At 37.1% G+C, this 69,592-nt stretch overlaps 1 protein-coding gene across 2 annotated transcripts; it reads right to left on the bottom strand.

Annotated features, from left to right (window-relative positions):
- Window positions 1–33,094: 33,094 nt before the first annotated feature.
- NXT2 (nuclear transport factor 2 like export factor 2) lies at window positions 33,095–46,950 on the bottom strand. 2 transcript variants are annotated; one of them, XM_079124490.1, is made up of 5 exons: window positions 46,919–46,950; window positions 45,401–45,485; window positions 44,358–44,444; window positions 36,215–36,359; window positions 33,095–35,196 (listed from the first exon to the last, which is right to left on the bottom strand). In XM_079124490.1, exons 2-5 carry the CDS (start codon window positions 45,443–45,445, stop codon window positions 35,015–35,017), a joined length of 459 nt encoding a protein of 152 aa, XP_078980616.1. In that variant the 5' UTR covers window positions 45,446–45,485; window positions 46,919–46,950; the 3' UTR covers window positions 33,095–35,014. The 2 variants fall into 2 exon arrangements, with proteins under 2 accessions (XP_078980616.1, XP_078980617.1); XM_079124491.1 differs by lacking the exon at window positions 46,919–46,950 and adding an exon at window positions 45,766–45,784.
- Window positions 46,951–69,592: the final 22,642 nt, after the last annotated feature.

Consider the following 69,592-nt stretch of genomic DNA (forward strand, 5'->3'; position numbering starts at 1 on the left):
AGAGTGAAACCAGTTCTGGGAATGCCTGGGCATGAGCACAGCCTCAGCACTGGGTCTATTTTGGGAACATTTGGACATATTCTGCAGCATCATATTTATACTTTGGCAAAACAAGCGAAGGTTCAAAGAAATAATTCTCAGCTTCTCCCTTACACTCCCTACTTTCAGCTATAGAATGGCATATTCTGAGCAGAGATGGGGAACGGGGGATGTCTGGGTAATCATTATAACACTTAGTCATCTGTGGGGGTCGACCTGGATTGAAAGAGCAAGTGCCCATTATGCAGGGTTAATGGGGGCAGAGAGGGATCAAGTCAGTGAAATGTGAGAGAATCAATATGTGGAATGCTTGACGATAGCACATTCACACATTTCACAGAGGAAGAAGGCTAGGGTTACACCCAGCAACTGCAGATGCTTGATTTAAAAAACCAACCTTAAGACCTTAAGCATTTGCTATTTGCTGGCTGCCTTGAGCACCCCGAAGGGCTTCATGAGTGGGTCTTGGTATCCTTTCTCTCTTCTTTCTGGGTTTCTGTCTGAGACTTAGGACTGCTTTTCTCCAAGCCCTCCAGATTCCCACATCAAGTTCCACATGAACTTGGACCCAGAAGGTTTGTGGGGGGGGTTTGTTTTCCAAGTGAAGGTGTGCCCCAAGGGAATGTGCGCTTGTTGGCGGGGAGGGAGGCTGGCCCACGGCCGGCTGGTGGAAAATGAGCAAACAGCTGGAGACACTCCAAGGCAAGATAGAATTTTAGATCCGGCCCTTTTGGGGACAGGAAGAAGGGATGGGGAGGCTTGGACATGTTGGAAAGGGATGGAATCTAGGAGACTCTGCAGCTATTTAAGCAAAGCACCTGGTCTAGGACTCTGCACGCAAATGACATATTAATTAATGTTCTAGTAATAACAAAGATTTGTTAAGCCCCTAAATTTCCCCCATGCACTATATATATGTGCATTATAATATTTAATAAGTCAATACCCTGTGGGAGGAACCATAGTATTATTGTCTATGTTTTACATATAAGATCATGAATCCCAGAGAGATCAAATAACTGGTCCAAGGTCACAATGAACAAGTGGCAGAGGTGGGATTTGAATGCAGAGTCTACTCAGCTCCTTCCCTCTTGGAACAGGTCTAGCATAGTGGGTCAGTGTTGTCAGAATGAGGGAACTAATGTCTTAACGCTCTTGTCTCCAGTTCCAACACTCTTCCTCTTGAGGCAGGCCTCCCTACTCTTGCCAATACTATTCTTCCTGCCCCAGGGCTTGCCCAGCCCCAGAATTCTGAAGAGAGGAATCCTCCACCAACTCAGCTTGAAAGGCCAGGTTCTGTGGGAAATGGAATGGAGATAGCTGGTTTACCTTCTGTCCCGCTCCTACCCTTTCTGTACATCTAGTCTTCCTCAGCCCCTCCTCCAGATTCTCAACCTCTAGTGACAAGAGCTACTTGCATCTGAGCTTAATGGTTCAAGTGGTGGGTGGTGCAGCTGGAGTTTACACTGGGGCATTTCTAGGGACCTGGCCAATCAGGCCTGTGGGCCCTGCCTGCCTGTCTTTTCTGCTCTGCTTTCTGCCACAGCTGCTCCCATACATGTATTCAGCAGCTTGCTCTCTTTTCCTTTAGGTATGGAACCTGTGAGGTCCTTCTTCCCACATTATGGGAGCTCCAACCTCCTTAGGCCTCTGCAGGCAACTGGCAGCAAACACTGGGGGATTAGCAGCTCTAGGGCTGCAGCCTAGCTTCCTGCACTGCAGAACCCCATCTTCTTCAACGAGCCCTTTGCCTGCTGCTCTTTATTTTCTCTCCCTCACCCTTTCTCTTTTCTTTTCTTTATTTCTTCTCTTCCCTTTTCCCACTCTCTGACCTGGCTCTCTTGTTGCTTGCTGTCTTTCTAACTTTGTTTCCCAAATTTCTTTCTGTTAAGTACATTTAAATTACTTGCTCGTTTCTGATCCATACAAAGGTGTACCTGGGCTGGGTATATAGCTCAGTTGGTGGAGTTCTTGCCTCACATGCATAAGACCCTGGGTTCAATCCCCAGCACTACACACACACACACAAAAGATATATCTGGACCAAAAGTTTTCTTTTCCTATGCAACCTCTGGAGTATAACCAGTCTTCACAGTTTGGTGTGTCTTGTTACATTTTTATTGTTAGATAAGATTTGTAGGCTGCCATTGGTTTGGACTTGGCTCCCACACTAGACCCAGTAGACCAAACCAAACTGGAGTTACTCAGGCTAACATTCCTAACCATCAAGCTAAAAGTTGCTATTCTGAGTTTCAAAGAAATTAAGACACAGAGAAAGAGAGAGAAGAGAGGGAGAAAGAGAGAAAGGGGTGGGGAGGGAGAGAGAGAGAGAGAGAGAGAGGGGAGAGGGGGAGAGAGAGAGAGAGAGAGAGAGAGAGAGAGAGAGAGAGAGAGAGAGAGAGAGAGAGAAAGAAACAGTGAAATCCCCACACAGGACTAGGGTAAGGAAGTTCTCTCTTAACTTCTACAAGCAAGTGTCCAACCAACCTGCTTTTTGCTATTTCTGCTTTTTTTTCCAGCACGTTTCTGTTCATAAAGCCAAATTCCTCTGCAACACAAATAAAAGTCAATTCAATCTTTAAACTAGGTTTATTGTAAGTTTTGTCTTTTGACTGTACATACAAACATACACACAATTTTAAGTTTTAATACAAGCTTTCTTCAAATTGAAGACATTATAAAAATTGTAGATGCTTTCTGTTATCTAAAAACTTACCAGTATGGCTTATTGCATGCAACACATATGCCAGAATAGCCAAAATCAGTCTTTGAACAAAAATAAAATATTTTGGTTTGATAGATAAGTGCATGCTTACCAAGTAAAGGTTAACTTATAGTTTGTTATTCAGAAATATTTCATAAACTTTGTTGAATAGAATTCAGAGGATGAGCTGAGATGATAAGGGAGGACAAATTCTCCTCTGAATCTTACTCTGCATCCATATGTGACTGCTTCCTTTAACTATTATAAAATAAGCTATTATAATCAACTATTATAAAAGAAAATCTTTCACATGAAAGACTTTCATGTGAAAATTTTAATCTTTAATTCATCTGGATTTTATTTTATGTGCAGCCCAAGGCACTGGTCTAAAAATTTAATTCTGGCTTTCTATTCAACGAACATTTTTTTCTTTCTTTTTGGTACCAGAGATTGAATTCAGGGGCCCTTAACCACCAAGCCACATCCCCAGCCTGTTAGGGTTTGGATGTGAGGTGTCCCCAAAAGCTCATGTGTGTGACAATGCAAGAAGGTTCATAGGAGAAATGATTGGGTTGTGAGAGTCTTAACCCAACCAGTCGCTGGAGATATAGCTCAGTTGGTAGCGAGCTTGCCTTGTAAGGCAAGGCCCTGGGTTCAATCCCCAGTACTGCAAAAAAAAAAAAAAAAAAAAAAAAATTGTTAACCCAACCAGTGAATTAATCCCTGATAGGATTAACTGAGTGGTAACTGAAGTGTAGTGGCTGGAGGAGGTGGGAATTGGGGTGTGGCTTTGGGTATATATTTGTATGTGGTGAGTGGAGTCTCTCTCTCTCTTTCCTGATCACCATGTGAGCTGCTTCCCTCTGCCTCACTGTTCCACCATGATGTTCTGCCTCACCTCAAGCCCCAAGGAATGGAGCCTGCTGTCTATGTACTGAGACCCCTGAAACTGTGAGCCCCCAAATAAACTTTTCCTCCCCTAAAACTGTTCTGGACAGGTTCTTTAGTTGCAGCAGTGAAAAGGCTAACTAAAACACAGCCCATTTTTAAAATTTTTAATTTTGAGACAGGATCTTACTAAGTTGCTTAGGACCTAGCTATGTTGCTGAGGCTGGTCCTGAAATCATGATGCTCCTGCCTCAGCCTCCTGAGCCACTGGGATTGCAGACATGTGCCACCACTCCTGGCATTAATGAACATTCTTTCTCAATGAAAAATAATACCTGATTTATCATAATTTTAGTTCTAACCATGCAGGCCTAAGCATCTCACAGATAGCCCAATCTGGGTTACACAACCACAAGGATAGACATTTTATTTAATTTTTAAAAAAACTTTTTATGCTTAAGTTTAAGTTATTTTAAATTTTTAAATTTAAATTTTTAAAATTTTAATTGACCAATAATAATTATATGTATTTATGGAATAAATCATGATGTTTTGGTACCTGTATATATTATAGAAAGATTAAATCAAACCAATTAATAAATCTAGCAGCTTACCACCTTATCATTTTCTTGTTGATGAGAACATTTAAAATCTACTTTTATAGCAATTTTGATATGCATAATACATTTTTATTGACTGTTACTTACCCATTTCTAATTGAAACATTCCACCTCTTCCTTGTCTACACCCTCACCCCCACCACCATATTAGTCTCTGCTTCTACTGAGATCAACATTTTTAAATTCAACATATAAGTGAGATCATGCATATTTGTCTTTCTGTGCCTGGCTTGTTTCACTTAGCATAATGTCCTTTAGGTTCATTTATCTTAGCTTTTCTGTTACAGCCCTGGGGGAGGCTGAGGTCATTCTCAGGCAGGCCTGCAGCAGTCAGGGTTGATGTGACCTTTTCTACTCAATATTTCTCATGCTATTCATTCGATTTGGGTAAACAGTCTGTTGGATTCACATGATTTCCTTCTGTTTGTTTTTAAAAGATTGTATTATTAGTTATGCCTGCTGAGTTATGTCAAATGCTTTTCACTACCTTTTGATAGAGTTGTGTAAAGTTTGTCTCCTTTAATTTGTGGATGGAATGAATGATATTGATAGACTGCCTAATTTAACCTAATATTTGCATTTATCAAATAACCCTTACTTTTCTTTACTAGTATGCTAGAATATATTTGCTCAAATTTTATTAAAACAACTTGCATTTTTATTCATAAGTAAAAGTAGTCTAGAGTTATATTCTTTCTTGTATTCTTTCAACATGCTTTTAAAAAGGTTATGTGTACAATAAATTGGAGCATTCTCCATAAATCTAGGGCAGTTTTAGTAACACAAAAGTTACTTTTATTTAAAGTTGTAAAGTTGAATTAGAACTCAGAAATTTCCTGTTTACCCTCTGTGGTTACTGATCTGTTCACTTTTTGAGTTAATTATGATATTAGGTATCTTGCTAGAAATTTATTTAATTTATGCATTTTATTTAGATTTTCAAAAAGGTTGATGAAGTTGCATATAATTTTGTTCTTATAATTATTTAAATCTCTTAAGTAACCATATCTCATTTCTCATCACTAATATGTACATGTTAATCTTTGCTTTTTAAAATTAAGCTTCTGAAAAAAAAGATGGTCTATTTTATAGATCTGTTCATTTTTTAAAATCCATTTTCCTTTGTGTATCTGTGTGAACAGTGGGGTGGAAGTCAGCTATATGGTGGTGGTAGTTTCTATTTAATTTTAGCTTCTATCTTATTAATTCTCTCTGCTGTATTTAAGTTCATGATTTCCTCCTATGGTTTATTTATTTATTTTGTACCAGGGATTGAACCCAGGGGTGTTTAACCACTGAGCCACATTCCCAGTAATTTTTATTTTTTATTGTGAGACAGATGCTTGCTAAGTTGCTTAGGACCTTGTTAAGTTGCTGAGGCTGGCTTTGAACCTGTGATCCTCTTGCCTCAACCTCCTGAGTCACTGGGATTACAGACATGCACTACAGTGTCCAGCTTCCCTTAAGGTTTAAAATTAAACTCTTAAATCATTTATTTTTCAGTTTACTTTTTACTAACAATTTATTTGAGGTAACAAATTGTCCTCAAAGATTAACTTAAAAGACCTATCATAGATATTTTCTTATGAAGTGTTTCTTCATTTAATTTCTAGATGATTTGTAATTTCAGGTTTCAGTTTCAATTGTTTTATACAAGAAATTCACCTCTATATTTCTATTTTTTAAACAGAAAAATGTAAACAATTATCAATTTTAATGCATATTAACATAATTTTCAAAATAAAACAAAAATTGATAGAGCTAACAGGAAATTTAGACAAATGTCAATCAAATTAATAAACTGTAGCACATTCTTTCCATAAGACAAAAATTTGAATGATTTGATTAATAAATTTTAACTAACTGAGGGATATAGAACTTTATATCAACACAAACATAACTTTTATTATTTGAGAGCACATTAACATGTCAGAGAAAGTTTGTACTTTCACCAAATTTGAAACAAATTAGAAATCAATAACAAAATGCTAATTAAATTAAGTCAATGATATTGACATAAAATGATTTGTTTTAAACGATATGTCACAGAAGAAATGAAAACAGAAATTTGATAATATTTTGAAAAGCAAAAAATGGACATATCACAAGTTATCAAGTTGTGGAATGTTGATTCAAAGTGCCGAAAGGAAATGGATATGTTGAAAAATCATATTAGTGAAAAAGAAAGCCTTAGAATTAGCATTTAAGCTTCCATCTCGAAAACATTAAAACAAGAACTGCAAATTAAAACTAAGGAATGAATTTTAAGAGCAATAAAAATAAAATAGCAATTTTGTACTGTAAAAAATTAAAAGGTTTATATTTATCTGAATATTTAAAAATTAATAAAGTTCTAGGAATACCAATCAATACAAAAGAAGGAAAACATAAATTATAGTTATTAGGAAATAAAAAATGGTGAGACTAATTATATACACATAACATAAAAACAAGAGAATATTTTATGGTATGTTAATAAATTCAGCATTATACTTTCAATATAGAGACTTGAAATTACTACTTGTTGAAGTTCATAGATCATGTTGATAGTCTAATATCTACTGGACAACTTCAATCTTTTTTTTAGAAAGAAATTTCCTATCCCCAAAGCCTTATTTTTTAAATTTGTTCTAACTAGTTATACATGCCGGCCAAATGCATTTTGACATTTTATACACTAATGGAGCACAACTTCTCATTCCTCTGGCTGTATACAATGTAGAATCATACCAGTTGTGCAATCATACAGTCACATTGGGTAATAATGTCAATCAATAAATGGGTTAAGGAACTGAGCAGACACTTCTCAGAAGAAATACAATTGATCAACAAATATATGAAAAAATGTTCAACATCTCTAGCAATTAGAGAAATACAGATCAAAGCTACTCTAACATTTCATCTCACTCTACTCAGAATGGCACTTATTATGAATACAAGCAACAATAAATGTTGGTGAGAATGTGGGGAAAAAGGTACACTCATAAACTGCTGGTGGGACTGCAGCCATTATGGAAAGCAGTATGGAGATTCCTCAGAAAACTTGGAATGGAACCACCATTTGACCCAGTTAGCTTACTCTTTGGTATATACCCAAAGAACTTAAAATCAGCATACTACAGTGATACAGCAACATCAATGTTTATAGCAGCTCAATTCACAATAGCTAAACTATGGAACCAACCTAGGCACCCTTCCACAGATGAATGGATAAAGAAAATGTGGTATATATACACAATGGAATATTACTCAGCCTTAAAGAAGAATAAAATTATGGAATTTGCAGGTAAATGGATGGAACTAGAGAATATCATGCTAAGTGAAATAAGCCAATCCCCAAAACCAGAGGCTGAATGTTTTCTCTGATATGTAGATGCTGATCCATAATGCAGTGGGGGTTAGGGAAGAATGGAGGAAATTTGGATAGGGCAGATGGAAGTGACGGGAGAGGGTGTGGGTGAGAAGGATGGTGGAATGAGTCAGACATTATTATCCTATATATTTCTACCTTTTGAAATTTATTAGACTTTTTTGTAGCCATATGTATGATTGACTTTAGAAACGTTTTATGGATATATGTGAAGAATGGATTGATTATTCAGATTCTTTATATCGCTGCTTTTTGTTTCATTTATTTGTTAAATATTTCAAGGTGTATATAATTTTTTTCATTATAACTATGGTTTTCTATTAAATTTCCTTGTATTTCTTATTTTCCTCGTGTATTCACTGCCACATTGCTTAGTTCATAATATTGTTGACAAATTCTCTATGGAATGTGTCTTTTATCATTTTAAAACATATCCTTGTTCTGTTTAATTCTTTTGTCCTTGAATTTCATTCCATCTGACCTTAATATTGCTACTCTTGCTTTAATTTGTTTGCATGAGTCTTCCTGAAATTTTATTTTCATGTTTTTTCAAAAGTCATTATAAATACCATGTAGTTGAACTTTAAAGAAACCAGAATGCTTTTTATTAATTTTTTTTGAGAAAAGGATAATTCAATGCATCTTCACTTATTGTGATAACAAATATAATTTGGTCTTCATCTCTTTTTCTTGTAATTATTATTATTATTTTTTTTTTGCTGAATTTACCAAGTTTAAAAAAACATTTATTTTCCTGTTTGTTTTCCCCAAGTAATTTAGTTCTCTAAACATATTTCTGTTTTGCTATTGGTTACATTCCCATTTTTAATAATCATATATAATCCATATTTCACTTTAGATATATCATCATTAATTAATAAACATGCCCCCTCACTTTGCTACATATTTTATAAAGATAATTGATTTCTGCAAGATGAACTGATTTGGAATCAACAAAGGGTGGGTGAAATTGGGAAGTAATTGCAATAATTCATACAAGAATTTTTCCCTTAGACAGTAATTGCTATAGTATAGATGAGAAGTTTTACCTAGGAGTATATAAATATCTTGTGTTTCAAGTACTCTTACTTAACACATATTACAGTCAATTGCTACTTTATTTTCATCTTTTAAGATTGAGCTATGAATATAATAACTTGTTTATCATGCCCTTCATCTTTGTCTTGGAATCTTTGTTTTAATTTTAATTGGAGTAATTTGTTGAGTAATTTTTTTAGATAGTATTTTTTTTTAGTTCTTTAATGTTTCAAAAATTTTTTTTGCATGTGACAGGTGAATGATACCTTGGATTTGTAGAAAACTAATCACAGTTCTCTCTATTGTCTGTAGACATTAGTGTATCATTTTCTTACTTTGATGAAAATGAGAAATCTAATTCTATACTGCTTATTTCCTTGGTAAACACAAAACCAAACTGAAAGTAACCTTTTCTCTATTCATAAGCTTGAAAGATTTTCTCCATATCTGTGGAATTTGTAAGTGCAGGGAAATTTTCTTCTATCATATTCTTGATTATCAATTTTATATCTGTTCATTTTTTGTCTTCCTGAAATCTAATTATTTGTTTATTGGATTTTCCAGATATCTATATCTTATCTTTTGAGTCATAATTTCAATTTGCCTGCACTTTTGCTCTAATATTGTGAACTGTTTTATTAGCTAGGTGACTAATTTTGCTTTCAGCAATGCAGTATCACTTTGGAAGTTTTAAATTTGGCAATCATATTTTATTTTATCCTCTTGAAATGCTTTTATATCCTCTAAATCTACTTCATATGAATTATATTTAACATAAAATTTGTAATAAAATTCAATAAGGTAATTATGACTTTGAAGAAAAAAAAAATGGAGTGGTGTTTATAGAAATTCAGAATTTCAAAAAATTTGCTGATTATTAAATTCAGACTACAGGTAAAAAAGGGTTTATAGTGGAAAAAAATCAATGTAAACAAAGAAAAATTTCTATGCCATAACCCAGAAGGCAGGAAGGAGGTAGATTTGACATTAAGCCTCCATGTCGGCCAGTCCACCTGACCCCCATACCGAGGTCAGACGCCATTGCTGAGCCTGCCTGCCTGCCCCCCTACTGCTGAGTGACACTGCACTTGCCTCTGTGCTGACTTGGCACACCCTAGCTGGGGCTCCCCAGCTTCTTTGGAGGCTGGTGCAGCCATTTTGAATTATTCCTGAGGGCATGGAACCAACATTGGAAGGGCAGCTCCCTTCCTGAGACACCTACAGGAGGCTAGAGGACCTTTGACAGGACTCAGGATTCAAGAAGAGGAGATATTGAGAGACTCGGGACCAACTCAGAGCAGATGGGTGAGACTCTCCCACTAGTCGGGCTCCCTGGATGGGACAGTAGTCCCAGAACTCAGGGAAATTTGTGGAGTAGAGTGGCCCAGTGAGGCTTCCCCGCTGGAGCCATGAACCCGGACAACCAGGAGCATTGCAGAGGAGGGCCACTCAGTGAGAGGCTTCACAGCAGAGGGAGGGTCCCACGCCCGGGCGGCAGGACTGGACCGCAGGCTACTTCTTGGAGGAGGTGCTGCCCAGCAAGAGACTCACTTGAAGGGCAAGGCTCCCTGGCCCAGGAGGTAGGTCCAGACCCCTGGAAACATCACAGAGGAGGGCTGCCCAGCCCAGGCAGTAGTTCTGGATTGAAGGGAACTTCTCAGAGGAGAGCTACCCAATGAAACTTCCCCACCAGGTGAGTCTTCCCAGCCGGGCAAGGTTTTCCCACCAGGGCAGTAGAACCAGAGACACAGGCCCAGATCAGACATGCCCCAATTTGCAGCCTAGTTCCCCTTTGGCTGACCATTGGTCAACAAGTGGAGGCGCCTCTACCCACTAGCAGGGAATATACCCCACCTGAAGGCCACCACCCCTAGAGGGGCAGCTTCCTTGTGGAGCACTGCATTATCAAGTTCCTCCAAGACTTCAGGCTACTGAAGGCTAAGAGGTGAGTTATTGGAAATCTACAGAGACAATATTAGTCAATAGAGGAAATCTGCAATATTCCAGAGTTTCACTACTAGAGGGGTAGATACCTGAGCAATATGAGAAAACAAGGGAAGAAAATGTCCCAAAAAAACCTAGATGGTATAGTAATAAAATCCAATGACAGCATGGCAGAAGGAATGTCAGAAAGGGAGTTCAGAATGTACATAATTAAAATGATCAGAGGAGCAAATGATCAGATGAAAGAGCAAATGCAGGCTTTGAATGATTGCACGAATCAACAGTTAAAGAGCAAATGCAGGAAGCAAAAGATCATTTCAATAAAGAGTTAGAAATACTGAAAAAAAAACAAACAGAAATCCTTGAAATGAAGGAAACAATAAACCAAATTAAAAACTCCATAGAAAGCTTAACCAATAGGACAAAACACCTGGAAGACAGAACCTCAGACATTGAAGAAAAAATATTTAATCTTGAAAACAAAGTTAACCAAACAGAGAAGATGGCAAGAAATCATGAACAGAACTACAAGAATTATGGGATATCATGAAAAGGCCAAAGTTAAGAATTATTGGGATTGAGGAAGGCTTAGAGAAACAAACCAAAGGAATGAACACTCTATTCAATGAAATAATATCAGAAAATTTCCCAAATCTGAAGAATGAAATGGAAAATCAAGTATAAGAGGCTTAAAGGACTCCAAATATACAAAATTAAACAGACCCACACCAAGGCATATTATAATGAAAATACCTAACATACAAAATAAAGACAGAATTTTAAAGACTGTGAGAGAAAAGAATCAAATTACATTCAGGGGGAAACCAATACGAATATCAGCAGATTTTTCAATCCAGACCCTAAAAGCTAGAAGGGCCTGGAACAACATTTACCAAGCCCTGAAAGAAAACGGATGCCAACCAAGAATCTTATACCCAGCAAAACTTATTTTCAGATTTGACTATGAAATAAGATCCTTCCATGATAAACAAAAGCTAAAGGAATTTACAAAAAGAAAGCTGGCATTAAAGAACATTCTCAGAAAAATATTCCATGAGAAAGAGATGAAAAACAATGATGTAAATGAGCAAAGGGAGGAATTACCCTAAAGGAATAGCCAAATAAAGGAGAAACCAAGTCGTGTCAAAAAACAAAAATGAGCCAAATGACCGGGAATACAAAACATGTCTCAATAATAACCCTGAATGTTAATGGCCTGAACTCATCAATCAAAAGACATAGACTGGCAGATTGGATCAAAAAGAAAGATCCAAAAATAAGATGCATGCAAGAGACACATCTCATAGAAAAAGATATCCACAGACTAAAGGTGGAAGGATGCAAAAAACATACCATGCACAGGGACACAGCAAAAAAGCTGCAGTATCCATCCTCATATCAGATAATGTGGACTTCAAGCCAAAGTTAGTCAGAAGGGATAAAGAAGGACATTTCATACTGCTTAAGAAAAGCATAAATCAGCAAGACATAACAATCATAAATATCTATGTCCCAAACAGTGGCTCATCCATGTACATCAAAAAAATCCTTCTCAATTCCAGAAATCAAATAGACCACAACACAATAACACTAGGTGACATTAACACACCTCTCTCACCACAGGACAGAGCTTCAAAACAAAAATTGAACAAAGAAACCATAGATCTCAATAGCACTATCAATAATTTAGACTTAATGGACATATATAGAATAATACCATCCAACAGAGAGCGAATGCACTTTCTTCTCAGCAGCACATGGATCCTCTCTAAAATAGACCATATTTTATGCCACAAAGCTAATGTTAGCAAATACAAGAAGATAGAGATACTACCTTGTATTCTATCACATCATAATGGATTGAAGTTAGAAATAAATGAAAGAGTAAAAAAACAGAAACAGGACCAACACTTGGAGATTAAATAATACACTATTGAATGATAAATGGATAACAGAAGATATTAGGAAGGAAATTAAAAAATTCTTAGAGGTAAGCGAGAACAAAGATACATCATATCAAAATCTCTGGGACACTATGAAGCAGGACTTAGAGGAAAATTTATTTCATGGAGTGCATTCAATTAAAAGAAGAAAAAAATCAACAAATAAATGACCTAACACTAGGGTTAGGTCAAAGCCCTAGGTCTAGGGTTCAAAGCCCTAGAAAGAAGAACAGAGCAACACCAAAAGTAGTAGAAGACAGGAAATAATTAAAATCAGAGCTGAAATCAATGCAATTGAAACAAAAGAAACAATAAAAAATTGACAAAATTAATAGTTGGTTCTTTGAAAAAATAAACAAAGCTGATAAACCCTTAGCCACACTAACAAAGAGAAGACGAGAGAAAACCCAAATCACTAAAATATGGAATGAATAAGGAAATATCATGACAGATATGATTGAAATACAAAACATAAATAGAGCTATTTTGAAAATCTATACTCCAACAAAATAGAAAATCTCGAAGACATTAACAGGTTTCTAGAGACATATGAATTACCTAAACTGAATCAGGAGGACATACACAATTTAAATACATCAATTTCAAATAATGAAATTGAAGAAGTTATCAAAAGCTTACCAACAAAGAAAAGTCCGGGACCAGATGGGTTCTCAGCCGAGTTCTACAAAACCTTTAAAGAAGAGCTCATTCCAATACTCCTCAAAGTATTCCATAAAAAAGAATAGGAGGGAACCCTTCCAAACTCATTATATGAAGCCAATATCACCCTGATACCTAAACCAGACAGAGACACATCGAGGAAAGAAAAATTCAGACTAATATTTTTAATGAACATTGACGCAAAAGTTCTCAACAAAATATTGACAAATTGCATACAAAAATATATTAAAAGATAGTGCACCATGATCAAGTGGGTTTTATCCCAGGGATGCAAGGTTGGTTCAACATCCAGAAATCAATAAACATCATTCACCATATCAACAGACTTAAAGTCAAGAATCACATGATTATTTTGATAGATGTAGAAAAAGCATTTGATAAAATACAGCACCACTTCATGCTCAAAATACCAGAAAAAACAGGGATAGTGGTAACATTCCTTAACACTGTAAAGGCTATCTACGCTAAGCCCATGGCCAATATCATTCTAAATGGTGAAAAACTGAAAGTATTACCACTAAAAACTGGAACAAGGCAGGGATGCCCTCTTTCACCTCTTGTATTCAACATTGTCCTTGAAACTCTAGCCAGAGCAATTAGACAGACCAAGAAAATTAAAGGGAAATGAATAGGAAAAGAAGAACTCAAACTATCCCTATTTGCCAATGATATGATTATATATTTAGAGGAACCGGGAAATTCTATCAGAAAACCTTTAGAACTCATAAGTGAATTCAGTAAAGTAGCAGGTTACAAGATCAATGCTCATAAATCCAACGCATTTTTATACATAAGTGATGAAACCTTAGAAAGAGAAGTTAGGAAAACTACCCCATTCACAATAGCTTCAAAAAAAAAATACTTGGGAATCAATCTAATGAAAGAAGTGAAAGACCTCTACAATGAGAACTACAGAACACTAAAGAAAGAAATTAAAGAAAAACTTGAAGATGGAAAGATCTCCCATGTTCTTGGATAGGCAGAACTAATATTGTCAAAATGGCCATACTACCTAAAGTGCTATACAGATTCAATGCAATTCCAATTAAAATCCCAATGAGGTACCTCACAGAAATACAGCAAGCAATCATGAAATTCATCTGGAAGAATAAGAAACCCAGAATAGCCAAAGCAATCCTTAGCAGGAAGAGTGAAGCAGCGGATCTCACAATAGCAGAACTTCAACTATACTACAAAGCAATAGTAACAAAAATGGTATGGTATTGGTACCAAAATAGACAGGTAGACCAATGGTACAGAATAGAGGATACAGACAAAAACCCAAATAAATACAGTTTTCTCATACTAGACAAAGGTGCCAGAAACATGCAAAGGAGAAAAGAAAACCTCTTCCACAAATGGTGCTGGGAAAACTGGAAATCCATATGCAACAGAATGAAACTAAACCCCTATCTCTCACCCTGCACAAAACTCAAATCAAAATGGATCAAGGACCTCGGAATCAGACCAGAGACCCTGCATCTTATAGAAGAAAAAGTAGGTCCAAACCTTCAACTTGTTGGCTTAGGATCAGACTTCCTTAACAGGACTCCCATAGCCCAAGAAATAAAAGCAAGAATCAATAACTGGGATTGATTCAAACTAAAAAGCTTTCTCTCAGCAAAGGAAACTATCAGCAACGCGAAGAGAGAGCCTACAGGATGGGAGAAAATATTTCCACTCATACTTCATATAGGGCACTAATTTCCAGAATATATAAGGAACACAAAAAATTCTACACCACGAATGCAAATAACCCAATTGACAAATGGGCTAAGGAAATGAACAGACACTTCACAGAAGAAGATCTACAAGCAATCAATAGATATATGAAAAAATGTACAACATCTTTAGTAATAAGAGAAATGCAAATCAAAACTACCCTAAGATTCCATCTCATCCCAATTAGAATGGCGATTATCAAGAATACAAGCAACAATAGGTGTTGGCGAGGATGTGGGGAAAAAGGTACACTCATACATTGCTGGTGGGGCTGCAAATTAGTGCAGCCACTCTGGAAAGCAGTGTGGAAATTCCTTAGAAAACTTGGAATGGAACCACCATTTGACCCAGCTATCCCACTCCTTGGCCTATACCCAAAGGACTTAAAATCAGCATACTACAGTGATGCAGCCACATCAATGTTCATAGCTGCTCAATTCACCATAGCCAGATTGTGGAACCAACCCAGATGCCCTTCAATTGATGAATGGATAAAGAAACTGTGGTATATATATACAATGGAATATAACTCAGCCATAAAGAATAATAAAATTATGGCATTTGGAGGTAAATGGATGAATTGGAGAATATCATGCTAAGTGAGATAAGCTAATCTCAAAAACCCAAAGGACAAATGATCTCGCTAATAAGCGGATGATGGGGGGTGTGAGGGGGGCAAGAATGGAGGAAGGAGGGACTGTATAGAGGGAAAAGAGGGGTGGGAAGGGTGGGGGAAGGGGAAAATAACAGAATGAATCAAACATCATTACCCTATGTAAATATATGATTACGCAAATGGTACGCCTCTACTTCATGTACAAACAGAGAAACAAATTGTACTCCATTTATTTACAATAAAAAATGAATTATAAAAAAAGCCACCATGTCATTCTCATGACCATGCCACCCTATAAAATATCCAACATTATTCCTAACAAATATTCCTTCATTTTTTCTGATTTGCTATTCCTTCTAATATATAACAATCCAGTTAAAAATCAATGTCTTGTTTATGACTCTGCTCTAATTCTTGGAACTTGATATTTGCATCTTGTCTCACTAGTTCTCAACCCTCTTCTTCTCAAAGTCATGGGACTAGACTGGACTGCCTTCTTTCTTCTCTTCTTTCTGTTCCTCTACTCCTTTTCTCACTGATTTGGACAAACTAGAGAAGGATACTTGCCTTTGCCAGTCCTTGAAACTCAACCTCAGATGATGGTTTGTCAGCTTCTACCCAAGTCAGTCCACCCTAAGAGCTTGGGGGAATTCAGAATGGCTGAATGTAAATAGATTTTTAAAGATGGATGGGATATGAGAGGAACAGAAAGAGCAAAGACTTCACCATGGGGATGACAGTGGTGTGTGCATGTATGTTGGGTGTTCTCATGGAAGAACTAACACTGCTGGAATGGAAGGTTTACTACAGAATGAGCTCCAAGAAACTCCTCTGATGGGGAGGGAGTGGGAACACAAGAATGGTATTATAACTGGAAGGGTTCCTAAGGATCAATTTTGGTGAAGGGAATTTCTTTCCCTAAGATGTGCAGTGATGTTGAAACCAGAACAGTATCTACAACCAAGCATCATGCAAGGAGTGAAGTCCATTAAGGCAGAAAAGAGAAGTGAATCAATTCATCAAATCCAAGGGATTAAAAGAAATCAAAGGGATACGAATAGGGAAAGAAGAACTCAAACTGTCACTGTTTGCCAATGACATGATTCTATATTTACAGAATCCAGAAAACCACAGCAGAAAATTTCTAGACCTAATAAATTAATTCAACAAAATAGCAGGATCTAAAACCAAAACACATATCTAAAGCATTTTTATTGATGAGCAATGAATCGTCTGAAAGGAAAATGAGGTAAACAACTCCATTCACAATAGCCTCAAAAAATAAAATAAAATATTTGGGATTAAATCTAAACAAAGAGGTGAAAGATCTCTACAATGAAAACTAGAGAACATTAAAGAAAGAAATTTAAGAATATCTTAGAAGATGGAAAGATCTCCTGTTTTCTTGGATATGCAGAATTAATATTAACAAAATGACCATACTTCCAAAGGCGCTATACAGATTTAACACAATTCCAACCAAAATACCAATGACATTTCTCATAGAAATAGAGAAAGCAATCATGAAATTCATCTGGAAGAACAAAAGATCCAGAAAATCTGAAGCAATCCTGGGCAGGAAGAGTGAGGCAGGAGGTATCACAATACCAGACCTTAAACCCTACAACAGAGCAATAGTAACAAAAATGACATGGTATTGGCACCAAAATAGACAGACCAGTGGCACAGGATAGAAGACACAGAGACAAAACCACATAAGTACAGTTATCTCATACTAGACAACGGTGCCAAAAACTTACAATGGAGAAAAGATTGTCTCTTCAACAAATGGTACTGGGAAAACTGGAAATCCATATGCAGTAAAATGAAATTAAACCTGTCTCTCACCCTGTACAAAACTCAGCTCTAAAGGATCAAGGATCCAGGAATTAGACCTGAGACCCTTCACCAAATAGAAGAAAATGTAGGTCCGAATCTCCATCATGTTGGTTTAGGACCAGACTTCCTTAACAAGACCTCTGTAGCACAAGAAATAAATGCAAGAATCAATAAATGGGATAGATTCAAACTAAAAAGCTTTTTCTCAGCAGAGGAAACAATCAATGATGTGAAAAGAGAGCCAACAGAGTGGGAGAAAATCTTTTCCACACACACTTCAGACAGAGCACTCATCTCCAAAGTTGATAAAGAACTTAAAAAACTTTACACCCAAAATACAAAGAATCCAATTAGTAAATGAGCTAAGGAACTGGGCAGACACTTCACAGAAGAAGATATACAGGTGATCAACAAATATATGAAAAAGTGCTCATCATTCCTAGTAATTAGATAAATGCAAATTAAAACCACCCTAAGATTTCATCTAACTCCAGTTAGAATGGCTATTATCAAGAATACAAGCAATAATAAGTGTTGGCATGGATGTGGGGGAAAAGGCACACTCATACATTGCTGTGGAGTTGCAGATTGGTACAGCCACTCTGAAAAGCAGTATGGAGATTCCTCAGAAAACTTGGAATGGAACCACCATTTGACCCAGCTATCCCACTCCTCGGTTTATACCCAAAGGACTTAAAATCAGCATACTACTGGGATGCAACCACATCAATGTTCATAGAAGCTCAATTCACAATAGCCAGATTGTGGAACCAACCTAGATGCCGTTCAATTGATGAATGGATAAAGAAACTGTGGCATATATTCAAAATGGAATATTACTCAGCCATAAAGAAGAAAAAAAATCATGGCATTTGCTGGTAAATGGATGAAGTTGGAAAATATCATGCTAAGTGAAATAGGCCAAGCCCAAAAAACCAAAGGCTGAATGTTTTCTCTGATAAGTGCATGACAATATATAATGATGGGTGGTGGCAGGGGGAAGAGAAGAATGAAGGAACTTTGGATGTTGTAGAAGAAAATGGGGTGGGAGGGGTGAGGGAAGGAAAGATATGAGACAGACAGTATTACCCTACGTATATGTATGAATGGTGTGAATCTACATTGTGTACAGCCACAGAAATGGAAAGTTGTACTCCATTCATGTACAATGAATCAAAATGCAGTCTGTAAAAATTTTAAAAATTTTTTAAAAATCCAAGGGGTTAAAAGAAGATATTGAAAGCAAAGATCAGGGATTGTAGATCCACAAATATTGGCAAGAAGCAGCAAATTACAAAAACAGAGAATCACCAGAAAAATTGTTTGCCAGTCATGGGTAACTTTTAGTTACCAGCTACAATGTGGTGTGTGCATATGATAACTAAGTGAGAGATGGGTGAGTGGAAAGGAAAAGGCCAAAGTATTCCATGTCTTGAAAATTGGACTGAGTAATTTAGATTTGAGGCGGTGCATAATAGGAAGCTGTTATCAGATTTTTGAGCAGGGAGGTAATTGGATGCAAACAATGTTTTGTGGACAAAATTTTGGTAGTTTGGAAGAAACTGAAGGAAGAGAGACTGGAAACAACCTTGAAGATTGTGTAGGTGGTTCAGGTAGGAGGCGTTGAGGTGCTGAGAATTTAGGTTTGGGTAGTGAAAAGGAATAGAGAATAATGCGTCCAGGACACCTTGTGAATAAACATTCAATAGGGTGTTAAGATGGATTAGGTGAGAAAACAGAAGAAACCAACACAGGTAAACTGAGTTGTTTTGGTTTTGTTTTTTGTTTGGAGAGTTTGCTATGGTGAGTAGGGAAGGTTGGACAGGTTGAATTTAAAGCAACGACTAGGCATTCACTTTCTGGAAAGCACTGTTTGATATTAGCCCCTATGGTTATGTGGTCATAGAGGGCTGTTATTGGGGTCTTTGATGTCAAGCTGTACTAATGTAGAAATGATTAAAGAAATCATGAGAGTATATGGAAAGGGAAGAATGGAGGAGGGATGTAGGGGTAGATGATTGGGTATTCAGCAAACATCCATATTTTGTGAAAAATAGGAAAAGGAGCCAATGAAAGGGAAATGGAAGGAGGAGAGAATAGAGAAATCCAGAGATTATAGATTTTAGCAAGAGGATGTGATCAATGGGTTCAATTACAACAGGGTGAGAGGGTCAGACTACCAAAGAAGTTGATAATTTTAAGGCTTTGAATATGGCTAGGACAGTGATTTTCAAACTTGAGCCTACATCAGAATCTCCTGGAAGGATTTGTTAAAATAGATTGCTGGGTTCCACACTCAGAGTTTCATAAGGTGTAGGGTAGGGCTTGATAATTTGTAGTTCCCTGGAGATCCTGAAGTTGCTGGTCTAGGACCACACTTTGAGTACTAGTGGCCTAGAAGAGTTGTCATCTCTTTTTTGTTGTTGTTGCTATCTTCTATCCCAATACATATAAATGCTATGATGTAATTCTACTCAGAACAGGAATTCTTACCTAGGGCTGGAGACCAGTATGTCTGGTTTTTAAACACACTTTTGCCACCCTCAGATGATTCCGATCACTCTTCACTTGGGGATAATTACTGAGGTGATACATGACATAACTACATATCAAAACTGAAATTCAAACTGCAATGTAACCATAAGCAAAACAAACCATTTTTTCATGACAAAGAAAGTGCTTTGGGAGGCTGGAGTTGTGGCTCAGTAGTAGCGTGCTTACTTAGCATGTGTGAGGCACTGGGTTCCATCCTCAGCCCCATATAAAAATAAATAAATAAAATAAAAGTACTGTGTTCATCTACAACCAAAAATATTTTAAAAAAGAGAATGCACTTTGGAAACTGGTCTGCTTCAGTATACAGCTGCATGTAGGTATGGTCCCTTCTAATTTATGACTTGTTTTTAGTACTGGGGATTGAACCTGGGGCACTTAACCACTGAGCCACATCCCTGGTCTCACTAAGTTGCTGAGGCTGGCTTTGAACTTGTGATCCTCCTGCCTCAGCCTCCCAAGCCGCTGGGATTACAGGCGTGTATCACTGCACCCAGCAATTTATGATTCTTAAAGTGAGTCTGTAACTACCAGAAGTAGGGGCATTTGGGAAATTAACCTTACTGTCTCTCCAGCTGGATCGCCATCGATGGGTAGATAATTCTTGTAAACTTGATGCCCACAGTCATTTGCAGATAGGCACTCCTTGCAAACCCATAGTCCACAGTGAGGGCACTGCCGATGTCCATGGAGAGAGAAGAGTAGCTATCTTCCTCTTTGGCTTTCTGTTCTGTTGCTCTATTTTTCTTCTCTAAGTATACCATATGCCTTGGATCCTGAGGAAGGGTTAAGCAGTTCTCAGAGTTCAGGTGATTGCTCCAAAACCACAAATTGAGGGTAAGAGTAAGCACTGTACCCTTAGCCTAGCTACCTTATTCTCTTACAAAGGCATACTGCTTCACAGTCTTGGTCCTTGGGGGATCAGGAATCATAGAATCTCCCCTGACCTCCAGAGGTTAGCCATCCTTCTCTGATTTGCCCCTTTCTTCATTCCTTTTTTAAGCCCTCTCCCTTTTACCCTTTCATTATGCCCCATGTCCTTGTCTCTTCTTTTCCAGGAACATGCCCCACCCCTCCCAACAGAAATAAAGTCTTTTGAAATCTGCTGAACACAAAAAAAAAAAAAAAAAAAAAGATCATGTCCCACATGTCCCATGTCTCTGCTGTCTCCGGTGTCTGCTGAATGTCAAGGACTTCCCTCCTCTGCCCAATTTCTACTGAATTTACAGAGGGGAGGGTGAACTCAAGTCAGTCTATCAGATTTGGGTTTTAAATTTTTTCATATATTAGTTAAACAAATCAAGTGATATAGAGGCATATGAAGAAAAATGCAGGATCTTTTATCTACCCCTGCACCCATTCCAAACCCCTGAGGTTAACTTAACAGTTGATGTTCATCCTTTCATACTTTTCTCTATACTTTTATGAATGCCTACGCATGCATGTTTGTTTTCCCCATGGTGGATACATTTAAATGAGTGTATATCCTATGAATTAGTCAACAACTTGCTCTTCTAAACAATATGTAAAATCATTGTTTTTGGATTCACTGAGGAGTAGGATTGAATAAACTGACGGGTGGGGAAGAAGCCTTCTACCTTAGACTGTGAGTTCCACAGGTATTAATTTCAGTCTTCCCCCCAATCCAGTTTGCAAGAGAGGTTCATATTTCTCCTTATTTTTACATCATTTACAATTTATTTCTTGTTCTGAGAGATGTTTACCCGAATTCTCCCCTCCAGCAGACTAATGGGCAGATAATTATTACAATGTATCACCTTGACGATTGCTTCCCTCTCTCTTTGGCTTCCCTAAAGCTGGACTTTATGTGCTGGCAGTGAGCCTTGTTGTTCTCTACCACATACAGTGTGCCCTTCCAATGTTCAGCTATCCTAGACAGACTCAGGATGCCCAGTTTCCGCAACTGGACCCAATCTCCGGTGCTTGACTCCTGGCACCGTACCTGTGTACCAAGTGCTTTTTTTGTCTGCTAGGTTATTCTGGGCCACCTTATCCTTCAGCTCAATTGCATATCTGTTAAGCCTTCTTCACTCTGCCCCCTACCCTGAAGCTGAGGTCAGTGGACAGCTGGGACTCCTGTGCAAATATTAATAAAGGGGGAATAAACTTGTGGAATCCTTCCTGATGACATCTGTGGGCATTGCCAGGAAAGGCACCTGCTGATTTCACTGCCACTTTTGCTCAGGGCACAACATCCCCCTGTGTTTATTAATGTTATGTAACTGTGAGGCCCCATTTTCACTGACCCAGATTAGAGTACTCTTTGTGTTTTGGATCCAATCCCTCCCCACTACAAGCAAAGATACATATAATTTCCCTCCACTCCATTAGATGCCCCAAGGTCCCCTGGGATATTACAGTGGTTCCGGTAAATAGGCCCCTCATGGAGTAGTCACACAGTGTTAGACTGAAGTGTCACAGTGCACCAGATGGAATAACTTTCTCATTGGGGGACTGGAATTCCTGCTTATCTTTCTATCTTCTGCCTCTGGACCATTCCCACTTTATACTTCCAAACAAAACCCATACACTCTCTTTCTTAGTTCTGTTTCTCTGGAGAAACTGACTAAGCAGTAAGGAATTTGGATTTTACTATAAGTACAACAGGACGCTTTCTCCCAAAGACTTTGTAAAGAAGGTTTCATAGTCTGATATTTTGTTGTTGTTGTTTCAGAAGACCACTTTGGATATTGTGTGGAGAAGAGGCACAGTAAGGCAGATGTAAAAGTAAGGAGATTGTTCTAGGAGACATTATAGCGGTTTAGGCAAAATATATTTGCATGGTGGTTTAATCTAAGGTGGAGACTTTGGAAACTGAGTGAAGTACATTCAATTCAATCCTCTCATTATTTGTAGTACTTATGTTCTATAAAGTCACTATGAATATTACATTATTATGAGCCACTGTGGCTAGGAAAAACAGGTTGGTGACAATATTTTTGTCAACCAATCAATAGATAACTTTGTTTTGTGTGTTTCTCTATTAAAGACAACTTTTTAAATAGGCTGTTGATTCATTCATATTGAACTCATGAACAACAGCACTATAACTCATGCCTGAAGGAAACTTATCTAACACATGTATTTTCTTTGAAAGGCACACCACAGTGTTGCACTTAGTTATCTTTACACCCGATCAACCAACACGCTCTCCCAGCTCTTGAAAAAGAACAGTTCATCGAAGGTCCAGAAAAAACTCTGAACACCAGCAGGTACTTCAGCCCTCTGCTTAGCGACAATTATAAACAATGACATCATTAACAGAAAACCAAAACCAAAAATATAATAAATGTGCCAAAAATACTCCGAAAACAATGCTGGTGTACAATATGAGAGCTGAAACAAGAAGGTAGAACATCGCCTTGTTTGATGTCAGCTGGAAATGTATGCATCAGTTGATATATATTTTTCATCACCTTGTACATGTCTGGGAACATCCATGAAAATGCTACAAGTACTGGTTTGGGGGCTACAAATATATTTTGGTAAGCAAATTCATTAATACAGAACCTGTGAATGGCAAGGATCAACTGTAGAGGTTTTTGAAATGTTTTCTAGAGATAGAAACTAACTGAAGTTAATGATGGATTGGATGTTGGAAGTGAGGAAGAGGAAGGGGTCAAGGTGGAGTCCCAAGTTTCTAAATGAGGAACTAAGTCAACAGTGTTGCCATACATTGCAGAGGGGTAGGAGTTAAGGAAGGGGTGGTGTTGAGTTTCATTTTGAATATAAGTTAGGTAAGGTGATTATTCATCCAAGAAGGGATATAAATCAGGTAGTTGGATATGTGAGACTGGAGCTTAGAGAAGCGGTTTAAGAAAGACATTTGGGGGGTGAGTGCATAGTATATATTATGCTAAAAAGCACTTGCCCCTTCTCTATCTAGAAAACTCTTCAACATGAACTGAAAATGAAGGATCTAATGGTGCCTTTGCTCCCTTGGGTCCTCCCCTGGCTCTAGAAGGGGGTGGTGGTAGGTGAGAGTATCTTACTTCTATTCATCACATTGATAGGAAGGTCCATTAATGAAATCACAAGCTCAGTACCTGCTATCTAGTTATGTCAGTAGGCCCCACATATATTTTCTTAGAATTACAGGCATAGAGATGTAGAAAATAGGTATACAAAAATAAAGTTAGGTCTCTATCTTTGACCATATGCCTAATAAAAATAATCTCAGAAAAGAGTGTCAAGTTTTACAAGATGAGAAACGAAAAAATATCTACATGTCTGTATTAATCAGGTTTCTCCAGAGAAGCAAAACCAGTAGGACATACAGAGATATATAAGAGGGGATTTATTCCAGGGATTGACTCACATGATTATGAAAACTGAGAAGTACCACTATCTTCTGCCTGCAAGCAAGAGAACCGAGAGAGATGATGATGTGATTCAATCTGAGTCTAAACACCTGAGAACCAGTGGAGTTAATGGTGTAAGGCTTGGGGTCTAAAGGATTTAGAACCAGGAATTCTATTGTCAAAGGCAGGTAAAGAGCTCAAGAAGAGATAGTGAATTTGCCCTACCTCCACATTTTGTTCTATTGAATGCTTACCCACATTGGTCAGTCCTTAACTTCTTTACTGGGTTTACTGATTCCTATGCTAATGTCCTCTGGAACAGCTTCTTACACACCTGGAACTGTTCTACCACTACCTGGATATCCCTTAATTCATCAAAATTGACACATAAAATTAATCATCACAATGGATGAAGGTATAAACAAAGGGAAAAGACAAGTGACAGAAAGTGAAAAATATTTATGACATATGTAACCCAGGGTTAACAAACAGCTTATCTAGACTCTTGTAAGCAATGACAAAAGCAACTTCAATGGAAAAACAGGTGAAGAGCATGCTGTGGCAGGTCATAGATGAAGCGCTACAAATGATGACACTCATTAATGCTCAACTTCAGTCAGTAACTTATTCAACATATTTCATGAGTAGCTACTATGTGCTGAGCACTGTAACAGGTGCAGAAAATTTTGTAGTAAACAAAATAAACCAAGTCACTGCTTTCTTGGGACTTACATTTTGATAACTAAAAAAAGTGATAAAAAATAACATGTAGCTGGGCTCATTGGTGCATATCTGTAATTCCAGTGGCTCAGGAGGCTGAGGCAAGAGTACTTTGAGTTAAAAGCCAGCCTCAGCAGCTTAGTGAGGCCCTAAGTAACTGAGACTTTGTCTCAAAATTAAAATAGTAATAATAATAATGGCTGGGGAGGTGGCTCAGTGGTAAAGGTCACCAGGGTTCAATCCCATTTTTTTAAAATTTATTTTATTGTAAACAAATGGGATACATCTTGTTTCTCTGTACATGAAGTAGAGGCATACCATTTGTGTAATCATATCTATCCCATTTTTTTAAAAAAGACATGTATCAGTGGTGAAAAACGACCTATAACAAAATAAAGCAGAGTAAGAGGATACAGAGTAATGGGAGAATTGCTATTTTAGAAAGGATGGGTAGGGTGTGGCGCTAATTAGATGACATTTTAGCAGGAGAGGCCTGAAGGATGAAGGAAGATATCTGGTAGAGCAGCACTGTGGATAGGAGCAGAGACCATAATGAGGGTCTTCCCTAGAGCAGTCCACATTTAACAAAGAGGTCAAGTGGCTGGTCTGGGATGGGCATGAGACTGATGAGGTCAGAGATAGCAGGGACCTCTCTCTGGGGACCATAAGAACATTAGAGGCAATTGAAAGGATTTTGACATTCACATAAATTACTATGAAAAAGCATGGTTGGAGAGGGGGAAACTGAGCAGAGGATTTGACTGTATTTTTAAAGGAGCACTCTTGCTGTTGAGTGGGGAACAAATAGACTGGTGGCAGGGGCAGATAGGATGAAACAGGAAGAGCCGGTAGTAGGTTGAACAGTAATATAGTCAAAAGATGATAGTGTCTTCTACCAGGGTGGTATCAGTGGTCAATCTGTGGGTGTGAGAGAAATGTCAGAGTCAAGGATGTCTCCAGGTTTTTGGCCCAAGCAATTGGACAGACGAATAGAATTGTCATTTTCAAGAGCTGGGATACCATGAGCTTTGAGTAGGTTTGTGGATAAGATCAGTTCAGTTTGGTCATGTTAACTCCATCAAATCTCAAATGCTATTGTTGTCCATATTTTAGTTCTGTTTTTAATTTTTCTTTCCAAATTTGGATATTTATATAGACATGTTAAATTGCCTTATATTTGTCCATTAGATATTTTAGTAGGCAGTGGATTTTGAGTGCAGGCATACTCAAAGTTTGGAGGTCTTGAGTAGAGGCATAAATTTTAGAGTTATCGTAATTTCTAGCAATTGCAAAAGTACAAAAGAAAACAATTTTTTTCACTCATGAGTTTGGCAAATCTTTTAAAATGAATAATTTCCAGTGTGAATAAAGGTATGGGAAAAAAAGAGTACTCATATGTATTCTGTTAGAGTATGAATTGGTAAAGACTAATTGGAGGAAAATTTGATAAGTTTAGTCAAAATTAAAATGTATTTTTCCTTTGACCCAACAATTGCACTTCTAGAACTTCATCCTCTAGGTATGCTCACACATGTGTGCAGAAATATGTGTATAACTTTAATATGTTGATTTTAGATCTTTTGGATATATACCAAGGACTAGGATAGCTGGGTCAGATGGTGGCTCCCTTCCTAGTCTTTTGATGAATTTTCTTACTAATATCCAGAGTGGTTGTACTAATTTGCAGCCCAACCAACAGTGTATGAATATACATTTCCCCACATCTTCTCTTGCATTTATTATTATTTGTGTTCTTGATGATTGCCATTCTAACTGGAGTGAGATGAAATCTCAGTGTAGTTTTGATTTGCCTTTACCCGATTGCTGGAGATGTTGAACACTTTTTCATGTTTGTTAGCCGTTTGTACTTCTTCTTTTGAGGGATGTTTGTTTACATCTTTTCCTATTTATTGATTGGGTTATTATTCTTTATTTTGGTGTCAAGTTTTTTGAGTTTTCAGGCACATCAATGTTTCTAGAGATGGCACAATTCACAATAGCTAAGTTATGGAACCAGCCCAGGTGCCCATTAACAGATGAATAGATAAGGGCAGAAGGGAAAAAATCACAGAATGAATCAAACAACATTACCCTATGTAAATTTATGATTACCCAAATGGTATGCCTTTACGCCATGTACAAACAGAGAAACAACATGTGTCCCATTTGTTTACAATAAAAAAAAAAAAAGAAAAAGAAAATGTGGTATTATATACACAACAGAGTTTTACTCAGCCATAGAGAAAAATAAAATTATGGCGTTTGCTGGTAAATAGTTGGAACTAAAGAACATTAGGCTAAGTGAAATAAGTGACTCAGAAAGTCAAGGGTCAAATGTTTTCTCTAATGTGAAAGCTACAGCAATGCAAGTGGGGGATGGCAGATCCCAGGAAAACAGAGGGGAGATTAATGGCATAGAGAAAGGGGATTGAGGTAGAGGGAGAAGGGTCAGGGAAATGGAGGAACTGTGAAATGAAATGGACAAATTATGCTATGTTCATATATGAATGTAACAGTAAATTTCATGTTTATGTATATCTATAAAGCACCAATTAAAAAATAAATAGGAGGAAAACTTAGTAGAGTAGAGGAAGGAGAATAGGGGAAGGGAGGAGGGAAGTGAAAAAGCAAGCACTGGGAATTGAAATGGAGCAAATTATATTCCATGCAAGTATGATATCAAAATGAACCCCACTAGTTTATTTAATTATAATGTACAAATAAAAATATTTAAGTTATGTGTACAAGGACATTCGATATTGCATTTTTAATGAAAATTATTATTATATCCAGTGACAGAGAATGGTTAAGTACATTATTATTTAGTTACCCTTGAGTACCAGATTTTAGTTAAAAAGATTGACAACGTAATAATGATGATTTTTAATGAATGCTTATTATGTATCAGATATGTTGAATGTTTTGTCTTATATTGCTTAAATTATCTTTTGCTACCTGTGGTCATTAATTCATTAATTCATTGATGCATTTAACAATCATTTTTTACACTTACTATGTGTCAGTTCTGTATACTTAATCCATAAAAATGGACTCAATTTCCCTGGGCCAATAGCTCCTAATCTCTGTAGCAGTATAATCTCCTTTGAGAAGCTGATGAAAGCTATGCTCCCTGTTTCCAGATAAATGCTCATAAAACTTCCTCAGGATCATAAACATCCCCCCGGAAGTTCTAGTAATTCTGTGGACCCCAGACCAGGTTCAGAATCTTTGTTCTGAAAGGACAGTTCAAGTACCCACAAAGGGCAGAGTAGGAGGAGGGGTGGGGCAGAAGGCAAGGACAAACAAATCTTTGGTAGGCCAGCACATTTGGAAAGTACTGGTTAAATGAAGATTTTTCTGCTAGGAAAAGATGCCAGGATGCTCAGGTCTCTTAGTGAATATTAACAGTGCCACTTGGGCCATACACTCCCATTTCCTTGGCATTCCCCTCACCACCCTCCATCTCTATCTCCAACTTCCAGGCCTGGACAATCTAAGTCCAGGCTTGGATGGATAGTCTCCCCTTCTTCAACTTTAGCTCTCACAAGGCCAAATGCAGTTAGCCATGACTCCAGGCCTTCTGTCCAAGAGGCTGGTGAACCTTTCCCACCACCTGGGCATGGGAGTTTAACATAAGTCCTTGCATCCTGCTTTTTATCTCCTGCCTGTGGACATGTTCATGATAACTGTCAGGCAGTTTAGTAGGACATCTGCCTGAGAAGTCACCAGTCACTTTCAAACTTGACCAGTGTTTCAACTCAGCAAAGGATAAGCAACACAAAACCTGGGGTCATTTCTGATTCTTTTTGAAGCAGAAAGGAGATGGAGTTATAAGTCAAAGCAGTTTATTAGGGATTAACACCAGAAAAAGAGGGAGGAAGCAAGGCTGGGTAGGAAAGTCCTCGGACTGAGGTTTATCGAGCCCTTGTGAAAGGAAAGGAGGACAAAAGCAGAATAAGGCAAGCTGTGATGTGGCTTGCCAAAGTCTCTGCCAATCCATAGAATTCTGTGAGGCAAAGATAATCCGTGAGGAAAGTCCTGCACTGAATGGAAATGGCAGGGCCTTAGCACCCTCACTGTGCTCAGTTGTTTACTAGAGTCACTGCAGCAGACAGAGGTCTGGGCTCAAATACTGCAGTAGAGCCTGCAGGTGCTGCAGCTGGAGGCTCTCAGCTACCTGTCCTTAAAGCGCAAAGGTAAGTTCTTTCTTAAAGGAAGAATCGAGCAGTGTTCACAGCTGCCACACTTCTAAACCCCTGTAACCACCAAGAAGATTCCCAAGATGTCTGTATTTAGGCAGACCAGCACCAATGTGAGGCATCACCTTATTTATAATGCTTCTAAGACGGGATATACAAATTGGGCTTGTTCCAGTGTGAGTGAGAGAGGCTCCAAGCCTGCACTACTGCAATGCTTCTTCCAGACATTATTCCAAGCCTTACCTTAAGTTACTTACACACTTGGCCTTTTGTATCTATGGGTTTTATGTCCGGGGATTCCATCAACTGCAGATTGAAAATGTCCAGAAAAAGAATTGCTTCTGTACTGAATACAGACGTTTTTTCTTGTCATTTTCCCTGAACAATAGAGTATAACAACTATTTACATAGAATTTACATTGTATTGGTTATTATAAGTAATCTAGATATGATTTAAAGTATACAGGAGGATGTACACTGGCTATATTCATATATGATACCACTTTATATAAGAAATTTGAGCATCGACAGATCGTGGTATGGGGGAGTCTTGGAACCAATTCTCTCCTGATATGCAGGGGTGACTATATATATGTGTCTGTGTACAGACATACATATGATACACACACACACATACATACTTGAACATGATTTTCCATGTTTACACTTGGCTCTAGAAGTCTTCCAGCCAGGGAGTTTAAGGAAATAAAATTGCTTGCAAGACACATGACTGGATGCATGTATACTCTTGGTGTACGGGCAGCTAACCATCCCTCAGGGTTGACTTTAACCATTTACGACACAGTAATTGTAGTATCACACCATTTGTGAACTATGTGTTAAGAATATGAAAGGTTTGGTTTGAGTCCTGCTTCTGCCACTGAGTGGGAAGCATAACAGGTATAGGGCCAAGAAAGATGGGGGGGGGGTCATGGAAGTAGGAGGTCCTCCAGTTTCTAGTTTTGCCATTGGCATCCCAGAGATTTGAGAGTATGTGTGTATACTTGTATATATATTTCCATGTGTATATGTGTATGTGTGTGTTTTCAGGTGCAAGAGTTTCCTTTACTACCATGTCTTCCCTTTCAGAGTTATTATAAATTACCTGTTCAAAGGAGGCTATTTTTCCTGGTTTCTCTTGCTGCTTCCTCCCCTTTTATTTTCAGTTGTTTGAAAGCACCATCTTTCCAAATGTCCTATAAAACCCACCTCAGCCTGAAGCTAATTTATTCTCTGGTTCCTTCCCCCAGGCTTGCCATTTCTTGAAAATTTCAAAGTCAATGAATTGTTAATTCTGAGGATGTGCCAGACCACTGGGAATCCTGGGCACCACAAATGAACAGACTAGCAAATTAAAGAAATCATTCCACGAGGCTCTTTCAAGAGCAATGGGCCAGGGGCATGGAGTCAAAAGCGTCAGGGGAATAAGCAGCATGTTTACCACCTCTGGAACCTCAGGGCTCCAAGGTGGACCATGGTACCTGGGTTTGGAAAATGTTGCAGGTTTCTCTTGCTGAATTATTGCCCTTGAGCAAGAGAAATGGAATTAATTTATCAGTCCGCCCTTTTCTCTCAAAAATGTAGTCACAAATTGCTACTGTTGCTTCAAGGACCTGAATCTTATTTTTGTTTTTACAGTACCATAGCCAACTTTATCTATATTGATCCAAAACTTTTTGTAGAGCTGGAATAACCATTTTTTTAAATGGTCAGAGTCTTGATATATTTAAAAAAATTTTTTTTAGTTGTGAATGGACCTTTGTTTATATGTGGTGCCGAGAACTGAACCCAGTGCCTCACACATGCTAGGCAAGCACTCTACTACTGAGCTCCAACCCCAGCCCTTGGAATAATCATAAAGACAGGGGAAAGGTTTAGGATGAGTGTCTGATTGTGGACAGTAATCCCTACCAATTAATTTTACCCTAAAAGAAATAATTTGGGGAACTGAGAAAGCCAGTCACTAAGCCAAAAATATAACCATTGTATTTGTGCAACACGTGGCACTTTCCTTATCTGTTGTCTTATTTGATCCTCACAATTTCCTAGTGTAATGGCAAAACCAGACCTGGTTGTGAAATGAAATTACAAAAACGTTATGGTAAGAGTCCAGTGCCTGGGGAAGGGGTCAGTTCCCCTCCCCTCTCTCAGTCTTTCTCCAGGAAGCTTAGTTAACCATGGGTCCCTACCTCTTGCATTGTCAATAACTGCCCTGAGTCTGACTACTCCCTCCCGAAATGTAATAGATGTCTGTGAAAAGAGCTGTTTCTTCCTATCTGTTCTGTGAGCATGCTTCATGTTAGAGACCCCGCACAGGCCTTCAGCAACATAGATTAGGAATTTTTTTTTAAAAGAGGAAAAAGCCCCAATGATAGGATGGGTCTAAGATGATATCAAATAACCTACTGTGAGAAACTGGATAAGGGCTCAGAATTTGGAGTTTTTGTTTTCCTCTGAACCTGCTGGTGTAAAATAAAGTTCTCCTCTCCGAGTGCTGCTTGCTGCTTCTCCACCAGTCTGTTTACCCCAACAGTAGGCCAGAAAGGGAAAGGGAAAATATCTCCATATCAATAACTAAAGATAGGAACCCTGAGTAAGGGAATTGCCCAAGGTCACAAAGCACATAGGGGAAAAAGGACCTTAGAGTACATACCTCTTAGGGTCTGAGATCAGGATTTTGCTCCCTAGAAACCACCAAAGACTTTGTCAAACAAGAGATGTAGATATGCAGATGTCTGGGTATTTAGGGAGGGAGAAACTGACTTAAAATTTATTGAAATACAGCTTATGTAATATTGAATCATGTTCAAAAGTAGTTCTGCTGAGATGCCTTTATTCTCTGCATGAGCATCAGAAATAGGGCAGGCTCTTTTCTGTTTCTACTCCTTTCCATCATTACTCATCCTATTCCCAGATTATGCCTAAAGACTAACCTAAACATTTGCTTTATTAGCTCTGAAATTCTGATGCAAACCAATGAATGCAATGAACACAGTGCTGCCCCTTGTGGCTTTCAACAAATAGGACAAACCTGAGAGGAGAAAGACGTTTTTGACAACTTACAAGGTGGTGTTATGTCACTAACACATGGCACCATATTTTGGAAGCTGGCCCTATACCACCAAGAAAAAAATGACGGTTGAAATATGCTTGCTCAAATAAAAGTTGTAAACATCAGCTTAGGTGGTTATGGCTAGCATTTTCAAAAAATTAATAGAATATAATAGAAAATGCCAGGAATACATGACAAGCATAAGTATTTCTTTCTTGGTTTATTTATGCATTTGTATATAGGGATATGATATAAGATATATGAATTATTGTGAATCATATTAAAATTCTGAAAGCCATCTAAGGATATATGTTCCTCAGTCCCAGATTTATGCTAGACCCCAAGACTCTCCACTGGACATAATTCCAAGAAAGTCCCACATTTGTCTTTTAGTGATGTGAAAATGTGAAAAATACATGCATCTTTGAATACATGAAAATTTGATTTTAAGGGTTATTGCCTGGTTCTCATTCTTCTCAAAAAGTGTCTGTTGACATATTTTAAACATAGAATTAAATATAATAGAAACACTCTTCCTGGAACTCATCTGTATTTTGGTTTCACTGCCTCCTGAATATACATTTTGGCTACTCTCTCAAAGTTAAGATTTCTCACTTTTCACCAAAATCGTCACTAGTACCTCAAACAGGTGATCTTGGGAATGTGAACACATGCAAGAAAAGAGGAAGAATAAGGTAGTCTACAGAAAGAAAAAGTCCCAGATGTCAAACACTTTCAACATTTTGATGTTAGTTTTTAATCTGAAAAAAAACCTTACATTGTAAAGAAGTAACCAGCTGTTTGGGAGACTTAAAAACAAAAATCAAAACACCTTAAAATAAGCTTGAGAAAACTTTTCACAGGGCAAATTTTATTTTTCAAGTTATAAAAATATGAGCATGTCAAAAATAGTCTAGTCCATATAAGAGCAGTTCCAGCCATTTAAAAGTTATACAGATTTTGGAGAAAGCAATTCACAACCATTCACTTCAGTTATTGCTAGTTATATGCAGCTTTTATTTGCGACTCTTCTCCACAAGGGAAAGGGCAGTATTTGGGCATTTTGTTGCTATTAGATCTGTAGTTTAAAAAAAAAAAACAATTCAAATTAAGAATAATCGCTCAATTTGAGTAGGAAATAATGTGTAATTTTTGATCAGTACTAAAAGGTGTGGTTGAAATGTCAGTTCCACTCCCTTCTCCCATTTAATTCTATTTTGATAGTATATCAGAAATATAGTGTGTAGCTTTGGGCAAGAGTAAATGAATTGCTGGTTTTAAAATTAAGTGATAAGAAACATTAATTTTGATTGCAATGTAGAAAGAAAGCTGGCATATCTAGCTTTAAAACATTAAAAATTGCACATATTTTAAAATGTTAACCAAGAACCAGAGCTAGGATATTTTTTTTCCTCTTCAGTAGTCAAGACATAAAATTAATCAATTTGTTTTTTGAAATTTACCATGAAGATTTGTTGTTTTCTATTTTTCTCTCAAAAAAGATGATGAGATAGTCACATAACAGGAACATGTTTTAAAATAAATGTGCCCAATGCCATATGGAAGAACAAATCACAAACCAAATAATTTTAACTTTAAAGAATAGATAATAGAGTTGACAATACAACACATGGGGGCGGGAAATCACTTGTTTTTGGGGTGGGTAATACATAGAAATCTTTGGGTCTAAAGTTCACTGGAAGACTCAGAAGTTAAGGGTGTCACAAAGATATAGCAATGGCTTTGTTTCCAACTTTCCTGTTAGACCCTGTTACAGGTTAGGCTTATTGCTGACATTCTACCCCGTAAGTTCTTGAATAAACAGATACATAATGGTGATAAGTATAAGGTGAAGTGTAAAGACCTTAAAAATCATTCTTAGAACAAAAGTGATACTCATGACATTTGGCAAGGATATATATTAACTTAGTGATTTAAATCCTAAAAATAGGTTACATTTTTAGGAGGTAGTAAAGGAGTACAAAAATTTTACCATTTGGTCACTCCCCCCCTCACTTTTGGCATCAACCTTGGATATTTCTACATTTCTCATTCCCCATTCTCCCATTAAAGCTATTAGGTTCTTCTACCACTCATTACCAAAATTTCTAGACCTGGAGCTGCCAAGATATGTTTTTAAGAAGTTTTAATCCACCAAATGTACAATAATCAGGTGATAATTGAGAACAGTTTTTAACCTATCTAGTCATTAATTCACTTACAAAGTAACAACTCAAAATAAGAAAATGTAGCATGAAAATCTCTATTAAATATTCCACATGCAATTCTAATATGTGATAGTAGTTATGAACTGATAAACTATACTATATATTGCAACTGCATTACCAGTGTTAACTGAAAATAGGCATGTGTTTTACTAAAAAAATTATCCTATTAAACAACAAAAAAAATCCCACCTACTTTGAGAGAGTTATGTTGTGTTGATACCCCACAGATAGATTACAAAAGGATTCCATTTTTGTGACAGGCTGGGTTCACAGTGAGTATGTTAGTACCAAGATCATGTGTTTAACATTACTTTAAGAACGTCATTAGTGGAATGTATATAAGGTATGTAAAAAAACTAGCATTAAAGCTCTGAAGGGCAACAATTCAAATTGGCAGCTGCTAGAAAAGGTGCTGCTAGGAATAAAAAAATATTGAAGAAACTTAGTTTCAGCCCAAACTGGTTTACAGTGATTTTCTAATTAATTCACACAGACATCTGCTTCAGGAATAGAACAAAGAATAGACTTTTGCCTCTTTAACTACTAGCCCAATCTTGAAAACGGAAGCAATCACTAGCAATCTTCCACACGGTGCTATTAGGAGTGGACTGAGCAGTCAGTAGAAAGTTCTGGTTGAAGTAATGTTGTTTGTTTCCATCAAACTTCACAATTCCACTGGTCACAACAAGAACTGTAGTCTGGGACTGGGTAGCTTGCTCTTTGTCCACACACAAAAAAGAAAGAGGTCAGTTTCTGTCTCTAGGCAAATTTTCAGGCTACAATTGCTTACAATCTAAAGATGAAACTTTCGTAAACATACTTTGCCTTGAGCATAATCTTGAGCATGTACATTCAAATCCAGAAAATGAAATACTCTTCAAAAATGAAATACTCTTTTCAAAAATATTAAAATTATTTTTGATCCAGAAAGATTTGGGGGTACTTTGAAGTTTCAAAGAACTTTATATATGACCATTGCTTCCTGTATGCATTAATATTTCATTAGTTTTCTAGCAGAGCTTTATTAATATTTTACTTAAGTTATTCTTTAACAACTATAAAGGAAAAAAAATCACCCTAAACAACTACTTAAGATACTAAGGACCCCACCTAGAGGTAAATATTATAAACTCCATCAATCTACTCTGAATCAGATTCTGTCTTGCTTAAAGTCATCTTTTCACCTAAAAAAGTAGATTTTCTGTGAAATTTGAATATGCTGTAAAATACTAAAACACACATTGGAGATATGGCATATATTTTCTCTGGAAGCAGGGTGTGGTGCTGCACACCTATAATCCCAACAACTCAGAAGGATAAAGTAAGAGGATCAGAAGTTTGAGGTCAGCCTCAGCAACTTAGTGAGACCTTGCCTCAAAATAACAAATCAAAAGAGCTGGGGATGTGGCTCAATGGTAGAAGACCTCTGGGTTCAGTTCCCAGTACCAAAAAAAAAAAAAAATCTCTGGAGACACACTTCATTAACAAAAAATCATAATTAATCTCAATTTCTCATGCAACTTTCAATATGTCATAATTACAGAGTCTACCAAATCCTATTAGTGGGTCTATGGAGTGAGAAGCATGTAAGGGAAGACCAAGATGAAATTTTCATATTTAACTCGCTCAAATAAGTAAATATTTCTACCAATAAAAGTGATTTGCCCCTTTTGTTGTAAAAGCTTAGTGCCCACTAAATAAAACAAAGGAAGTACCTTGAAAGATCATGATCTTACCATGTACTGGCTGGCAATCTAACATATTGACCTGGAACTCACTAGAAGGCAACATCTCAAAAAATTTACTCAGGGCATCTAGCCCTGTAACAACATTTCCATTCCATATTAAAGTGGCCTTGTCCAAATACAGCCTGGTAAGTGCCTATAAAGAAAGAAAAGATTTAAAAGGGATTTTTTCCCCTCAGGTAAGCATTTTCTAGAAACAGATTAAAAGGTTGTACATGGCATATAAACACTTTCACAGCTCTAGTTCCACCTCTACTTCCTTTGCCCCCTTGCCACCAGAAACCAATGTGAATATAAAGTGTCAGTCTTATGAAGTTAGCCTTAAATTTTATCCTGTCATTTCTATATTATGCAATCAATACATTTTTCATATTTCCTTTTCAATCATGAGAAAATCTTGCATCCGAAAACAGCGTATAGAGCTTTGCTTTCTGTTTTAAAATGATTTAAATGATCACAAGTGCTAAGCACATGCAGTACCAAATCAGTTTTATTTTCTGTCCCTTTTTTGGGATAGTTATCAGGGATTGAACTCAGGGGCACTTGACCACTGAGTCACATCCCCAGTCCTATTTTGTATTTTATTTAGAGACAGGGTCTCACCGAGTTGCTGAGTGCCTCACTTTTGCTGAGGTTGGTGTTCGGGGCTGCTGCCCTGAGGGCCCGCAGTGGTGGTAAGCCTCACCCAAAAGATGGCGCCAAACAAAAAACAATAAGTGCCTACCATTGGCTGACAGGTTTCTTCCGAGTTTGTGCATAGCTCGTGATCAGCTCATGTCCTCAGTAACTATTACTAAGTGTCCATGAGACAAACACCTGACCCACTATATGATTGGCTAATACACCCTATAAAGCTAGCGTACACTCTCCCAGAAAGAAGGAAGAAAGAGGAAGAGCGAAGAAGTACCAAGGAAGAGGAAAAAAGAACTAAGAACCAGGCACTCGGCTCAGAGCTCTCCCATCAAAATAAAGACTTTAAAACTCCATCTGAGAGCCGTGTCTTCATTGTTCTCGCTGGACAAGACAAGTGGTGCCGAAACCTGGGACTTCCTCATCAGCAACAAACATTGTAAGTATAGCACAGTTAACAAAATTTTAAAGATAAGGAGCTGGGTTAAATAACTCCCAGGTACAAGGGGCTGGGTTAAGTAACTCCCAAGAGACTGGCCAGAAATTAGTAAAAGAAAAGATTTTGTGTTTTTGTTGATTGTCAAAAATTCATGTCTTTGGTTGCATTATATTGTTGCAGAGCATTATTGTTTTTAGCTATTTTAGTGTGGCTTAGCATTGTAGTGTGGTTAGCAATTGAAGCTTTAGAAAATGGGCAGCAAAACATCACAGATCAGAATGGAGGGTCCACTTAGAGACTTATTAAAGGCTAACGGGAACACCTCTAAAAACAAAAACAGCAAGTCTTTTCCTAAAAACAGTAGAAGAGATCGCACCGTGGTTTTCAGATGAAGGGCTATTAAATGTACCTCAGTGGGATCATTTAGGAGAAGATTTAAAAAGGAGGGGTAAAACACATCCTCTACCAGTAGGCACATGTGCAATCTGGAACTTAATTCGAGGATGTCTGGTAAATCCAAGGGCAGGATTCAGAACCATGCTCAGGGAGGGAGAAGAAATTCTAGAGGAGATAAAAGAGGAACAGTCCAAAGCGTCTGAGAATATGTCAAAAAAAGGAAGTTCCTCAGGTGAGGAAAAATTGTCAGAAGAGGAACTAGAAAGGGTTGTTAAAAATGAGGAGGAAAAAAGGGGAACTAGAAAGAGGATCTTGAGGTATGATGAAGAAAGAACTGTTGAGCCAATTATTGAGCCAACAGCACCCCCTGCTTGCAATCCATTTTTCGACCGTAAATGGGAACTAAAATGTGATTGCAAAAGAAAAACCGCAGAAAAAGAGGAAGATTGGAGAGGGAACTGGAGTTCTATGTTTCCTGTTTTTGAAGATCCAGGGTCACAACAAAGATATCATCAGCCCTTAGATTTTAAAATAGTAAAACAATTGAAAGAGGCAGTCATGTCATATGGCCCACAAGCAGCATTTACGCTGTCGTTGGTAGAATAAGTAGGGTGCATGAACTTAACACCTGATGATTGGGGAAATGTGGCTAGAGCAACATTATCAGGGGGACAATATTTAGTATGGAAGACAGCGTGGCAAGAATATTTTTCTGACACAGCTAGAAGGAATACAGTAGCAGGGAATCCACAATGGAACATAGAAATGTTAAGGAACAGGTCGATATACAGGGCAACAAGCACAATTAAATTACAATCCTGCTGTTTACATGCAGATAGCTGCTGCAGCAACTAAAGCATGGAAAACTATACAAGGAAGTGGGGATCTGCAAGGCCAATTATCTAAGGTTCTACAAGGAACCAATGAGCCATATGCAGATTTTGTAGCTAGACTACTACAAACAGCAGGATGCATTTTTGGGGATGTAGATCAAGCAATGCCTCTAATAAAACAACTAGCCTATGAGCAAGCCAATAAATGGTGCAAAGAAGCAATAAGACCCTGGAAGAACAAAGACCTCAGTACCTATATCAAAGTATGTAGAGATATAAATGAGAGTGTCATCCAGGGACAAGTTATGGATGCAGCTATTACACAAGGAATGCAAGGGCTAAACTTTAAGAGAGGAGGACCCCTAGGATCATGTTTCTACTATAAACAGCAAGGACATTTTAAGAAAAACTGTCCTCAATTAAAACAACAAGACAGATCACAGAGAAGACCTAAACCTGGGGTCTTCCCAAGGTGTAAAAAAGGAAATCATTGGCAAGTGAATGTAGATCTATGATTGATATAGATGGTAATCCTATCCCTCCTCATGGAGGTTCAGAAAATGGGGGATGGGGCCCAACCCAGGGCCCAGCACAAAAGTTTGGGGTAATTCAGAAAGTACCCAGGACATATTATCCAGTGACAGACCAAAGAGAGCAACACCAGGAAGTGCAGGACTGGACCTCTGTTCCACCACCAGAGCAATACTAATGCCAGAAATGGGAGTACAGGTCATACCTGTTGACTTTAAGGGTCCCCTACCTGAGAACACCATGGGACTATTATTAGGCAGAAGCTTCAGTGCACTCAAAACTAATGATAGTTCCAGGAGTCATAGATCAAGATTATACAGGAGAAATTAAAGTGCTTGCTTCATCACCCCAGGGCATTATTTCCATTTCTCCGGGAGACAGAATAGCACAGCTTTGTATACTACCCAGTCTTCATGGCTCATTTCCCTCACAACAACATCTTAGGGGAAATAAAGGAATGGGATCCACAGGTATCGACTTAGCTTACTTAACTATGGAATTAAAAAACAGACCTATGTTAGAATTAATTGTAAAAGGAAAAATTATAAATGGATTGTTAGACACGGGAGCAGACACAAGTATCACTGCAGAAAAAGACTGGCCAAAGGATTGGCCCACACAAAGGGCAAATCAAACATTGAGAGGATTAGGTATTGCCACAGAACCAGAAAAGAGCTCCATGTGGCTACAATGGAAAAGCCCAGAAGGTCAAGAAGGACTTTTCCAACCATATGTCTTACAGCAAATCCCAGTGACACTATGGGGTAGAGATATTTTAAATCAAATGGGGATGAGAATAACCACAGAAGGAATATACAGTGAACAAGCACAAAACATAATGAGAAAACAAGGGCACAAGTGGGGAAAGGGCTTTAACGGAACCAATATCAATTAAACAAAAAGGAGATAGGTAGGGATTGGGTTTTTCCTCGGGGCCACTGATGAAATAATTAAAATAAAATGGAACGTAGAAAAACCAATCTGGGTCCCTCAGTGGCCCCTAAATACAGAAAAACTTGAAGCGGCCCAAATATTGGTAAAGGAACAATTAGAGGCAGGGCATATAAAACCCTCAACATCACCTTGGAATACCCCCATATTCGTTATAAAAAAGAAATCAGGTAAATGGCGATTATTGCATGACCTAAGAGCCATCAATGCAGTAATGCAACCCATGGGACCAATTCAATGGGGCTTACAGTCTTATCAGCATTACCAAAGGACTGGAAATCAATAATATTAGATATAAAGGATTGTTTTTTCTCTATTGCTCTCCACCCTAATGACACAGAAAAATTTGCTTTTACGGTCCCCTCCATTAATCATGGACAACCTGATGCCAGATATGAATGGAAGGTCCTACCCCAAGGAATGGCTAATAGTCCGACCATGTGTCAAATTTACGTAAATAGTTCATTAAAACCAATCAGAAACAAATACCCAAATATAATTATATACCATTATATGGATGATATATTAATTTGCCACCCAGAACAAACAATACTAGATAAAGTATTCACTGACCTAATCAGTCATTTAAAGGCAAGAGGGCTTCATATAGCACCTGAAAAAACACAGAGACAACAAGTACAAGAATTTCTGGGTGCAAAAATAAACAGCACAATCATAACACCCCTAAAAACTACTCTTAGACTTGATCACCTCAATACTTTAAATGATTTTCAAAAATTATTAGGTGATATTAATTGGATAAGGCCTTACCTAAGATTAACAACTCAAGACTTAGGACCATTATTTGATACTTTAAGGGGAGATTCTCATCCCTCTTCGCCTAGGAAACTTACAGAGGAAGCTAGAAAAACCCTAGAAATAGTACAAAAAAGATTAAATGAGGCACAAGTCGATCGTTTAGATCTATCAGCATCTTTATTGCTTGTAGTACTTCCAAATGATTTAGTCCCTACGGGAGTCCTCTGGCAAGAAGGACCTTTAATGTGGATACATTTACCCTACTCTCCAGGAAAAACAATAGTTTCTTATCCTGAAGCAACCGCACAATTAATATTAAAGGCATTAAAATCAGCCACCATAGTATTTGGGAAAACTCCAGATAAGATAATAACCCCATATAATTCAGAACAAATTTCACACCTAAGCAATAATAACAATGACTGGGCAATTCTTATGTTCACAACTGCTGCCCAATTCAACAATCACTTCCAAAACATCCATATATACAATTTTATCTAAGAAATCCTGTGATTCAAGTGAAAATTACAAAAAGGGAACCTATAAGACAAGCTGTGGTAGTATTTACTGATGGTTCCAATAATGGTACTGGAGCATATTTTCATAAAGACAAGGTACAAACATATCTTTTTCCAAAGGCTTCCGCACAGCAAACAGAATTATTAACAATAGAACAAATATTAAAAGATTTTCATAAAGTTCCTGTAAATATTCTGTCGGATAGCCATTACACTGTTAATGCAGTCCAACAACTGGAAGATGCCTGTCTAATTAACAAGAATTCCACCATATCCAGCATACTCTTAGCATTACAAAAACTCATCTGGAGTAGAACAGAGCCATTCTACATAGGACACTTAAGAGCTCACACGGACTTGCCAGGTCCATTAACACAGGGCAATAATATAGCTGATCTAGCCACAAGGGACCCTCATGTTTTTTCTATAATAAAAGAAGCGCACAACTTCCATAGTATATTTCATGTAAATTCTAAAACCTTACAGATAAAATTCAATATAACCAAAGAACAAGCCCGAACCATTGTAAAAAACTGTAATAATTGTGTAACATACATAAATTCACCTAATAATGGCATCAATCCAAAAGGCCTACTGCCCAACCATCTATGGCAAATGGATGTAACACATATTGCAGAGTTTGGAAAACTCAAGTTTGTTCATGTAACTATTGATACCTACTCAGGAATTATATTTGCTTCATTACATAATGGAGAAAAGGTAAAAGATGTGATTTCACATTGCTTACAGGCCTTTGCAGCATGGGGAAGGCCTAAACAATATAAGACAGACAATGGGCCTGCATATACTTCTACATCATTTAAAGGTTTCTTAAGTGCCTTTAACATAGCCCATTCCGCCGGAATTCCTTATAACCCACAAGGACAAGGAATAATAGAATGCGCCAACCAGACGCTAAAGATCACCATAAATAAACAAAAAGGGGGAATAGGAGACGCTTACATGTCTCCTAAAGATAAATTAAATATAGCATTATTTACCTTAAATTTTTTAAATATGGACGATAATGGAAAAACAGCCACAGAAAGGCACCAAAATCCACTCAATTAGGATTAGAGATTATTAAAATAAACTCCACTAGAGTACGTATTGAACCCATATCAGCAGTTTTCAAATCACTTAAAAATATCTTAAGCTTTACAAAAACGTGGGCAGGCATCATGGCTCTTGGAGCATTTATGTTAATAGGATTTGTTAATAGGACAGGTTTCTTCCGAGTTTGTGCATAGCTCGTGATCAGCTCATGTCCTCAGTAACTATTACTAAGTGTCCACGAGACAAACGCCTGACCCACTATATGATTGGCTAATACACCCTATAAAGCTAGTGTACACTCTCCCAGAAAGAAGGAAGAAAGAGGAAGAGCGAAGAAGAACCAAGGAAGAGGAAAAAAGAACTAAGAACCAGGCACTCGGCTCAGAGCTCTCCCATCAAAATAAAGACTTTAAAACTCCATCTGAGAGCTGTGTCTTCATTGTTCTCGCTGGACGAGAGAGACAGGTGGCATTGAACCTCCCATTCTCTTGCCTCAGCCTCCGGAGCTACTGAGATTATAGGTGGTGCATTATGCCTGGCTTATTTTCCGACCCTTTTCTAAAGAGAATTAACAAAGTTCCAATTAGGCTCTACTGTAATTTAATCCTAGTGGTTATATCCATGAAATAATTTAATGTTTGTATGTATTAGGAAAAATTAGTTCCTTTTACTACTACTTTATTAGCATAATATTTCAAAAGAATCATGGTATTTGTAGAGCTCATAATTGAACTGATAAATGAAAAAAGGCCCCCACAAAGGAAATTCAAGTTACCTTTTTTTTTGTATCAGAGATTGAACCCAGGGTGCTTAACCACTGAGCCACATCCCCAGCTCTTTTTATTTTTAATTTTGAGACAGGGTCTCACTTAGTTGCTTATGGCCTTACTATATAGACAAGATTGGCTTTGAACTTGTGATCCTCCTGCCTCAGCCTTCAAAGTCGCTGGGATTACAGGCATTCACCACAGCACCTGGCTCAAGTTACCTCTTTGGGGTCAAGGGACACACAATTTGCTTTATTCTAAAATTTAACTTGGGTCAAAGACAACACAAGCTTTCTTTTATTGTTACTATATTTTTGAAAGCAGTGAGGCACAATAAACGTTCATGATAAGGAACAATAAACATCCACTGTCACATCCCTTCCTTAGTTCCCACATCATCAAACATCAGTGGCAGAATCATGTTTTATCTTCTGTCTTTAAAAAACATCTTAGAGATAGGGAATTAAGTGTTGCATCTGCAGGACAGGAGTTCTCTTAAAAAATAAAGGAGAGTTCTAATGCTGATGAGAGACTTAGGTAAGACTCACATGCTGAAATAATTACTTAGACAAAGAGCCCAGTGATAAATTTCAATGAAAAAGCTGAAGAAGTGAGAACTTTGACTGAAGTAGAAGCAAGTGCCAACTGTAGTTGTTAAGTCTTAAGTAGAAATCATCTCTTAATATATTAAATAAAGAGGGCAAATAAGGAAACATCCCTATAAAGTCAGATCCTTCCCCTAGTACTAATATTTCTTTCACCATGCTTGTTAAACAAAGGGACTAAGAAAACGTCACATAATTAAGTAAATATATGCTGGGCTCCACAGTGCAGTGCAGTATTGAAACTAATTTTTACTAAATACCCTATAATAAAACGTGGTCGAAAGAAATCAGCAATTCATCCAAGAACCTGGAAGTAAAGGCAAACCTAGGATATTATTCCAGATACCAAACTCCCACTACTACCACACCAATCCTTCCATAATCAACTGACTTTTAAAGAACACATCCACAGTTATTACTTGTGCAAGTCAGATAAACAGCTGGCTCAAAAAAAAAAAAAAAAAAAACAACCCTGGTGGGGCTGGGGTTGTGGCTCAGTGGTAGAGCACTTGTCTAGCATGTGTGAAGCACTGGGTTTAATCCTCAGCACCACATAAAAAATAAACAAATTAAAGGTATTGTGTCCATCTATAACTAAAAATATTTTTTAAAACCTGGTATTTTAAATAAAGAGTGGTATTACACTCACCCTTCTTCTTTTGTCCATTGTCTCATAGTAAATACTGACAAATTCCTCAGCAGCTCTACATGCCTGATCTACATAAGTTTTAAAATCCTACAAGAAAAATTACAGAAAGGTAGATTACCATCTGTCCAACCCCTCACAAACACAAAACAAACAGAAGCTGATGATTTCCACCTCTATGTAGCTTTATACACAGTCTATATTTTTCCCCATAAATTTGGACACTTTAAAGGTTAGGGCTTGAAAGATTCCAACTGTTAGAATTTTCACTATTTTTTAGGTTGTCTTTTAGGACATACTCATTTCGGTGATTTTTTTTTTTTTCACTCTTCAAGCAGAAAAAATCATAATCTTTGCTTGGCAACTAAGCAAAGGAAGACTTTCAGTATTTTATAAATCGTTCACCTTAAAATGACACAGTCTGAACCTTAAAGCTGGAGAAAGGGTTGTATTATCTCTGAATAAGCTTGGAAAATGTTGAATTCGCTTGTATGACCAATCTCAAAAGTTGCTGAATGAAAAAAACTGGTTATTGAAGTTCAAAAGAACTACTTGAGAAAGTAGACAGCTCACTTAGAAAACTTTCTCACATTGCTTAAACATTCACCACTGTTTGTGAAGAACTGTTAAATCTGATAGGCTGACAGGGGTTCCCGCAGGAGAGTGGAGGACTAAGTACCTCCTTCCTCAGTTGTTTACCAGGTCAGGTCTATTATTAGAGTTAAAAATAATGAATCGCAAGTTTCATTTCCTTTTCAGGTGCTCGAAAGTGATTCAGAACGAGGGAAAATCACAGGCGAGTGTAAGCCATGAACAACAGCCCCGAACACCCACCTTCCGTACCCCCACCTCTGGGTCTTTTCAGATACCAGAAAGGGAACGCGGGGTTTGGGGGGCGGGCAGCAGACAGTGGGTCCCGCCCCGGAGGCCAGCGGGCCAGACCCTGATTCGCCGTTTGACCACGTGACCAACTGTCGGCCCGGCTCCTTGTCCCTCCCCTCAGCAGCCCAAGCCCGCCGCGTCGAGCCGGGGCCCCCACCACTCACCACCGACATGGTCTTAGGGGAGCCCGAATACGTATGTTCCGACATTGGCGGCGTCACTGTGTCCTCACGTGTCTGTTTCACTCGGCTGCAGAACAAGCAAATATGTAGGAAAGGAGAGAAACCCGCCAAACGCACAGAATTTTCTACTCGCCCATTCTCTCCCGGAAGTAGCTCGGTCCGGTGTAAAAGCATTCCGACGTCCCAACCTTAAGCCCTATCTCACTTCAGTTCCGACCGATCCCTCCCATCTCACTCACATCCCTCTCACTTACTTACTGGCTGGATATTTTTGAGTTTAAAAGAAGGAGAAAAAAATCCACTTTGTCTCGGAACACTAAAAATTATTCCAGTTTTCAAACACGCACCGCAATCCAAGCTGAAATGAAAGGGTCTAATTAGCGGGACTTCCTTTCTCTAGGAGGTGGGGCCAAAGATCATTGAAGACCGCCATGAAAGGCTGCTAGATTCGTAACCTAGGAAAAAGGGGTGGAGCTTGAAGAAAGGCACGCATACTGCGCCTGACTGGTAAAAAACAGTTGTGGAACTTTCTGGAAGAATGGAATTCTCAACTGTAGCATTTCTGTGCTATGCTTAAAAGTACTAAGTGATTTCACTCACAGTGTCCAGTTCCTCCCTTCTGAGATGATTGTGTCTTGCAGACCACAAAAGTGAGTCTACAGTGCTGCCACAGTTACTCATTCCATTAAATAGCCTAATAGTTAAAGGCTGGGGAGTGACCACACGCAAAAATACTTTTACCTAGATTCACTTACTATTTATAGTAATTGTGAGGTAAGTGCTACTTTTATTATCCTGTTACACCTAAGATGGAGCAATTATCCTGCTCAGGGTCACAAACTAGTTGAGATTCGAGTTCAAGTAACGTAAATACCATGGCAAGCCAGGTGCGGTGGCACACGCCTGTAGTTCCAGGGCTGGGGAGGCTGAGGCAGGAGGATCGCGAGTTCAAAGCCAGCCTCAGCAACTCAGCGAGGCACTAAGGAACTCAGCAAGACCCTCTCTCCAAATAAAATATAAAAAAGGGCTGGGGAGGTGGCTCAGTGGTTAAGTGTCCCTGGGTTCCATGCCTGGTACAGGTAATAATACCAAGGTAAACTGTCACTCCTCAGCCATTACTTAAAACTTCACTTGGGCTGGGGTTGTGGCTCGGTGGCAGAGCGCTTGCCTAGCACAAGTGAAGCACTGGGTTCGATTCTCAGCACCACATATTTTTAAAAAAATCAATAAAAAAGGTCTATCAACATCTAAAAAACTTAAAAAAAAAAACAAAACACTTAAAGTCACCCGTGACTCCCAGAGCTATCAAATCAGATACCTCCAGTAGTCTCACTATGAATAGCTTTTTTGTGGATCCTCACAGTAATAGTGGCTCCTTCCACAGTATCTTTCTCTGTTTCCCTGGGGTCAATCTCCTCTATATTTTCTCATATTTCTATTTTTTTAGTCTTTTCTTACTCCCGTTAGTATTCGTCTAACGGCTACTGCTGCTTCACTTACCTTTTTTCCTCCCCTGCAGGCTTCTAAGTGATGTCACATCCTGGCGACCCGCATTAAAAAAAAAAAAAAACTCCCTCCCACGTGATCTCAACTGATACTCATATGCTAATGAGCAAGAGCAACCAATCCCCAGCCCTGACCTCTAATCTGACGTCCAATTACATATATGGGATTTTACTGAACAGAAACACCAGAATGCACTACTGGCTTCTTAACCTCATAAGTCCAAAACTTAAACTCATTATTTTCTAGACTTTTTAGCCTTCTGTACTCTCTCAGTCATCAGTGCCTGAATTCTTGGGATCTTTTGTAATTCTGTTCCATTTCCACATCATCATCATTCATTCAACAAATATTTATTAAGCATTTACTCTGTGCCAGGCTTTGTGAAAGGCTCTGAATATTGAGTGGTGAACAAAATATATGTCTTCCATACCCTTTTGAAACTCAAAGTGTGATTGGGAGTGCCAGACAGCACATATTAATGAATTACAAAGGAATTCCAAGAAACTAATTTGGAGTAAATTGGCTAGTTCTGCCTTTTTGCTAAAGCAACGTATCCTCCTCCCCTATCTCCCCTCTCTCCCCCACTATACAATTAACAAGTACATAATTCTTATCTTGACGAAATTGCATAGCTATCTCCTTCTATACAAACTTTGACTTTAGTCACTCTATTCCCCACATTCCCCAGAATTCTCCCATCTTAAAGACATACCTTTTTTCAGATTCAATTTATTTTTCCAAAGTTCTCTCCCAAATTCAACAACACTAGCAATTAACTACTGTTCTTTGTCAAAAATGACTTCTGTTTACTCTGCACTGGTAATGGTTTTTCTTGATTGAGAAATAGTGTTTTATCACATCTCTACCTTTTGGCTAAGATCAAGCGTAGTTAGACATGGAGTTTATAATATTTTCATATAATTCCCGCAACCCCCAGAGACGTAGACATTATTATCCAAAAACTTAAACTGAAGTTTAAATAAATTAAATAAATTGGCCAAGATGAAACAGCTAATGGATCTGAGATTTCAATCCCAAACTGATTCCACACACACTGGTATTTATGCATTTGTCTCTACTTTTCTTAGTTTGGAATGTTTGTTGTCTCCATTGCAACCTGTCTTTCAGGGATCCAGGAAGTTATAGTCTTCTCTCTGAAGCATTCCTCATTTCATGTACCCCGAAACCAGCAACTTGGACTCTCTTACAGCTTTCAGGGTGGCTCTTGGTATGGGCAATAGTGTCAAGGAATAGGGGAGTTCTAGGAGTATCAGAACTGAGTTGAATGTGGAAGGAGGACTCAGAGTGTTGCACTGGAATTTTGCACAGAAATATGGGCTGCAATGTGCTAATTGCTACATTGATGTAATACAAGGATGGGAGGCTGGATAAACTGATAATATAGAAACAAATGTTGGATTTTAATCCTCAGAGTAGTGAATTTAAACCACATGAAAACAATGTTGGGTATGTGTGGGTTGGGGAGGACAAAAGAGAACCAAGCAGTCTCAGAATTCTTAACAGAGTTACTCTTCACTAGATAACTGCATATATTAAAAGTAGGGAGAGTTAATAGGAAGGGTATGTAAGGACTATTTTTGAAACACAGAATGACATTTTTTGTTAGGCACATTGTTATCACCAGTCTGGATTCAGATCCTAACAGTGACGCTGACTAACTCTGTGACCTTGGCCAAATTACATAGCCTGATTTATGATTCAGTCTTTCAATCTGTAAAATTGATATTAGTATATACTTCATAACAATGTGAAAATCAAATGAGCCACTGACTGTCATACAGTCTCTATTCACAGTAGCCAAGATATGGAAACAACCTAGGGGTCCATCACTGATGAATGGATAAAGAAAATCACACACACACACACACACACACACACACACTCTCTCACACACGTATTATTCAGCCTTTAAAAAGGAGACCTTACCATTCGCCAAACTGAAGGACATTTAGCTAAGTGTAATAAGCCAGAAACAGAAAGGAAAATTGTATGAGTTCCCATGTTGAATCCAAAAAAGTCCAATATACAGAAAGAGTAAAAGAGGGGCAGTTTGGGGAAGTTAATGGGGAGCAGAAGATCAGAGGATACAAAGTAGGAAATATGTGGGATAAACAAATCTAGAGATCTAAGGTACAACATTGAGAATATAGTTAATAGTAGTATATTATATTCAGGATTTTTGCTAAATAAGTAGATTATAGCTGCTCTACCCACAAGGGGGGGAATGGGCAACCAGGTGAGATGATGAATATGTTAATTTGATTGATTATAGTAACTGTTTTACTACATGCATGTCTCATGATATCATGTTGCATACCTTAAATATACACAATAAAACTTATTTTAAAAAGAAATTATTATAGTCTGCCTTCTATTTTTTATGTATTGATATTTTGTACTTGATTTTAAGTTCTTGGGCGAAAACATTATGTGTTTTTCACATACTGAACTCTTACCCAAAGCACAGATGCAGAGTAAAAACCTCACACAAAGGGTAAGGAATTGATACTGAGTGACCAAATAAAATCTCCTCTTTCTTTTAGCTTGCCTATATCTTCATTCTGAATCCATTCTGAAGGATGGGAAGGTGTGAATTAATTTCCTATAAAGGGAACTTTTTCTTCCTGTGACATAAAAGTGAGAGCATAATCCATTTTCACCTCATTACATTTCAATTGCCTCCTCTATGGGGCATTCACAAGTCTTGTCTTCAAGGAAGAACAATTCTTTCAACTCCCTGCTGGAAACTTTTTCTTCAAGTAATTATTTTCAGAAACAAAACATAATGAGGCTCTATTGGTTGATCTCTCAGGGTTTGGGACGTCCCAGGAAGACTCTGGCTCATCAAGTCCACAAATTTCTTAGAATAGTATGATTTTGATTGTCAAGACATCATAATGAAAGGCTCCAGCAGAGACGTACGTTTAATTAACATCAAGAGAAACTAAAATCTGCAAATTTCCTTGTTTTATTTGGCTCTAGCTCTGAAGTCTTCTTCATACTAAACACCTATTTGTTCTTGTATTCTCTCTCCCATCTTGGCCCAAACTTTTTCTTGCTTCCATGAACTCAATCAAAACAAAACCAAACCAAACAGCAAGTAACCTTCCCACCTCTCAAGAGAAAGAAAATGTCATGAGCTTAATGTAGCAACTCAGTTTTTCTCTCTTACCTTTAAGTATACTTTTTCTGATATTAGAATAAATTTATCATTAGTTAGTATTTGCCAAATTTTTTCTGTCATATCATATTCAATGTTTTTGAGTGTCTATGTTGTTGTGCTATCTTTCATAAATTGCACACAGTTTGTTAGGAAATGGGAATTGGGGCGTGACTTTGGGGTATATATTTTGTATCTGGAGAGTTGAGACCCTCTCTCTTTCTCTTTGCTTCCTGATGTGAGCTGCTTCCCTCTGCCACTCTCTCCTGCCATGGTGTTCAGCCTCACCTCGAGCTCTAAGGAATGGAGCCGGCCTGCTATGGACTAAGACCTCTGAAACTGTCAGCCCTCAAATAAAACTTTCCTCCTCTATAGTTGTGCTGGTCAGATCATTTAGTCACAGCAGCAAAAAAGCCGACTAATACATCGTTGGAGTTTTTTTATTTTATTGTTCTGGGCCTGGCGACCTTCCTTCCTTAAAAGTGATGGATATTTTATGTATAGTAATGTTCACCATGTTTGTGATGGATTCATTGATGAATTTTATCAAAGTGTATACCCATGTAGCCACTAACACATCAAAAATGTTATTCTACTGCTCCAGAAATCTCCTTCCTCTCTTATCCCAGTAAATATCCCCCATATATTGTTTATTATTTTAAACATTTTGAACATTACAACACATTATTAACTGTTGTCACCTTGTTGTACAAGAGGCTTTTTTCATTCAACATTAATGTAAGATTCATCCATGTTGTTACATAGTTAAATTCTTTTCCATTGCTGTGAGGTATGTGTTTATATAAATATGCACCAGTTTATTTGGCTATTCTTTCATTGATTGGCTTTGGCATAAAGATTTTCAGTTTGGGGTTGTCATAGATAAAGATACTACAAATATAAATGAATATTTTTTTCTTTTTTTGGTACTGAGGATTGAACACCAGCACACTTGACCACTGAGCCACATCCCTAGTCCCATTTTGTTTTTATGTAGACACAGGGTCTCACTGAGTTGCTTAGGGCCTCACTTTTGCTCATGCTAGCTTTGAACTTGTGATTTTCTTGCCTCAACCTCCCGAGCCACTGGGATTAGAGGTGTACACCTCTGTGCGTGGCTACTATTCCTTTTTTCAATTTTTTTATTAAAATGTTTTTTTATTTTTACAGACACATATTGATTCATTGTACACAAATGGGGTACAGCTTTTCTTTTTTTTATTGTAAGCAAATGGGATACATGTTCTTTCTGTTTGTACATGGAATAGAGGCATACCATGTATATAATCATAAATTTACATAGGATATTGTTGTTTGATTCATTCTGTTATTTTTTCCTTCCCCCCACCCCTCCCCCTCCTCTTTTCCCTCTATACAGTCCCTCCTTCCTCCATTCTTGTCCCCCTCACCCCCTATTGTGTGTCATCATCCACTTATCAGAGAGATCATTCGTCCTTTGGTTTTTTGAGATTGGCTTATCTCACTTAGCATGATAGTCTCCAATTCATCCATTTGCCTGCAAATGCCATAATTTTATTCTTCCTTATGCTGAGTAATATTCCATTGTATATATATACCACAGTTTCTTTATTCATTCATCAATTGAAGGACATCTAGGTTGGTTCCACAATCTGGCTATTGTGAATTGAGCAGCTATGAACATTGATGTGGCTGTATCTCTGTAGTATGCTGACTTTAAGTCTTTTGGGTATAGACCAAGGAGTGGGATAGCTGGATCAAATGGTGGTTGCATTCCAAGCTTTCTGAGGAATCTCCACACTGCTTTCCAGAGTGGCTGCACTAATTTGCAACCTCACCAGCAATGTATGAGAGTACCTTTCTCCCCCACATCCTTGCCAACACCTATTGTTGCTTGTATTCTTGATAACCACTATTCTAATTGGGATGAGATGGAATCTTAGGGTAGTTTTGATTTGCATTTCTCTTATTACTAGAGATATTGAACATTTTTTCATATATCTGTTGATGGCTTGTAGATCTTCTTCTGTGAAGTGTCTATTCATTTCCTTAGCCCATTTTTTTGACTGGATTATTTGTATTCTTGGTGTAGTGTTTCCTGCACAAAACTCAACTCAAAATGGATCAAGGACCTCGGAATCAGATCAGAGACCCTTCATCTTATAGAAGAAAAAGTAGGTCCAAATCTTCAACATGTCAGCTTAGGATCAGACTTCCTTAACAGGACTCCCATAGCACAAGAAATAAAAGCAAGAATCAACAACTGGGATAAATTCAAACAAAAAAGCTTTCTCTCAGCAAAGGAAACTATCAGCAATGAGATAGCCTACAGAGTGGGAGAAAATCTTTGCCACTCATACTTCAGATAAAGCACTAATTTCCAGAATATACAAAGGGGTACAGCTTTTCATTTCTATTGTTGTATACAATGTGTATTCACACCATTCATGTAATCATACATGTACATAGGGTAATACTGTCTGTTTCATTCTACTGTTTTTCCATTCCCACCCCCTCCCATCCCACTTTCCTCTACACTATCCAAAGTTCCTTCATTCTTCTCTTCCCCCCACCACCTCCCATTATTATATATTGTCATGCACTTATCAGAGAAAACATTCAGACTTTGCTTTTTGGGGCTTGGCCTATTTCACTTAGCATGATATTTTCCAACTTCATCCATTTACCAGCAAATGCCATAATTTTACTATGCTTTATGGCTGAGTAATATTCCATTTTGAATATATGCCACAGTTTCTTTATCCATTCGCCAATTGAAGGGCATCTAGGTTGGTTCCACAATCTAGCTACTGTGAATTGAGCTGCTATGAACATTGATGTGGCTGCATCACTGTAGTATGCTGATTTTAAGTCCTTTGGGTATAAACCGAGGAGTGGGATAGCTGGGTCAAATGGTGGGTCCATTCCATGTTCTCTGGGGAATCTCCATCCTTCTTTCCAGAGTGGCTGCACCAATCTGCAACTCCAACAGCAATATATGAATGTGCCTTTTCCCCCACATCCATGCCAACACTTATTATTGCTTGTGTTCTTGATAATAGCCATTCTAATTGGAATTAGATGAAGTCTTAGGGTGGTTTTAATTTGCATTTCTCTAATTACTAGGGATGATGAGCACTTTTTCATATATTTGTTGATCACCTGTATATCTTCTTCTGTGAAGTGTCTGCCCAGTTCCTTAGCCCATTTACTAATTGGATTCTTTGTATTTTGGGTGTAAAGTTTTTTAAGTTCTTTATAAACTTTGGAGATGAGTGCTCTGTCTGAAGTGTGTGTGGAAAAGATTTTCTCCCACTCTGTTGGCTCTCTTTTCACATTATTGATTGTTTCCTCTGCTGAGAAAAAACTTTTCGTTTGAATCTATCCCATTTATTCATTTTTGCTTTTATTTCTTGTGCTACAGAGGTCTTGTTAAGGAAGTCTGGTCCTAAACCAATATGATGGAGATTTGGGCTTACTTTTTCTTCTATTTGGTGAAGAGTCTCAGTTCTAATTCCTAGATCCTTGATCCATTTTGAGTTGAGTTGTGCAGGGTGAGAGATAAGGGTTTAATTTCATTTTACTGCATATGGATTTCCAGTTTTCCCAGCACCATTTACTGAAGAGTCTATCTTTTCTCCATTGTAAGTTTTTGGCACCCTTGTCTAGTATGTGGTTACTGTACTTATGTGGATATGTCTCCATGTCTTCTATCCTGTATCATTGATCTATCTGTCTATTTTGGTGGCAGTACCATGCTGTTTTTTGTTATTATTGCCCTATAGCAGAATTTAAGGTCTGGTATTGTGATACCTCCTGCATCACTCTTCCTGCCCAGGATTGCTTTGGCTACTCTGGGTCTTTTGTTCTTCCAGATGAATTTCATGATTGCTTTTCCTGTTTCTATGAGAAATGTCATAGGGATTTTAATTGGAATTGTATTTAATCTGTATAGCACCTTTGGAAATATGGCCATTTTGATAATATTAATTCTGCCTATCCAAGAACATGGGAGATCTTTCCATCTTCTAAGGCCTTCCTCAATTTCTTTCTTCAATGTTTTGTAGTTTTCTTTGTAGAGATCTTTCACCTCTTTGGTTAGATTGATTCCGAAGTATTTTTTTATTGAGGCTATTGCAAATGGAGTTGTTTTCCTCATTTCCCTTTCAGATGTTTCATCACTTATGTATAAAAATGCTTTAGATTTATGTGTTTTGGTTTTAGATCCTGCTATTTTGCTGAATTTATTGATGAGATCTAGAAGTTTTCTGGAGGAGTTTTTTGGATCCTCTAAATAGAGAATCATGTCATCAGCAAATAGTGACAGCTTAAGTTCCTCTTTTCCTATTCCTATTCCTTTAATTTCTTTAGTCTGTCTAATTGCTCTGGCTAGTATTTCCAGGACAATGTTGAATAGAAGTGGTGAAAGAGGGCATCCCTGTCTTGTTCCTGTTATTAAAGGGAATGCTTTCAGTTTTTCTCCATTAAAAATGACGTTGGCCGTGGGCTTAGCATAAATAGCCTTTACAATGTTCAGGTATGTTCCTACTCTCCCTATTTTTTCTAGTGTTTTGAGCATGAAGGGGTGTTGTATTTTGTCAAACAATTTTTCTGTATCAATTGAAATAACCATATGATTCTTATCCTTAAGTCTATTGACATGATAGATTATGTTTATTGATTTACGGATGTTAAACCATCCTTGCATTCCAGGGATGAACCCAACTTGATCATGGTGCACAATTTTCTTAATATGTTTTTGGATACGGTTTGCCAATATTTTGTTAAGGATCTTTGCATCTATATTCATCAAGGATATTGGTCTAAAATTTTCTTTCCTTGATTTGTCTTTGCCTGGTTTGGGTATGAGGGTGATATTAGCTTTATAGAGTGAGTTTGGTAGGATTCCCTCCTTTTCTATTTCCTGGAATACTTTGAGAAGTATTGGAATGACTTCTTTTTTGAAGATCTTGTAGAACTCAGCTGAGAATCCATCTGGTCCTGGGCTTTTCTTGGATGGTAGGCTTTTGATGTCTTCTTCTATTTCATTGCTAGATATTGATCTGTTTAAATTGTGTATGTCCTCCTGGTTCAGTTTGGGAGGAGCAAATGTCTCTAGAAATCTGTCAATGTCTTCAGTATTTTCTATTTTGTTGGAATATAGATTTTCAAAGTAGCTTCTCATTATGTTATGTATTTCAGTGGCGTCTCTCATGATATTTCCTTTTTCATCACGAATTTTAGTAATTTGAGTTTTCTCTCTCCTTCTCTTTGTTAGTGTGGCTAAGGGTTTGTCTATTTTGTTTACTTTTTCAAAGAACCAACTTTTCATTTTGTCAATTTTTTGAATTGTTTCTTTTGTTTCAATTTCATTGATTTCACCTCTGATTTTAATTATTTCCTGTCTTCTACTACTTTTGGTGTTACTCTGTTCTTTTTCTAGGGCTTTGAGCTATAATGTTAGGTCATTTAGTTGTTGACTTTTTATTCTTTTTTTGAATGTGCTCCATGCAATGAATTTTCCTCTAAGTACTGCTTTCATAGTGTCCCAGAGATTTTGATATGTTGTATTGTCGTTCTCATTGACTTCTAATAATTTTTTATCTCCTCCCTGATGTTTTCTGTTATCCATGCTTTATTCAATAGCAGATTATTTAGTCTCCAGGTTTTGGAGTAATTTCCGTTTTTTATTTTGTCATTGATTTCTAATTTTGTTCCATTATGATCTGATAGAGCACAAGGCAGTATCTCTACTTTTTTGCATTTCCTAAGGGCTGCTTTGTGACATAACATATGGTCTATTTTCAAGAAGGTTCCATGTGCTGCTGAGAAGAAAGTGTATTTGCTTCTTGATGTATGGAATATTCTGTATATGTCTGTTAACTCTAGGTTATTGATTGTGTTATTGAGTTCTATGGTTTCTTTCTTTAGTTTTTGTTTGGAAGATCTATCCAGTGGTGACAGTGGTGTGTTAAAGTCACCCAGAATTATTGTGTTGTGGTCTATTTGAGTCCTGGAATTGAGAAGGATTTGTTTGATGTACATGGATGCACTGTTGTTTGGGGCATAAATATTTACAATCATTATGTCTTCCTGATTTATGGTTCCCTTAAGCAGTATGAAATGTCCTTCTTTGTCCCTCCTAACTAACTTTGGCTTGAAGTCCACTTTATCTGAAATCAGGATGGAAACCCCCACTTTTTTACTGAGTCCATGTGCGTGGTAGGTTTTTTTCCCATCCTTTCACCTTTAGACTGTGGATGTCTTTTTCTATGAGATGAGTCTCTTGAAGGCAGCATATTGTTGGGTCTTTCTTTTTAATCCATTCTGCCAGTCTATGTCTTTCGATTGATGAGTTTAGGCCATTAACGTTCAGGGTTATTATTGAGATATGATTTGTATTCCCAGTCATTTGGGCTTATTTTTGGTTTTTAACTTGCCTTGGTATCTCCTTTGAATGGATTTTTCTTTAAGGTAGTTCCTCCCTTTGCTGACCTACATTGTTGTTTTTCATTTCCTCCTCATGGAATATTTTGTTGAGAATATTCTCTAGCGCAGGCTTTCTATTTGTAAATTCTTTTAACTTTTGTTTATCATGGAAGGATTTTATTTCATCTTCAAATCTGAAGGTTAGTTTTGCTGGGTATAGGATTCTTGGTTGGCAACCATGTTCTTTCAGAGCTTGAAATATGTTGTTCCAAGCTCTTCTAACTTTTAGTCTGGACTGAGAAATCTGCTGATATCTGTGTTGCTTTCCCCATATGTATAATCTGATGTTTTTCTCTTGTGGTCTTCAAAATCCTATCTTTATTTTATATGTTAGCATTTTCACTATAATGTGCCTTGGTGTGTATCTGTTGTGATTCTGTACATTTGGTGTTCTGTAAGTCTCTTGTATTTGATTTTCCATTTCATTCTTCAGGTTTGGGAAATTTTCTGATACTATTTCATTGAATAGGTTGTTCATTCCTTTGGTTTGTATCTCTGTGCCTTCCTCAATCCTGATAATTCTTAAGTTTGGTCTTTTCATGATGTCCCATAGTTCTTGGAGACTCTGTTCATGATTTCTTACCATCTTCTCTGTTTGGGCAACTTTATTACTTTATTTTCAAGATTAAATATTTTGTCTTCATTGACTGAGGTTCTGTCTTCTAAGTAGTCTAATCTGTTGGTGATGCTTCCCATTGAGTTTTTTATTTGTTTTTTTGTTTCCTTCATTTCAAGGATTTCCATGTGGATTTTTTTTGAGAATCTCTATCTCTTTGTTGAAATGATCATGCTGCAGTTGCTCTTTCAACTGCTTATTGGTATAATCATTCATTGCCTGCATTTGCTCTCTTAACTCATTCTTTGCTTCACGAATCATCTTAATCATGTATAATCTGAAGTTCTTTTCTGACATTTCTTCTACTATGCTGTCACTGGGTTCTATTAATATAGAATCTAGGTTCGTTTGGATCATTTTCTTCCCTTGTCTTCTCATATTGTTCATGTATCTTCCCCTCTAGCAGTGCAGATCTGGGGTATTGCAGTTTCCCCCCTATAGGCTTATAGTGATCCTATAGGTTTTCAAAACCTTTTCTTTAAGGGGTGATCAATATTAGCAGTGCCCAGTTCAGACAGTATGCAACCCTAGACCAAATAGCCCCTATGAGGAAATTAACAATATTGTCAAAATAAACAGAATGTGATCAATTATTATCTTCAGTATAACAAATACATTTGCAATAAGGTCTGCAGTTTATAATGGAGGATAAGGAAGATGCAGAGGGGTGTAGGATGTAGCTGTTAATGGGATAAGAAAAGAATATATAGAATTTCTAGATAATAGAAACAATGAGCATGTAATCAAAAGAAGTCAGTTGTTAGCATGGGAAAAGGGAGAAAGAGACTGTGAGGGAACAGGTAAACAAAAGGAAAAGAGAACGAGAAGTAAAGATACAAAAACTTAAAATTTTTCAGTAAGGAGAAAAAAGAAAATCTGCACTGCAACAGTCATATAGTATTTAAACCTCCCAGTCTTCAGTAGCTTGATGTATGAGAAGTACCTGACAATGAACTTCCAGTCTCCAGCAGGCCTCTTAGGATGGGATTTGCTCCACCTAAAGATGGGAGATAAGGCTTCCAGGAATATCCAAGATGGCTGCTGTGACTTCCAAATGTGTTGGCAAATGAGGAGCTGCAGCTCGGGGTGTGGGCCTTTTCTGCTGGAGGTCCTGGAGGCAGGGTGTGGTTGGTCAGGCAGGGGTCCTGGAAGTGGGGTATGGTTGGTCTGGTTGTGGGATCCTGGAGGCAGGGTGCAGTCAGTCTGGGGGTCCTGATGTTAAGGTGCAGTCAGTCGGTCTGGGAGTCCTGGTGGCAGGGAGCAGTCAGTCAATGTGAGGGCCCCAGAGGCGGGAGTGATGGTCGGGCTGAGGGAGCCTGGAGACGGGGCTCAGTCAGTCCGGTCAGGGATCCTTCGGGGCCTGGCTGTTATCTCAAAATGGCGGCAGCCATGTGTAACCAAACCTGCAGGTACTTTGACAGCGAACTTCCAGGCAGCAGTTGGTAGCTGGTGCTCCACTGGCAGTCTGCGGTCCTACTATTCTTGTATATGTTTTAAAGGTGGGCAAATCTCATTTCAGGGCTGGAATTGTAGCTCAGTTGGTAAAGCACTTGCCTAACATATGTGAGTCACTGGGTTTGATTCTCAGCACCACATATAAATAAATAAAACAAAGGTCCCTCAACAACTTAAAAAAACTATTTAAAAAGAAAGCACTCATTTCATTTGTATGTATACATTGGAGTGAAACTACTGCATTATAGAGTACACAAATGATCAACTTTATTAGATTTTGGCAGATGGTTTTCCAATTGACATCATCAACAACCTATAAAAAATTTCAGTTACTCTATCTTCTTTTCCAAACTTGGTATTGTTACATTTTTTTAGTTTTAATTATTTTGGTAGATGTACACTGGTATCACGTAATGGTTATAATTCATGTCTTGGTAGCTATTAAGTTGAGCTCCTTATAATATACTTCTTGACTATTTGTGTATCCTCTATAGTCAAAGGCCTGTTTTTGAGTGTTCTACTCTTTCTCTTTTTTATACTGGGGATTTAACCCAGGGGTACTTAAACACTGAGCCACATCCTCAGCCATTTTAATTTTTTTTTTTTTTTTTATATGGAGACGGGGTCTTGCTAAGTTGCTAAGGCCCTCATTAAGTTGCTGAGGCTGGCTTTGGAATTTTGATCCTTCTACCTCAACCTCACTAGCCGCTGGGATTACAGGCATGTACCACCTGGCCTAGCTTCTACTCATTTTTTAAAATGGATAATCTGTCTTTTTAAAATTTGATTTTTCAGACACTGCATGTTCTGGATGTAAGTATTTTGACTGTCTTCTCTAAATTTATGCTTTTCATTTTTCCTCCTTTAATGGTATCTGTTGATGAAGAGAAGTTTTACGATTTTATGAAGTATAATTTGTCAATTTTTCATTTAAAGTTAGTATTTTTTTGTGTTCTGATTAAGAAAACTTTGCCTCCTAAGAGATTCTCCTGTGACTTATTATTTTATCTTCCATGTCATACCATAATCCATCTTGAATACAGTTCGTGTGTGTGTTATGAAGCATAGATCAAGTAACACAGAAAAATTTATTGAAAAGATCACTTTTTCCCTTAGTAAACTGCAGCAGAGGCTTTGTTGTAATTCAAGGGATCGTTTACATATTTTGCAACTCTTCATTCTGTTGCGCTAATTTATCTGTTTTTGCATCACCATAAAACTTTTGAACGGTTCTTAAAAACTGATAATGTAGTCTCCCAAATTTGTGCATTTTTTTTCAATATTGTCTAGACTATTCCAGGTCTTTTACCTTTCATTCATTTGTTCATTCATTGTGGTACTCAGGGTTGAACCCAGGGCACATGCTAGGCGAATGTTCTACCACAGAGCTAAACCCCAAGCCCTTTAAAAATAATTTATTTTGAGGTAGGGTCTTGCTAAGTTGCCCAGGCTGGCCTTAACATTTCAAACCTCTTGCTTCAGCATCCCAAGTACCTGGGATGACAGGCACATGCCACCATGCCTGACTTTTGCAATTTAATATTAATTTAAGATTTAACTTTTCAATTTCATGTGAAGACACCCTTCTGGGATTTTGGTGGTGACTGCATTGAATCTTAGATCTATTTGAATAGAATTGCAATCTTAACAATACTAAACGTTCCAAATCAGTATCCATGATGTATCTTTTCATCATTTAGGTCATTGATTTCTCTCAACAATGCTTCATAGAAGTATTAAACAACTTCCATTACATTTTTTTGGAGCAGCTCATATTTTTGGCTATTTTTTATTTTGGCTATTCTTAATAATTTTGTCTCCAAATATTTTCCTGTTTGCTATTATTTATATAGATACACAATTGTTTTTGTATGTTTAGCTTATCCAGTCTCTGTTAAATCCATTGAAATATTTTCATTAATTTGTAGAAATTTCTGGATATCCTGTACACATTATCATGTTATCTGTGAATATAGTTTACCTTTTCCTTTATATTTTAAAATTTATTTTATTGCCTTATTGCACTAATTAGGGTTTCCAGTACACATCTGAATGGAAGTGGTGATAGCATTCATGTTTGTTTTAATTCTGTGATCAGAGGAAAAGTTTACTATATCATTATTAAATGTGATTTTCTCTTTTTAAAGCACCCCTTATTAGATTACGGAAAGCCTTTCTAGCTCTAGTTTCGTATGTTTGATTTTTAAAAAAATCAAAAACAGATGTTGAATTTTATCAAATACCCTTTCTGGATCTATCGGTGGTTTTTTTCTTCTTTTTTTAAAAAATATTTTTTAGTTGTAGATGGACATGATGCCTTTATTTTATTTATTTATTTTTATGTGGTATTGAGGATCCAACCCAGTGCCTCACAATACTAGGCAAGCACATTACTGCTGAGCCACAACCCCAGCCCAGCTTTCTTCTTTATTCATGTAATATAATAAAATAAATTGGTTGACTTCCAAATGCTAAACCAAGGTTGTATTATTGAATCAAACCTCATTCACTAAGTCACGATTAATTTTATATATTACTGGATTCATTTTGCTAATATGTTGTTGAGGATTTTTTGCATTTATGTTCATGGCGGATATTAGCCTACAATTTTCCTTTTTTTCCTTTTTTTTTTTTTTTTTGGTATCGGGGATTGAATCTAGGGGCCCTTAACCACTGTGTCACATCCCCATAGCCCCTTTGTTTTCCCCAGCCCCTTTTTATATTTTATTTAGAGACAGTGTCTCACTGAGTTACTCAGAGTCTTGCTAAGTTGCTGAGGCTGGCTTTGAACTTGAAATTCTCCTGCCTCAGCTTCCCAAGCTGCTGTGATTAGAGGCATGAACCACGACACCTGGCCAATTTTCTTTTCTTGTTATATCCTTGTTAGGTTTCATTACTAGAATTCTGCTGACCTCTTCAACTATAACTTAATCAGACTTCTAGTGTTTACATGGTATGTATTCTCATCCCTTTAACTTTCAACTTTTCTGTCTTTTATTTAATGTAATCTCTTTTATTCAACATATAGTTACATTTTGTTTTCTATAAAATAAAAAGCAATCTGACAAATTTTGTATTTTAACTGGAGTGTTTAGTCCATGAACATGTTATTTTTGGATGTACTTGGTTTTATAGCTACCATCTTGCTCCTTGCTCTTTGCTTATCCTGTCTTTTTTTTTTTTATTTTTGGTACCAGGGATTGAACTCAGGGATACTCAACCCCAGAGCCACATCCCCAGCCCTATATTGTATTTTATTTAGAGACAGGGTCTCACTGAGTTGCTTAGTGCCTTACTGTTGCTGAAGCTGGCTTTGAAGTCACAATCCTCCTGCCTCAGACTCCCAAAATACTGGGATTGCAGGCAAGTGCCACAGTGCCCAGCTTTGCTTGTCCTAGCTATTCTTTATTTTTTCTTTCTTGACTTCTGTGCTATTATTCAAAAATTTTTATTACATATTTTTCTTCCTCAATTACTTTTTTGGTCATACATACTTTTACAATTCCTTTTTAGTTATCTTAAAGATTATGAGGGGCTAAGGTTGTAGATCAGTGGTAGAGCGCTTACTGAGCATGTGTATGGCACTGGGTTCCATTCTCAGCATCATATGAAAATAAATAAATAAAATAAACGTATTGTGTTCATCTACAACTTTAAAAAAAGGTTATGAAAGACATCCTTGATTTATTCCAGTGCACCTTAAATTAGATTTGCTATTTCCCAAACATGTAACAACTATATGACAATTGGATCCCATTTACCAACCTCTTATGTTTGTGCAATTTTTATGTATTGTATCTTGGTGTATGTTTAAAACTCTACAGGAGGTAAATTTTACGTTATGTATGTTTTACTACAATAACAAAAAATCCATTCAGAACATTATAATTATTTTTTAAATAAGTAATGCTCATTGTCTTTCCAGGAGTTGCAGACATTTGTGATCATTTTTCTTTCATCCTGAATTATCAGCTCCTTTTATATTCTTGTGTTGTGTCTGCTGATTTAAAAAAAAATAGTATTTGTTTGAAAACATCTTTTTAATTGAGGTAAAATCACATAACATATAATTAATCCACTTTAAAATGATCTATTCACTGGCATTTGGTATATTCACAATGTTGAGCAACAAACCACTCTAATTCCAAAACATTTTCATCACCCCCAAAAGAAATCCTGTCCTATTAAGCAGTTATTCTTACTTTCCTACTCCTTCCAGCCCCACGTAACCACCGATCTGCTTTCTGTCTGTTTGGATTTACCTATTTTGGAAATTCAATATTAATGAATCATATAATATGCAACCTTTTATGTCTGATTTCTTTCAATATAATCTTTTAAAGGTTTATCAATGTTGTAGCATATGTCAGTACTTAATTTATTTTTATGACAATGATATTTTTGTATAGACATATAGCATTTTATTTATCCATTCATTTGTTATTGAACATTTGCGTTATTCCCACCTTTTAGGTACTGTGAATACTGCTTCTATGAAACATGCATATACATGTATTTGCTTAGTACTATTTTTCAGTTCTTTGGGATATAGTGTCTAGTTTTCTTTTATTGTGATGTCTTTGGTGTTAGTATCAGGGTAATAATAGTTTCATTGTATGAATTAGGAAATTTCCTTAGATCTTCAATATTGTGGTAGAGTTTGTTAAAAATTGGCATTAATCATTTTCAAGCATTTATAATAGACTTCACTAGTAAAGCCATCTTGTCAAGGACTTTCTTTATAAGAAGTTTTAGATTACCACTAACATTTTGGGGTCTTTTCAATTTTTCTAATTATTTTGACTTGGTTTTAGTAATTTTGCTCTTCTTTATATAATTCCTTAAGGTGTAAAGTTATGTTATTGATTTCAGATCTTCTATTTAATGTAAGCATTTACTGTGCAGTAAATTTCTCTTTGAAAACTGCTTTCATTATATCCCATATGTTTCAGCATGTGATAAAAAAATCCCTTAAGCATATTATAATTCCCTTGTGATTTATTGTTTGATATCTTTTATCTAGATTATTGAAATTGTTGACCTACAGTTATCCATAATATTTTATTGTTCTCCTTTTTATTTCAGTAAGATTAGTTTTTGTGTCCCCACTTTCATTTCTGATTGCAGCTATTTGCAATTTCTCTCTCTCTCTCTCTCTCTCTCTTTTTTTTTTTTTTTTTTTTTGTAAATCTTGGTAAAGGTTTGCAAGTTTAATTAATCATTTAAAAATCAACTTTTTTTGCGGGGGTACTGGGGATTGAACTCAGGGGCACTCAACCACTGAGCCATATTCCCAGTTATATTTTGTACTGTATTTAAAGACAGGGTCTCACTGAGTTGCTTAGCACCTCAATTTTGCTGAGGCTGGTTTTGAACTCGTGATCCTCCTATCTCAGCCTCCTGGGCCTCTGGGATTACAGGCATGCACCACCAGGCCTGGCTAAAAATCAATTTTTTATTTCATTGGTGAACTCAATTACTTTTATTCCTTATTTCATTTACTTGCACTTTAATCTGTACTGGCTTTGGTTTATTTTGCTCTTTTTATAATTTCTTAAGGTGTAAGTTATTGATTTCAGGCCTATTTAATGTAAGCATTTATTGCAGCAAATTTCTCTTTGAAAACTGCTTTCATTATATCCCATATGTTTCAGCATGTGATGGAAAAAAAATCCCTTAAGCATATTATAATTTCCCTTGTGATTTATTGTTTGATCTATTTGTTGTTTAAAAGCACACTGTTTAATTTTCACTTATTTGTGTATTTTCCAGTTTTCCTTCTCTTATTGATTTCTAGTTTTGTTACATGGTGATCGGAGAAAATACTTTCTATGGAAATCATTTAAAATTTATTGAGACATTTTATTACTTTATCATCTATTTTAGAGAATGTTCTTTGTACACTTGAGATGAATATCTACTTTGCTATTGGTTAGTGGAGTGCTGTTAGTTCTAGTTGTTTTATAATGTTGCTATAATCCTCTATTTCCTCATTGCTATTTTTCCTTATTGCTTTTTGCTTGTTCTATCCATTATTAAAATTGGAGTATTGAAGTCTCTGACTTTTTGTTTATTTTGTTTTATAGTATCATTATAATCCTCTATTTCCTTACTGATGTTAAGTATGCATGTTCTACCCATTATTAAAATTTGGTTATGGAATTCTCTCTTTTTCCTTTAATTCAGACAATATTTTCCTCACATATTTTGGAACTCTTGTTGTTTCATACATGTATTATCTTTTTGATGACTTGATCCTTTTGAACGTCCTACTTTCTCAAAGAAATTATCCATTCAATTTTTCCTCCTAGGCTCTCAATGCAGTATCATAAGCCTCAACCATAATCTTTTGCCTCAGGCAGAAGCATGTTGTTCTGTATCTTAGAAAGTACTCAAGCAATGCCAACCTCTTTTCTACTCTGTGAATTCCCAGTTATGTGAAACAAAGAAAAATGCCTTGCATTCTTTCTTCAGGTAGTCTCCAGACCAGCTAAAACAAATACAAATCTTTGAAAATTATTTCTGGTCTGCCCCCTCTGGTACCAAGGACTTGAATTTTAACCTGGGAACCTGTGTGGGCTGCTGTTTCAAGACATCTGTCAAGCCAGACGTGCTAGTGAATGCCTGTAATCCCAACAGCTCTGGAGGCTGAGGTGGGAGGATCACAAGTTCAAAGCCAGCCTCAGCAATTTAGTGAGGCCCTAAGCAACTCAGCGAGACCCTGTCTCTAAATAAAATATTAAAAAGGGCTGGGGGTGTGGCTCAGTGGTAAAGCACCCCTGGGTACAATCCCTGGTACCAAAAATAATAATAATAATAATAAAAATAAAAGACATCTGTCAAGACAGGAAAGGAGTTGGACCAAGGTAAATAAAAATTCCACAAAGCATTCATACCACTTTAAGTTGCGTTTTTCCTTGATACAGCTTTCATTTGGTTGCTATAAACCACTGTCTTCCATAGTTTTGACAAATTTGATTCAAAGCGTTTTCACTTGATTTTCGACATTTATGTGTATTGGAAACTTGGAGCTATCCCATCATTTTTCTAGGGTCTTCTTCATCTTTGTTTTTGAGGATATTTTTCTAGGTAATAAATTTTATGTTTGTCAGTTTTTTTTTTCCTTTCAGCACTTTAGAAGTGTCATTCTATTGTCTTTTGTCTATTTTAATCATTTCATTTGAAAAGTAAAGAACATATTTGCTCCTATGGAGATAATGTGGTTTTTCCCCCTCTAGTTACTTTCCATATTTTCTTTATAATTTTCAGAAGTTTTCTTGAAGAGGCTGTCTTTTCTCCATTGTATGTTTTTGGCACTTTTGTCTAGTATAACTGTATTTACGTGGATTTGTCTCTGTGTCTTCTACTTTGTACCATTGGTCTACCTGTCTATTTTGGTGCCAATACCATGCCATTTTTGTTACTATTGCTCTGTAGTATAGTTTGAGGTCTGGTATTGTGATGTCTCTGGCTTCACTCTTCTTGCTAAGGATTGCTTTGGCTATTCTGGGTCTCTTATTTTTCCAAATGAATTTCATGATGTTTTTTTTCTAGTTCTAGGAAGAATGTCATTGAGATTTTATTAGGAATCACATTGAATCTGTACAACACTTTTGGTAGTATGGCCATTTTGACTGTATTAATTCTGCCTATCCAGGAGCATGGGAGATCTTTCCATCTTCTAAGGTCTTCTGCAATTTCTTTCTTTAGTGTTCTGTAGTTTTCATTGTAGATGTCTTTCACCTCTTTTGTTAGATTGATTCCTAAGTATTTTATTTTTTAAAGCTATTGTGAATGGGGTAGTTTTCCTAATTTCTCTTTCAGTAAATTTACCACTGATATACAGGAATGTGTTTGATTTGTGGGTGTTGAAATTGGAAATCCATATGTAACAAAATGAAATTAAACCTCTATCTACCACCATGAATGAAACTCAATTCAAAGTGGATCAAAGATTTAGGCACTAGAAAGAGATCCTACACCTACTAGAAGAAAAAGTAGGCCCAAATCTTCACCATGACAGTTTAGGATCTGACTTCATTAACAACACTCCTAAAGCACAGGAAGTAAAATCAAGAACCAATAAAAGGGATGGATTCAAACTAAAAAGCTTCTTCTCAGCAAAGAAAACAATCAATAACATGAAGAGTGAGCCTACGGAATGGGAGACAATCTTTACCACATGTATCTCAGCACATTAAACTCTAGGATATATAAAGAACACAAAAAACTTCACAAAAAACAAATAACCCAATCAAGAAATGGACTAAGGACCTGAGCAGACACTTCACAGAAAAATAACTGCAATCAATCAACAAGTATATGAAAAATTGTTCAATATCTCTAGCAATTAGAGAAATGCAAATCATAACTACTCTAAGATTTCATCTCACTCCAACCAGAATGGCAATCATCAAGAATACAAGCAACAATAAATTTTAGAGAGGAATGTGGGGGAAAAAGTACACTCATACATTGCTGGTGGGGTTGCAAATTGGTGCAACCATTATGGAAAATAGTGTGGAGAATCCTCAGAAAACTTGGAATAGAATCACCATTTGACCCAGTTATCCCACTCCTCAGTTTATACCCAAAGGATTTAAAATCAGCATACTACAGTGATGCAGCCACATCAATGTTCATAGCAGCTCAACTCACAATATCTAAACTATGGACCCAACCTAAGTGTCTTTTAACAGATGAATGGATAAAGAAAATGTGTTTTATATATATACAATAGAACATTACTCAGCCTTATAAAAGAATGAAATTATGGCATTTGCAGGTAAATGAATGGAGCTGGAGATTATCATGTTAAGTGAAATAAAAGAATCCCAAAAAACCAAAAATGGAAGGTTTTCTCTGATATGTGAATGCTAATTCACAATAAAGGGTGGGGGCTGGGGAAGAATAGAGTTACTATGGATTAGCAGAGGGGAGTAAAAAAAGGGGAGGAGGTATGGGGCTAGGCAGGATAGTAGAATGAATTGGACATTATTACCCTATGTGCATATATGACTACACAACTGGTGTGATTCTACATTATGCACAACCAGAAGAATGAGAAATTATACTCCATTTATGTACGATGTATCAAAGTATAGTCTATTGTCATATATAACTAATTACAAGTAATAGAAAAATTTTCAAAAGTTTGATTCTGGTATATCTTACTGTAGTTGATTTGGTTTTCATAGGGCTTCTTGTCTTTGGTTTTATGTCCTTCATTAGGTTTGGAAAATATTGAGTCAGTATTAATATATTGCTTCTGCTTACTGATGTCATCTTCTCCTTGATTATACATATGTAAAGTCTTTTATCATCTCTAATGCCCCATTTTATGTATTTTCTACATATACTATTTTTCTCTAAAGGTTTAATACAGAATTTTCTACTAAGCTGTCTTTTAGTTCACTAATACTATGTTTTGTCATTCTCAATTTGCTTTTAAGCCCATCAGATTGAATTCTTTTAATAGATTTTTTTATTGGTACATTATAATTATACATAATAATGGGCCATATTGTTACATATTCATGCATGTACATAACATAATGTTATGTTGTCAATTTCATTCCCTCCTCTCTTCTCTCCTCTTTGTGTCCTTCCTCTATTCTCACTTTGCATTTCATCAGATCTCTCCTTGTTTCCCTTTTTCTTCCTCCATCTTCCAAATATGAGAAAAACATGGACTTTTTAAATCTGGTTTATTTCGCTTAATATAATTATCTTGATATTGATCTATTTTATCCTTTAGGACTGAATAAAACACCATTGTATATAGATATTTCATTTTCTATATCCATTCATCTGTTGATGGACCTCTAGGCTGGTCCAATAACTTGACTATTGTGAATTACACTACTATAAAAATGGGTATGGAAGTAGTATTATCGCATGCTAATTTTAATTATATTGGATAAATACAAAGGACTAGGATAGGTGGGTCATATGGAGGTTTCATTCCTAGTCTTTTGAGGAATATCCATACTGATTTCCAAAGTGGTTGTTATTAATTTATAATCCCATTGACACTGTTGCCTTTTTCCACATATCCTCTCTGGAATTTATTATTATTTCTATTTTCGATGATTGACATTCTAAGTGAAGTGACATGAAATCTCAGTAACATTTGGATTTGCATTTCCTGATAATTAAAGATGTGGAACATTTTGTATTATATTTATTTGCCATTTGTATTTTTTTCTTTTGAGAAGTGTTTGTTTAGATCATTTACCCATTTATTGAGTTATTTCTTCTTTTTTTGGTTAGTTTTTTGTTCTTTATATATTTTGGACATTAATTCTCTGTCAGAAGAGTAGCTGACCAAGAATTTCTCCCAGGCTGTGGGTTCTCTTTTCATGATCTTGGTTGTTTACTTTGCTAGCAGAAGCTGTTAAATTTGATGCCATCTCATCTTGGTGCTAATTCCTGAGCTTTAGGAATCCTACTGAAGAAGTTGTTTCTTGTACCTATGTGTTGTATTATTGACCTTGCAGCTGCTTCTAGCAGTTGCAGTGTTTCTAGTCTAATTCTTAGATCTTTGACTTATTTTGAGATTGACTTTTCCGCAGGGCAAGAGATAGTGATCTAGTTTCATTCTTTTACATATGGCTACCCTGTTTCTCCAGCACCATTAAAAAAACTGTCTTTAATCCAACATGTTTTTTGGCACTTTATCAAGGATCAGATGACTATATCTGTGTGGGTTTGTCTCTGTGTCTTCTATTCCATTGGTACACCTGTCTGTTTTTATGCCAGTATCAGGCTGTTTTTGTGACTTTAGTTCTGTCATATAATTTGAAATCAGATATTGCATTGACTCCAGCATTGCTCTTTTTGCTTAAAACCGCTTTGGTTATTCTGGGTCTTTTAGTATTCCATATGAATTTTGGGATTGTGTTTTTTTAGTTCTGTGAAAAATGTCATTGGTTTTTTGATGGGATCA

Source organism: Sciurus vulgaris, assembly GCF_902686455.1.
Source record: "Sciurus vulgaris genome assembly, chromosome: X".
NCBI classification, from domain to species: domain Eukaryota; kingdom Metazoa; phylum Chordata; class Mammalia; order Rodentia; family Sciuridae; genus Sciurus; species Sciurus vulgaris.

What these genes read in the sequence shown, in the direction of transcription:
- NXT2 (XM_079124490.1), bottom strand. Translation starts at nt 45,445, where the DNA reads ATGTCGGAACATACGTATTCGGGCTCCCCTAAGACCATGTCGGTG. An exon ending in CCCCTAAGACCATGTCGGTG is followed by an intron (nt 44,445 to 45,400) that starts GTGAGTGGTGGG and finishes TTTTTCTTGTAG; the next exon opens with GATTTTAAAACTTATGTAGA. An exon ending in CAATGGACAAAAGAAGAAGG is followed by an intron (nt 36,360 to 44,357) that starts GTGAGTGTAATA and finishes CTTTCTTTATAG; the next exon opens with GCACTTACCAGGCTGTATTT.